The 72,089-nt window shown below is 31.4% G+C and overlaps 2 protein-coding genes and 1 long non-coding RNA gene across 3 annotated transcripts in view; 2 read left to right on the top strand and 1 right to left on the bottom strand.

Moving 5' to 3' along the window:
- Positions 1–2,153, top strand: part of LOC111709335 (uncharacterized) — a 3,640-nt gene extending 1,487 nt beyond the window's left edge. Inside the window, exons 2-3 of the long non-coding RNA XR_002766830.1 lie at positions 684–827; positions 2,079–2,153. This is a non-coding gene — a long non-coding RNA (uncharacterized LOC111709335). The remainder of the gene's footprint in view (positions 1–683; positions 828–2,078) is intronic.
- A 23,343-nt stretch (positions 2,154–25,496) lies between these two features.
- On the bottom strand, positions 25,497–41,237 carry LOC111709331 (fas apoptotic inhibitory molecule 1). Its single transcript, XM_023482972.1, has 9 exons — positions 41,131–41,237; positions 40,852–40,902; positions 34,592–34,665; positions 33,541–33,587; positions 33,160–33,292; positions 31,582–31,670; positions 28,995–29,043; positions 28,155–28,245; positions 25,497–26,929 (listed from the first exon to the last, which is right to left on the bottom strand). Exons 3-9 carry the CDS (start codon positions 34,661–34,663, stop codon positions 26,859–26,861), a joined length of 552 nt encoding a protein of 183 aa, XP_023338740.1. The 5' UTR covers positions 34,664–34,665; positions 40,852–40,902; positions 41,131–41,237; the 3' UTR covers positions 25,497–26,858.
- A 15,602-nt stretch (positions 41,238–56,839) lies between these two features.
- LOC111709332 (uncharacterized) overlaps positions 56,840–72,089 on the top strand; it is a 31,739-nt gene continuing 16,489 nt past the window's right edge. Inside the window, 2 exon segments of the mRNA XM_023482973.1 lie at positions 56,840–56,944; positions 66,288–66,436. Of these exon segments, the coding sequence (XP_023338741.1) occupies positions 56,872–56,944; positions 66,288–66,436 (222 nt within the window). The 5' untranslated portion in view covers positions 56,840–56,871.

Raw genomic sequence — 72,089 nt, 5'->3', positions numbered from 1 at the left:
TTTGACAATTTTGAAAGGGACCAATCTCCAATTTGGCTGAAATTTTGCACAAACAATCCTTGATATTTTTGGCCTTTAATGGCCCCCTAACATACCGAAGAATTCAAATAGCCACAATTTTAATTTTGGAAACTAATGCAGAATTTTTATAAATACATTTTACAAAAGAGAGAAAAATGTTTTTAAATAGCCTTTATGTTTTTTTTATTAGATATATTTTCGTCTGTTTTTATTCCTAAAATATTTCGAAAATTATTTTTTTCTCAAAAAATTTAGATTTGACTATGGTAATTTTATAAGTAAGTTAAAAATTTGACTTAAAAAAAAGATTTAAAAAAAAAATTGTTTTCCCCAAATTTACAATTTTTCCAAATTGTTTTGACATTTTAAACTATTGATCAAATGTTAGTAAATTGAGCAACAAGAACAATTAAGTAAAAACACTCTCAGTTACTCTCAAATGTTAGTAAATTGAGCAACAAGAACAATTAAGTAAAAACGCTCTCAGTTACTCTCAAATGTTAGCAAATTGAGTAACAAGAACAATTAAGTAAAAACGCTCTCAGTTACTCTCAAATGTTAGTAAATTGAGCAACAAGAACATTTAAGTAAAAACGCTCTCAGTTACTCTCAAATGCAAAATTTTGAAAAAGTTTGAATTTAATTAATTTTTTTTATAACAGGGCTATCCATACAATCTTCCAGAATGTTAAAATCCACCTAAAGAATGGAAAGGAGGAGAATGTATTAGCGCATGGGAACCCTTGATTACACAAAATATGGTGCCAATAATGGAAGATCTTAAAATAGATAATGCAGAATAAAAGGTAGAGTTTATTATAATTAGTGATAGGAATGTTTAGAAATGTTGAGTAAAATTGAAGAGACAAAGCTCTATCACAATTATTGGGACAACATCGTTGTGGTAAATAATCCAAATGATTTTTTGGGCGCTTTGCAAATTTTTAACTAATTGAATAATTGGGCATGTTAACAATATTATTCATTTTTTGTAATTTGCTTAATTCTGAGACAGAGAAATTTCAACAGTTTCCGAGCAACTTAAAGAGACACTTGAACAGTTTCCAAACATCTTCAAGAGACATTTTAACAGTTTTCTAGCATCTTAAAGAGACATTCCAACAGTTTCCGAGCATCTTAAAAAGACATTTTAACAGTTTCCGAGCAACTTAAAGAGACATTAAAACAGTTTCCAAGCATATTAAAGAGTCATTTCAACAGTTTCCGAGCATCTTAAAGAGACATTTAAACAGTTTCCGAGCAACTTAAAGAGACATTACAACAGTTTCCGAGCATCTTAAAGAGACATTTCTACAGTGTCCGAGCAACTTAAAGAGACATTAAAACAGTTTCCAAGCATTAAAGAGACATTTCAACAGTTTCCCAGCATCTTAAAGAGACATTTCTACAGTGTCCGAGCAACTTAAAGAGACATTAAAACAGTTTCCAAGCATCATAAAGAGTCATTTTAACAGTTTTCTAGCATCTGAAAGAGACATTTCAACAGTTTCCGAGCAATTTAAAGAGACATTTCAACAGTTTCCAAGCATCTTAAAGAGACATTTCATCAGTTTCCGAACAATTTAAAGAGACATTTCAACAGTTTCCGTGAGCACTTAAAGAGACATTTCATCAGTTTCCGAGCAATTTCAAGAGACATTTCAATAGTTTCCGAGCATCTTAAAGAGACATTTCAACAGTTTTCGAGCATCTTAAAGAGACATTTCAACAGTTTCCGAGCATCATAAAGAGACATTTCAACAGTTTCCAAGCATCTTAAAGAGACATTAAAACAGTTTCCGAGCATCTTAGAGAGACATTTTAACAGTTTCCGAGCATCTTAAAGAGACATTTCAATAGTTTCCGAGCATCTTAAAGAGACTGCAAGCGTAATTTTAAGTTACTTTTAATCTCGCTTGAAATTATTCTTACAGTTCCTTTAAATTCACAAAAAATTGATTTCAATTCCTATCTCCTGGAGTAGATGTGTTATAAAAAGTAAATGGAAAATAAAGGTTGAAAAAAAAAACTTTAAACAAATGTATATTCTGTCCTAGAGGCAGAAATTTGATTAACGGCGAATATACTCATCTTTCCAGAGGGCAGAGAGTGATTAAACAAGTATTTCGTGAATAATATATTTAGATTGTGAAATGTGATTTAACCTTTAAGTACACAAAATGTGTTGAGAAATATATTGTGGTTAAACCAATGAATATTATTGTCTCAGAAATATATTTAAAATAAAATCATGAATTATTCGCAAAAGTTGAAATCTTTTTAAACTTTAGAATACAAGAAAACTTTAATGCTTCCAAATTGTTAAACATTTCGTGAAACACATTTTAGTCCAAAACTGTGTTTAATTTTATGTCAATCAATGAAAATTGTCTTTAAGTGCATGTAACGTTAAAAACTCTTAAAGGGAGTGACCGGCAATGAATGATAGTTGAACATGAGAATGTAGTATTGTGGAGAAATTATTTAGGATTCATTTGAAATGTTGTAAAATTACTAAGTTTGAGCGCAAAGTCAACATTCAGAATCATCCATTTGGGTGCTTAAGTTTTAAGAAATGATTTTAAATTATTAAATAACAACGACAAAAAATGTAACAAAATTTCTACAGTAAACTAATGAATTGTTTAGGAACAGGTTGAGAAAATAAAAATTAACTCTTATCATCAAAAATAAGTAATCTTATTCAGTTATTGGTTTCTGTAATACCTCATTGTTCACAAACATTTTCTGTAGATTTTCTGGAATTTTTATTGAAAAGACGACATTTGAAGAATTCAAAGAAATCAGCGAACAAACAGCAAGAAAAAGAAATTCAATATTATGACAAAAGGGAAATTGCAATATTTAAATTCATTCAATTTGAATGAATTTTACAGGAAAAATGTAAAAATCATGTAAAATGTTTGTTTTTCTCAGTTGGTAGCGGAAACATAAACATATGAGGGCGGGGGCATTAAACCCCCTAAAAGGAGACTACTTTGTATCATATTTGAATATAATTGGTTGAGTTTTGGTTTTATTGTTTAAAGAATTGACTGCTAGTTCATGGTTTGTTCTTGATTGATTACTACTAATAGTGTGCAGAGAAACCTAATAATTAAAGTTTTTACAATTCCCCAAAATACGCCCCCTTACCCCTTTACCACCCGCCCCTTTCATTCATGTACACCAAACTATAATAAATTAATACAAAACTGTATAATTTGTGTTGATATGGAGTAACAAAGAAATTTATTTAATTCAAAATCCTAAAAATCCTTTTAAGCAATAAACCAGTTTCCTGCAGTTGTATCATTGTACAATGATGGTCCATAAATTGCACAAGATTAAATTAGAAAACAGATGTAGTTGTGTAAACAATACAGAAACCCCGCAATTAAACCAGAAAATCCGCTTTTAACTTTTTCCAAGAATTTATTTTGTTATTTCTTCAGAAAACTTTTAACTATCATTTAGACAGGATGGAAAGGAAACTTATGTTCTTATAAACAAATAAAAAGTTCAATTTTAAAACTGTTGAAATAATATTTCTAGAGTAACACAAAGAGATCTAATGTAAAACAATGAAGATTATTAAAAGATTCAATATAATAAAAGAAAAATTACAGAAATAATAAAGATTAGGTTGCTAAATAATCATTATTTAGTCAGCTTGGTAAAGTTTAAAGGAAGAATATGTTTATAATAAAATATAGCATGGAAGGTTCCAGATGTATTGTAAAGATTAGGTTGCTAAATAATCAATATTTAGTAAGCTTGGTAAAGTTTAAAGGAAGAATATGTTTATAATAAAATATAGCAAGGAAGGTTCTCCCAGATGTATTGTAAAGATTAGGTTGCTAAATAATCAATATTTAGTAAGCTTGGTAAAGTTTAAAGGAAGAATATGTTTATAGTAAAATATAGCAAGGAAGGTTCTCCCAGATGTATTGTATAGATTATAGTGTAACTAGAGGGAACATTTAAACATCAAAGGAATGATCTGTTACCAGGAACTTTGCTCTCTTCAACCCTGAAAAACACCCATTATTCAAAATAGAACATAAACATGGACATTTCTGGAGTCTCAATATAAAACCTCAAAACTAAAATATAGAGGCAACAAAATTAGGACTAAATTTCTGAAGAGCATTCAAGTGCATCCAAGATCAATATTATATTAATCTATAAATTATAGTCCTGTACTAATCTCCAAGTATAGATTATAGTCCTATAGTATCGAAGATCAATATCATATTAATCTCTATTAATCTCCAAGTATAGAGTATAGTCGTACATTATCCAAGATCTATATTAATCCCTATTAATCTCCAAGTATAGCGTATAGTCGTATAATATTCAAGATCTATACTAATATCTATTAATCTCCAAGTATATAATATAGTCCTATTTCATCCAAGATCTATATTAATCTCTATTAATCTCCAAGTATAGAGTACAGTTTTATCCAAGATCTATATTAATCTCTAGTAATCTCCAAGTATAGAGTATAGTTAATCTATTAATCTCCAAGTATAGAGTATAGTTATCCAAGATCTATATTAATCCCTATTAATCTCCAAGTATAGAGTACAGTCCTGTATTAATCACTATTAGTCTTTAAGGATAGAGTATAGTTCTATATTAATCTCCATTAATCTCTAAGTATATAGTTTAGTCCTATATAAATCTCTATTAATCTCCAAGAATAAACTATAGTTCTTATTTATCTTTATTAATCTCCAAGTATAGAGTACAGTCCTATATTAATCTCTATTAATCTCCAAGTATAGAGTATAGTTCTATATTAATCTCTATTAATCTCTATGTATAGAGTATAGTCATATATTAATCTCTATTAATCTCTAAGTATAGAGTATAGTCCTATATTAATCTCTATTAATCTCTAAGTATAGAGTATAGTCCTATATTAATCTCTATTAATCTCTAAGTATAAAGTATAGTCCTATATTAATATCTATTAATCTCCAAGTATAGAGTATAGTTCTATATTAATCTCTATTAATCTCCAAGTATAAAGTATAGTTCTATATTAATCTCTATTAATCTCCAAGTATAGAGTATAGTCCTATATTAATCTTTATTAATCTCCAAGTATACTGTATAGTCCTATTTTAATCTCTATTAATCTCCAAGTATAGAGTATAGTCCTATATTAATCTCTTTTAATCTCCAAGTATAGAGTATAGTCCTATATTAATTCCTATTAATCTCCAAGAATATATAGTATAGTCTTATATTTATCTCTATTAATCTCCAAGTATAAAGTACAGTCCTATATTAATCTCTATTAATCTCCAAGTATAGAGTATAGTCCTATATTAATCCCTATTAATCTCCAAGTATAGAGTATAGTTCTATATTAATCTCTATTAATCTCCAAGTATAGGAAAAGTATAAAGTTTGCTAGGATGAGATATTGTTATCTATTCTCCAGCCTGAAGAAACTATTGAACGGATAACAAGGAACATTTATCAATTATTTTCAACCTTTAGAAAATATAAAGACAAACAGTACTTTACTTTGAACTCAGATTTCATATTTTGTAAGCAAATTAGTAAATATTGATTTCTCTGTATTAAATATAAACATTTATAATTTGAGTAGACAGAGAATTATAGAATAGCTGGAAGGTTTTGATTGAGCACTTTTTAATTTCCTTTTTGTCCATGGGTCAAACTAACAAATTAATGATCATTTTTCAAACCTAGACTGGAGTTAACAGATTGTATGGAAACTGTATTTATTTTTTATTTAAATTTTACTTAACCCTGTATTCATGGTTGGGCTATTTTACTACATATTAAATATCATCTAAAATAAATTATTTTCTTTTTTTGGTTAAAAATTATATTTTTTTAAATTTTATTTATCTTTAACAGTAACTAAATGATCAAGAATACCCAAAATACGAAATTTTGGTTTAATAAAAATAATGATTTTTGTAACCTCTTTGGAAATATGTATTTTTTCTATTTCAACAAAACTTGGATATCTCATTCAATAACACTGTGCAATCTGTAATATTTTCCTAAGCACTTATGAAGAATACAATGATAGAATATTGACTACATTATTATTCTGACCTTTTGTAAACAATTTAAGTAAATGATTTGAGAGTTGAGAATAAATTACTGTATTTCTCCAAAGCTTAAGATTACATTAAGATAAAAACACGCTGGAGGGCAAAAAATGCATTTATCGTTGAAAGGAAGAAATTATGATATTTTTCACTGCACTGATCGAACTGTAAAAATACAAAAGAAGAAATTATACAGAAATTGTAAAATTTGATCAGATTTATTTAGCAATTTTCAAAAAAAAAATGTTCCGTTTACATCTAGCTGAATATATTTAGCTTGGCTGAGTGTCTGTTAGGATGTCAGTGTCCAAAAAACGTGATAATGGCTGAACAGATCAGGCAAAACTAGTTTATAGTAATTTGCACATTAAGCCAGGAATTAAGATTATTGCTTGTCATAATTAAACATTTTGAAAATGTCAATCTTTAATATTTTTATATAGTGCAAAATTTTTATTTGTTTAATGTTGCAATGTTTAAAAGCGGAGTTTACAGGTTTACAGGGTATGAACTATGTCATCATAATTTTGAGTAACCTCCAAGGCCCTCTTTAACAACGGTACTTTTTGTATAAATATTATGCTTTTGCCCGTTCCTACGACAAGAAAACTAACTTAAAGTAATTGTCAGAATTAAATACTCCTAAACCTAGAAAAACGACAGGATCTTCCACAGAATTCAAAGGTACCATTGAGAATCAAGCACTGCAATCTATGCATGGAGGTTAACTTTTAATCACACTTGCAGTCCCTTCATAAGCTTTATTGTTGATAGAAATAGGGGTATAAAGCGCCATGCAAATGTGTTACCGTAATTTAATTTTTTTTATTTTGCTTATGAAGATAAGTCAGTAAACAAAATGTATCTATTTATAGGAGTGTATTGTTTATAAGTTTAATTTCTTGAATAGTATTTAACACTTTAGGTTGTATTTAAGTGTATAGGAGTGTATTGTTCATAAGTTTAATTTCTTGAATTGTGTTTAACACTTTAGGTTGTATTTAAGTGTATAGGAGTGTATTGTTTATAAGTTTAATTTCTTGAATAGTATTGAACTCTTAAGTTGGATTTAAAGAGTTGAGAGTCATTAAAGTGAGTAATATAAGTCCCAACCTAGTCTATTAACTATCATTTGTCAAACCTTTTTATAAACAAACTTAACCAGTAGCATTCACACACTTCTATATGTACTAAATAGCATTTGTGATGTTATACAATAAACCAGTAGCATTCACACACTTCTATGTACTTATTTTGTCCGTAAAAATTCAGGATTTTTGTTTTTGAAAACAGATTAATTTAATTTTTAATTTCTCTAACAAATTTACAATTGCAGTTCTTGCTTCAAAAGCGAGGAAAAATTATCAAAGTTTGTAACTAACGCTAAGGAACCGAAGCTATCTTTATCTATTAACGTTTTGTTTTAACGTATAGTTGTGAATCAGGCATGCCTGATGGAATGGAGGGTTACTTAAAACTAAGATGACAGCAACAAATATGCAAAAACAAAAACTTGTAGAGCAAGAGCACTGGTAAACTAGTTGAGCAAGAGCACTGGTAAACTAGTAGAGCAAGAGCACTGGTAAACTAGTAGAGCAAGACTGGTAAACTAGTAGAGCAAGAGCACTGGTAAACTAGTAGAGCAAGAGCACTGGTAAACTAGTAGAGCAAGAGCACTGGTAAACTAGAAGAGCAAGAGAACTGGTGAACTAGTAGAGCATGAGTATTGAGCCAACGATTTATCCCTATAAAGGCTGGGGGTCTGAATCTATGTATGGTCGGGGAGGGGCCCCTCCTAGAAAATGGCCTGAGAGAATAGGTTTAGGGTTGAAATGCATATTCAAAGCTCATTGCTCTTGGCCAGCTCATTGAAAAAAATTAGACCGATAACTTAATAGTTTTGGCGCTAGGGAGGGTTGGAAAAAATGCCAAAAAAAAAGCTAAAAATGTATTTTTTTTTTAACAGATATTAAAGTGTGACACATGTTTCTACATCCATTTTTTAAGTGTTTTTGAAAAATAAAATTTTTAGATCTGTAGCTTAAGTCACATATTTTTTTTAACACAGACTGAACAATTAACGCCCTGTACGGTGTACCCGGCCTACCCATTAAAAAATGTTTTACGAAAAATCCTTTAGATTACTTTTCATTAAAAGTTACAAAATTTCACGTTGACAGTGTCAAAATAAAAGAGCTACGACAAAAAAATCGCGAGCTCTGGTATTAAACTATAAAATAGTAGAACAAGAATAATTACCCGTCCTGGAGTAAATTGATAAGGTTTCTGCAAAGATGTGTCAGAGAGGTAGAATCAATTGGCAGAACAAGCGCTCCAAATCTATCTATCTTTCCTTATATAGAGCTAGAGCTTGAGTTAAAATTAGCGCTATAGCTAGAACTAGAACTAGAACTAGAACTAGAACTAGAACTAGAACTAGAACTAGATCTAGAACTAGAACTAGATCTAGAACTAGAACTAGAATTAGAACTAGAACTAGAACTACAAATAGAACTAGAACTAGAACTAGAACTAGTACTAGAACTAAAGTTAGAACCAAAACTAGAACTAGAACTAGAACTAGAACGAAAACTAGAACTAGAACTAGAACTAGAACTAGAACTAGAGCTTTAAGTAGAACTAGAACTAGAACTAAAACTAGAACTAAAGCTAGAACTAGAACTAGAGCTAGAACTAGAACTAGAACTAGAAGTAGAACTAGAATTAGAACTAGAACTAGAACTAGAACTAAAACTAGATCTAGAACTAGAACTAGAACTAGAACTAGATCTAGAGCTAGAACTAGAACTAGAACTAGAACTAGAACTGGAACTATTTATTTCGCAAAATTTTTGTTTGAGCACATTCTTCGCAAACAGATTTTGCAAATATATTTGCATATTTTTTTAATAGGGCCAAAGGGCTTACCAAAAAAAGTAAGAACTGTTTTAGCAAGATTAGATTAGTATTACAATTAGCAAATAGATTGCCTGGAGGGCCAGGGGTTGCACTATCCAAATTGAATATATTATTTTAATGCATACACTAAAGAGTTTTAGAGCAGTAAAAGATTTATAAAATTTTGCACATTTATAGAAGAAATATATAATTAATTGTCAGCTGACACAGTTTGAAATATTTCATTTACCATTTCATCCTTTTGCATTCGTGGCATACATAAATTATCTAGGCTTCGTGGTAATTACTAAAAACTAAAAATGTGCAAATTTTCCTTTGACAGGTTGTTTGCAAAAAATTTGCAATTTTTTTTCGCAAAACTTGTGCAATTCGTTAAATGTATCAAAAGGTTTTCAACAACAAAAAATGTTTTACAATATTTTTATTGCATTACGAATAAACCCATTTCACTTGTTGAGAACAGGTTGCATATCATGTCAACACTCAGCAGCTGCTAAAATTGCTAGAATTTAGAATTGGAGGGCTAAACCACCCCAAGGAAAGATAAAAGACTTTATTTTTAAATTTTGTATTTGTAGATATCTACAATTTATTTGAACTATTTGGAAAATATTTCCACCCTTATCTTTAAACTTTCTGGCAAAAAAAATGAACACTTGCTACAATCTCTAATTTTGAATATGTCAACACTCAACTGTTTGAGGGCTAAGCCACCCCAAGGAAAGATAAAAATTAAAATTTTCTATTTTAAAAAATTAAACACTTGCTACAATCTCTAATTTTGGAATATTTTTGAAACTTTTTGGGAATTTTGCCAGAGCTAAAAGTCTAAACCGAGTTGAAACTACGAGACAGATTTGATCCCGCTAGAGGGATAAAAGAATCTATGGAAACCAGTCTTGTGCCGCCTAGCTCGCCTATGCTGGTAGACTGCGCCACCACAAAAGATAATATATATATAGATATGCAGGCAGGTAGAAACCTCCTTCCTAAATTGCTTGTAGCAGACAACTAATTTTTGAATCTCTGAGAAAATGTGCAAGGAGAGACATCTATAGCAAATTGATTACTTTCTATATTCCTTTCTTAAGTGTTAAATACAATTCAAGAAATTAAACTTATGAACAATACACTCCTATACAGCTAAATACAACCTTAAGTGTTAAATACAATTCAAGAAATTGGATTTATAAACAATACACTCCTATACACTTAAATACAACCTAAAGTGTTAAATACAATTCAAGAAATTGGATTTATGAACAAGACCCTCCTATACAGCTAAATACAACCTTAAGTGTTAAATACAATTCAAGAAATTGAATTTATGAACAAGACCCTCCTTAAGTCTAATTGATTGACAGTGGTAAGGAATGGGGGTACTTTTATTCTTAATAAATAAGATCGAGGTATTTTAATTTAAGAATTAGAAGTTATTTTAAATTGCCATAACATGGAAAATATAAAAAGAATCTCGTATTTTAGAATACTTTTTTAGAATACTGTAACGTAAAATTATTTAATACCAAAGTTTTAGGGCACTTTGCACAATATTGCTTTTTAGGGGACCTGTAAGTGTAATCTATAGATGGCGATGCTCGGTACCCTTGAATCATGTATATGATTAAACATTTCGAGGATATCGTCGATTTCTGGGTTCAAAAGTATTTAATTCTGATAATTTCTGTATGTTTCTTAGGAATGGGCAATCAAATAACTTTTAAGGGAAGACCACAATTGAAAATAAAACTTTTTCGTTAGGGTACCGTTGTCAAGCAGAGGCATTGTATTTGTATATTTTAAAATTAAGATTACATATGCTGTAAATGCTGTTTTCAGACCGTTATTTTTTTAAACAGGAATATTGAAAAACTGAAAATATCGCAGTTGGATTTCAATGAAAGTTTAAAGATCAACATTGTTTTCTAGGCAAAACGTTTAATTCTGACAAGCCATAATCTTTTCCCGGGTTCATATGAGTTACTACGAAAAAATTTGCCTGATTGGTTCAGCCGTTAGGACATTTTGGACACAAACAAACAAACTCTGGACAAATGACACAATTTCTGTGTAATTTTTTCTTTTGTATTTTTACAGTTCGATCAGTGCAGTGAAAAATATCATAATTTCTTCCTTTAAAAAAAAATGCATTTTTTGCCCTCCAGAGTGTTTTTATCTTAATGTAATCTTAAGCTTTGGAGAAATACAGTAATTTATTCTCAACTCTCAAATCATTTCCTTAAATTGTTTACAAAAGGTCAGAATAATAATATAGTCAATATTCTATCATTGTCTTCTTCATAAGTGCTTAGGAAAATATTACATATTGCACAGAGTTATTGAATGAGATATCCAAGTTTTGTTGAAATAGAAAAAATACATATTTCCAAAGAGGTTACTAAAATTATTATTTTTATTAAACCAAAATTTCGTATTTTGGGTATTTATGATCATTTAGTTATAAATTATCACTAATGCTACTATTTTATAAATAGACGTGTGTGAATGCTACTGGTTTATTGTATAAGGTGGCAGCACCTGCACCCTTGCACCCCCCCCTGGCTACGGGCCTGCATACATACATCTAAATTATATAGAACTGTAACCAACCCTTATTTTTTCTTAAATTGAATTTGAAAACTATAATCCTAGTTTAGCATGGGTAAGTTCTGTATGATATATTATTTAAGTTTAAACACATCTAGATTTTTATTCTAAAAACTTAAACGATATACAGCAAGAGAAAATCAAACGAGAAAACAAAAACTAAAAATTTAGAACCGTTAACGATCGTTCACGTTTCATAGTTTTTTACTCAACAAACGATTTTTTTAATAAACGATTTTACTGAACAAATAAATCATAGAAGATTGGAATTAAAATTTTTAATGAACAACTTAAAAAACGAAGAAAACAACATTGATAAGCAATAAACTTTGCGCTTGTCTGGGTGTCTGTTTGTTTGTATCCAATAAACGTCAAACAGCTAAACCAATCGGGCCAAAGTTTTCTTTGGGACCTCACATGATCCCAGGGAAGGTTTATTAATGATCAAAATTTCTAGAAATCCGCGAACTTTTTTTGTTTATGTTTTACAATGTTTATAAAGAAAAAAATGTTCACAATGAAATAGAAGATGGGCGAATAGCGCCTTGAAAGCCTAGTAATAGAAAAAATAAGGCATGATATACGTCACACATATATATATAACAGAGATATTCATACTTCATAGCAGCTGCATTGCATCAAGCAGCCGGAGAAATTGATGCACTCCCATTATTCTCCTGCAAAAAACACAGTTGTTGCAGCAGTTGCTGGTTTATTGCAGAAAGATGAAATAGATGGTTAAACTGCAGAGAGTGAAGCATGAGTTCTCTTAGGAGCAGGATCTTCTGAGATTGATGCTGAAGAAGATGGTGAAGCTGCAGAGGGTGAAGCATGCATGAGTTCTCTTAGGAGCAGGATCTCCTGAGATTGACGCTGAAGAAGATGGTGAAGCTGCAGAGGGTGAAGCTGTAAAGAGTGAAGCATGAGTTCTGTAAGGAGCAGGATCTCCTGAGATTGACGATGAAGAAGATGGTGAAGCTGCAGAGGGTGAAGCATGAGTTCTCTTAGGAGCAGGATCTCCTGAGATTGATGCTGAAGAAGATAGTGAAGCTGCAGAGGGTGAAGCATGAGTTCTGTAAGGAGCAGGATCTCCTGAGATTGACGCTGAAGAAGATGGTGAAGCTGTAAAGGGTGAAGCATGAGTTCTGTAAGGAGCAGGATCCCCTTGACATTGATGCTGAAGAAGATGGTGAAGCTGCAGAGGGTTAAACATGACATGAGTTCTGGCAGGTTTAATTGGTTTCCATAGCAATCTCGTTTTTTCCTTGCTCTTGTTCCCCTCGTTGAAAAGTTTAGACGCGTGGTTTCCGTTGAACTTTTTGATGACTTCGTTCATTTTGTGACTAAATTTCCAGAATTTGGCCTCTGAATAATCAAAAACAATGACCAATGTAAACTATGTAATCTATGTTTTAGCTTTAAATCTCCGTTTCTATTTCAATACCCTTGAGTAGCCATGATGAATTTTCTTTGAATAAATATTTTCAAATAAATTACATTTAACCTTAATAAAACCAGCATACAAGAAACCATCTATATATCTAAAGATACACAATAGATATTTGTGTTCTCCCCCCCCCCTCCTTGTATACAATATAACAATAAAACGTTTTTATGTCAATTCTTTGAAACGTTAAAATCCTTTCAGAGTTTCATGTAAAACTTGGAAAACTATAAATTAAATATACTTTCAACTTTTCAAGTGGATCTTATAATTTATTACAAAATAAACTTTACTTTGTTAATCACGAAAGCATATTTTCTTGTGTGGCATTATGAAATATCAAAATAAATGTAAAACTTCTGAACGAATTGAATCTATGCTATTGAAAAGATATATATTATTCATCAAGATTAATAAATTTTAGTTTGGTGGTAATTCCTTTAAATACAATTAATGCTTATTTATGTTGCAAATGCTATTGGTTTATTGTATAAATTATCACTAACCTTTAGGTATATAGAAGTGTGTGAATGCTACTGGTTTATTGTATAAATTATCACTAACCTTTAGGTATATAGAAGTGTGTGAATGCTACTGGTTTATTGTATAAATTATCACTAACCTTTAGGTATATAGAAGTGTGTGAATGCTACTGGTTAACTGTATAAAATACCACTAATGCTACTTTTATATATATAGGAGCGTGTGAATGCTACTGGTTTATTAAATGAACTATCACTAATGCTACTATTATATAAAAAGACGTGTGTGAATGCTATTGGTTTATTGTATAAATTATCACTAATGCTACTATTTTATAAATAGACGTGTGTGAATGCTACTGGTTTATTGTATAATTTATCATTAACGCTACTTTTATATACATAAAAGTGTGTGAATGCTACTGGTTAGTTTGTACTATCACTAATGCTACTTTTATATATGTGTGAATACTACAGGTTTATTGTGTATTATCACTAATGCCACTTTTCTATATATAGAAGTGTGTGAATGCTACTGGTTTATTGTATAACATGACAAATGCTATTTAGTAAATATAGAAGTGTGTGAATGCTACTGGTTCAGTTTGTTTATAAAAAGGTTTGACAAATGATAGTTAATAGACTAGGTTGGGACGTATATTACTCACTTTAATGACTCTCAACTCTTTAAATCCACACTATTCAAGAACAATACACTCCTATACATCTAAATACAACCTGAAGTGTTTAGGGTTTCCACGAAATGGCTAAATCTTTTGCGCAAAATTTGCGCTATTTTCGCGCAAATTTTATTTTTGCGAACTTTTGCGCTATTTTTGCGCATGAAACGCAATGAGTTTTGCGCGGTTTTGCGCTATTTATTTTGCGCAATTTGCGCAAAACCGGAAATATTTTTTGCGAAAATTGCGCATGAAACGTAAGTGTTAAATACAATTCAAGAAATTAAACTTATGAACAATACACTCCTATACAGCTAAATACAACCTTAAGTGTTAAATACAATTCAAGAAATTGGATTTATAAACAATACACTCCTATACACTTAAATACAACCTAAAGTGTTAAATACAATTCAAGAAATTGGATTTATGAACAAGACCCTCCTATACAGCTAAATACAACCTTAAGTGTTAAATACAATTCAAGAAATTGAATTTATGAACAAGACCCTCCTTAAGTCTAATTGATTGACAGTGGTAAGGAATGGGGGTACTTTTATTCTTAATAAATAAGATCGAGGTATTTTAATTTAAGAATTAGAAGTTATTTTAAATTGCCATAACATGGAAAATATAAAAAGAATCTCGTATTTTAGAATACTTTTTTAGAATACTGTAACGTAAAATTATTTAATACCAAAGTTTTAGGGCACTTTGCACAATATTGCTTTTTAGGGGACCTGTAAGTGTAATCTATAGATGGCGATGCTCGGTACCCTTGAATCATGTATATGATTAAACATTTCGAGGATATCGTCGATTTCTGGGTTCAAAAGTATTTAATTCTGATAATTTCTGTATGTTTCTTAGGAATGGGCAATCAAATAACTTTTAAGGGAAGACCACAATTGAAAATAAAACTTTTTCGTTAGGGTACCGTTGTCAAGCAGAGGCATTGTATTTGTATATTTTAAAATTAAGATTACATATGCTGTAAATGCTGTTTTCAGACCGTTATTTTTTTAAACAGGAATATTGAAAAACTGAAAATATCGCAGTTGGATTTCAATGAAAGTTTAAAGATCAACATTGTTTTCTAGGCAAAACGTTTAATTCTGACAAGCCATAATCTTTTCCCGGGTTCATATGAGTTACTACGAAAAAATTTGCCTGATTGGTTCAGCCGTTAGGACATTTTGGACACAAACAAACAAACTCTGGACAAATGACACAATTTCTGTGTAATTTTTTCTTTTGTATTTTTACAGTTCGATCAGTGCAGTGAAAAATATCATAATTTCTTCCTTTAAAAAAAAATGCATTTTTTGCCCTCCAGAGTGTTTTTATCTTAATGTAATCTTAAGCTTTGGAGAAATACAGTAATTTATTCTCAACTCTCAAATCATTTCCTTAAATTGTTTACAAAAGGTCAGAATAATAATATAGTCAATATTCTATCATTGTCTTCTTCATAAGTGCTTAGGAAAATATTACATATTGCACAGAGTTATTGAATGAGATATCCAAGTTTTGTTGAAATAGAAAAAATACATATTTCCAAAGAGGTTACAAAAATCATTATTTTTATTAAACCAAAATTTCGTATTTTGGGTATTTATGATCATTTAGTTACTGTTAAAGATACATAAAATTAAGATAGAATATAATTTTTTACCAAAAAAAGAAAATAATTTATTTTAAATGATATTTAATATGTAGGAAAATAGCCCAACCATGAATACAGGGTTAAGTAAAATTTAAATAAAAAATAAAAACAGTTTCCATACAATCTGTTAACTCCAGTCTAGGTTTGAAAAATGATCATTAATTTGTTAGTTTGACCCATGGACAAAAAGGAAATTAAAAAGTGCTCAATCAAAACCTTCCAACTATTCTATAATTCTCTGTTAACTCAAATTATAAATTTTTATATTTAATACAGAGAATTCAATATTTACTAAGGAATTGAGTCTTTGCCACAAACTCTGGTTTTTAAATCCCTATATCTTAACAACCCAATGTTGTAGACTTTAGATATTTCAAACTTTCACTTGTGTTTTATCAAATAATCAAAGTTTGAAATATCCAAGGTTTACATTATTTGGTTGTAGATATATAGGTATTAGAAAATTGGGGTTTGTTGCTAAGACTCAATTCCTTTGCTTACAAAATATGAAATCTGAGTTCAAAGTAAAGTACTGTTTGTCTTTATATTTTCTAAAGGTTGAAAATAATTGATAAATGTTCCTTGTTATCCGTTCAATAGTTTCTTCAGGCTGGAGAATAGATAACAATATCTCATCCTAGCAAACTTTATACTTTTCCTATACTTGGAGATTAATAGAGATTAATATAGAACTATACTCTATACTTGGAGATTAATAGGGATTAAAATAGGACTATACTCTATACTTGGAGATTAATAGAGATTAATATAGGACTGTACTTTATACTTGGAGATTAATAGAGATAAATATAAGACTATACTATATATTCTTGGAGATTAATAGGAATTAATATAGGACTATACTCTATACTTGGAGATTAAAAGAGATTAATATAGGACTATACTCTATACTTGGAGATTAATAGAGATTAAAATAGGACTATACAGTATACTTGGAGATTAATAAAGATTAATATAGGACTATACTCTATACTTGGAGATTAATAGAGATTAATATAGTTATACTTAGAGATTAATAGAGATTAATATAGGACTATACTCTATACTTAGAGATTAATAGAGATTAATATAGGACTATACTCTATACTTAGAGATTAATAGAGATTAATATATGACTATACTCTATACATAGAGATTAATAGAGATTAATATAGAACTATACTCTATACTTGGAGATTAATAGAGATTAATAAAGGACTATACTTTATACTTGGAGATTAATAGAGATTAATATAGGACTATACTCTATACTTAGAGATTAATAGAGATTAATATATGACTATACTCTTTACTTGGATATTAATAGAGATTAATATATGACTATACTCTATACTTGGAGATTAATAGAGATTAATATAGAAATATACTCTATACTTGGAGATTAATAGAGATTAATATAGAACTCTACTTTATACTTGGAGATTAATAGAGATTAATATATGACTATACTCTATACTTGGAGATTAATAGATATTAATATAGAAATATACTCTATAATTGTAGATTAATAGAGATTAATATAGAAATATACTCTATCATTGTAGATTAATAGAGATTAATATAGAACTCTACTCTATACTTGGAGATTAATAGAGATTGATATAGAACTCTACTCTATACTTGGAGAATAATAGAGATTAATATAGAAATATACTCTATACTTGGAGATTAATAGAGATTAATATAGGACTATACTCTGTACTTGGAGACTAATAGAGATTAATTTAGGACTAAAGTTTATACTTGGAGATTAATAGAGATTAATATAGAACTATACTCTATACTTGAAGATTAATAGAGATTAATATAGAACTATACTCTATACTTGAAGATTAATAGAGATTAATGTAGAACTTTACTCTATACTTGAAGATTAATAGAGATTAATGTAGAACTATACTCTATACTTGGAGATTAATAGAGATTAATATAGAACTATACTCTATACTTGGAGATTAATAGAGATTAATAAAGGACTTTACTCTATAATTGGAGATTAATAAATATCAATATAGGACTATACTCTATACTTTGAGATTAATAGAGATTAATATAGGACTGCACTCTATTCTTTGAGATTAATAAATATTAATATAGGACTTTACTTTATACTTTGAGATTAATAGAGATTAATAAAGGACTATACTCTTTACTTGGAGATTAATAGAGATTAATATAGGACTATACTCTATACTTGGAGATTAATAGAGATTGATATAGAACTATACTCTATACTTGGAGATTAATAGATATTAATATAGGACTATACTCTATACTTGGAGATTAATAGAGATTAATATAGGACTATATACGCTATACTTGGAGATTAATAGAGATTAATATAGAACTATACTCTATACTTGGAGATTAATAGAGATTGATATAGAACTATACTCTATACTTGGAGATTAATAGATAGTAATATAGGACTTACTCTTTACTTGGAGATTATTAAAGATTAATATAGGACTATACAGTATACTTGGAGAATAATAAATATTAATATAGGACTATACTCTATACTTTGAGATTAATAGAGATTAATAAAGGACTATACTCTGTACTTGGAGATTAATAGAGATTAATATAGAAATATACTCTATAATTGTAGATTAATAGAGATTATTTAAGGACTATTTTTTACACTCTATACTTGGAGATTAATAAAGATTAATAAAGAAATATACTCTATACTTAGAGATTAATAGGGATTGATATAGATCTTGAATTATATACGACTATATTCTATACTTGGAGATTAATAGAGATTAATAGAGATCTTAAATAATATAGGACTACACTCTATACTTGGAGATTAATAGAGATTATCTTGGATGCACTTAAATGCTCTTCAGAAATTTAGTCCTAATTTTGTTGCCTCTATATTTTAGTTTTGAGGTTTTATATTGAGACTCCAGAAATCTCCATGTTTATGTTCTATTTTGAATAATGGGTGTTTTTCAGGGTTGAAGAGAGCAAAGTTCCTGGTAACAGATCATTCTTTTGATGTTTAAATGTTCCCCCTAGTTACACTATAATCTTTACAATACATCTGGGAGAACCTTCCTTGCTATATTTTATTATAAACATATTCTTCCTTTAAACTTTACCAAGCTTACTAAATAATGATTATTTAGCAACCTAATCTTTATTATTTCTGTATTTTTTGTTACTATTATGTACATTGAATCTAACATAAGAATATATTTTTAAATGAAAAAGGTTTGTCAAGGTGAATCCTGACATTTAAATGCAATCTTTTGTTCGCAGAAACATACCTGCTCTTTTATATAAAGAAATATATTTTTTTTAAGAAAATAATCTTTAAATTAGATCTTTGTATTCTCTAGAAAAATTATCTCAACAGTTTTAAAATTTCACTTTTTGTTTGTTTATAAGAACATAAGTTTCCTTTCCATCCTGATTAAATGATAGTTAAAAGTTTTCTGAAGAAATAACAAAATAAATTCTTGGAAAAAGTTAAAAGCGGATTTTCTGCTTTAATTGCGGGTTTTCTGTATTGTTTACACAACAACAGCTGTTTTCTACTTTAATCTTGTACAATTTATAGACCATCATTGTACAATGGTACAACTGCAAGATACCAGTGTTATTGCTTAAAAAGCTCTTTTTACAAGGTACAGGGGTACAGTGTTGTAGTGTATACTGTTCAGTTTCTTTTTGGACATTTACAGTATATTAGTGTTTACAACGTACAGTACAAGGTTATAATGCCTTACAGTACATTTTAGTACTATGTACAGTTTATTGCTACACATTGTACTGCCTATAATCGTTTAGCGTATTATTTTTAGACAGTTAATTTTTGTACATTGTACTGTCTGTACAGTTTAGTATTTTGTACACTGTACTGTAAACGGTACAGTTTATCAGTATACACTCAGTTAAGTGCTGATGTACTGACAATATTTTTGACTTAAATAATATTTCTCCAAACAGAAATTAAGATATTGATCTATGCACCTTATTCACTTTGTGCAATAATGCCAATGTGGATGTCTCATAAATATGTCAAATATTGACTGAATTATTACTGTTTGTAAGCTTGAAACAAGTTACTTTTCTTTTACAAGTTAAATATATATTTGTCTAAAAAGTTTTACTCAAAACAAAAACATGTGTTGTAAATGAGTGAAAAAGTAAATATAAAAGTTATGGGCCTTTTGAAATTGGATTGACACATTTCATTTTTATCTTTTAAAGAGACATGGGACAGGGGCAAGTGGATAGTTCTTTCGAAAGGAGTGGGGGGGAGGGGGTAACAAAGGGGGAATGGTTAATGCGGGGAGGGGGGTCATTGTAAAAACTCTAATGATTAGGTTTCTCTGCACACTATTAATAGTAATCAATCAAAAACAAACCAAGAACTAGCAGTCAATTCTTCAAACAAGAAAACCAAAACTTTTTAAAAATTTAATGTTTATGTATTAAAATCTTCTTTTCAGAAACAAATCTGCTAATCTATAGTTCTATAAATTTTTTTTTGTAAATTTTTATTGAACCTTGTCTTCGATAGAAAATGAAATGCATATTTCAGGTCGAACAGAAAGTTTAAAAGTTGTGCAAATATCTAAAATACTTGAAAATTTCTTCTGTCCTAAAGTTTATCAGAATTTCAAATCCTAGATAATATTCAAGTTTTTGTGCAGAGGACATTTCTCCGAGTGTCTCAAAATATAAAACAAAAGGGATAAAGGTATTGAGATTTTGCCACATACTCTGATTTATTAATCCCTAAACTTTGCAGCCCAATGGCATAGACCTTTGATATTTCAAACTATGAAGTCTGTTAGATCCAATAATCTAAGTTTGAAATGTCAACATTAACATTAAATATTGTTTAGAATATTTGAGTTTGTGGCAAAGAAACAATTCTTTTATTTACATGAAACAAATATTTGTTTTTAATTTTAAATCTTTAGTTCTCCAAACACGTGTTTTGTCACTTTTGTGTCTTTTTTTTACAAACATATAAGCAAGTTTTATGTATATATATTAAAATGTAAAAATTCTGTTGAGCCGGTTAAATCTTTAAAATGAAACCCTGTCATATTCCAGAGTAACTTAATATTTTCAAATTTTTCTTTTATCAATAACTAGCTTTACAGTTTCGTTCTCTTCTATACCAGAGTAAGGGTATTGATCTATTAGCTTGTAAAGAGTCCAGAAAATGAAGAAATTGTTCAATGTTCATCCACCCTAAAAACGATTAAGAAAAGGCTAAAGTTGAAAATTAATTATCTTTGAATTTTCTCAAACTAGTTTCAAGGAAAAGTTAAAAATGTTAATAATATTTTTTCCTGTGCTGGGAATCTAATATTAAAATTCTTATTTGAAAACCCAGCTTTGTCTGGATCTACATAGTTTTTTCTGTGAAAGTCAAACCACTTGATTTTTTAAACCAAACTAAGCCAAGACTTTTTATCTTACATACAAACACGTCAACAGAGATTACTACTTTATATATAAAGCTACATGAAAATATATCTTTCTTAACAAAATTTTTCATTTTTGACAAAACTTCCCCTCCCCCATAACAAGACTTCTAGCAACGCCTCTTATAAGCATAGAATTGTAATTTATCCCAGATGGCACAAAAACAAACTTTTCTTCTTTCTTTGGAAATTTTCAAGAGAGAAAAAATAAACTTGAACTAGTAAATTGGGAAAGAAAATAAAGTATAAAGAGAAAAGAAAATCATAAAGAAAGTGAATTGTGTATAAAGGATTATTGGAAAAGTGCGCAGGATATTCTATAGAAAATACCCCAAGGGGGTTTGTCTATATTGATAGGTATTCACAGTGTGACACTGGGTGGGGTAGGTTAGGGAATTTAATCTACTTTATTTAATTACCTCTAATAGATTCCTATTTTATACTTTCTCCCTTGCCCAGTAGAATTATACACATTGCGAATACATATTCTACTATTTGGTTGGACTTTTTAAAATACTCTTGGGACATTTTTAAAATTATAATATATCCTGAAATCCTACTCTAGAGACTTATTCTCAGTATATTTTATAAATTATTCATTACTCTGCAGCACAATAGAGTCTGATTAGGATTACCATGTTTCTATACATGTACAAATATAGACACTAGCTAATAAACAGTTGCCAACAGAAAATTAATTATATCTCCTTATACTAAATGTAAAAAAACAGAAGCAAAGTAGGTTTACTAGAAAATTGGAATTGCTTTAAGATCATTCTACTATTGTATACGAATTTGTAAAAGAAATGTGTTGCATAGTTTAGTTTGATAATACCAATATTTAAAAAAATGCAAATCCGGGAACTTTTAAAATTCGAAAACGTATCAAATTCCTAACTCTACACAGCTAGCTGAAGTTAAAAATATCACCACCAGGAGTCGCCATTCTGCGATGAACTTTATTGAAATATCTGAATGACAAATAAAACAAAAATCATATTTGGTTAAATTTGTAAAGATCCGAACATTAAACAACATTTTTGATGGGTTTAAATCTGAATAAAAATATTCTTGATTTAACCACACTTTACTATTAAGCTGCAAGCTTACTAAAATGCTGGCGTGATGTGCAGGTTTGACAGCAGCAGCCTTATGTTTTTTTTTATCTTTTTGCAGCTCTTTAGTTTATGGACGGTTAAAACCGATTAATCAAAAGATAAAAAAGTAAAGAATATATATACTGTGGTGGATTCAGATTGCTCTGGTACTTGATGTAGTTTTTTCTTCAAACTATACAAGAAAGATGGAATTTAGAGGGTCCCTTGGAATTACGTCCTCAGTTTATATATTGAAAATTCTGAATGTTAAATGAAATAAAAAGAGTATTTGGTTTAAAGAATTGAGTCTTTGCCACAAGCTCTGGCCCACGATTTAAAAACTTCGGCTCGAGCCGTAGTTCCTTAAACCCAACTTTAAGATCCAACTCTGACGACGTAGCTTGTGACACGTGATTGACAGCTGCAAGATCTTCGGCTTGACTAAAGAAGTTAGGTCCAATGAAAATAAAACCGACCTTGGTTGGTTTTAGTGGAGAATAAGGCTTAATATTTAGTATTATTCTCATAAAAACCCGGAATGCGCGAATTCCCACCTTATAAATCCGCCAAACATGGGCAGTTGTAGTACATTTAAATTTCCGAGCCGGGTCAACCTTTCCAATAGGACTAGCCGTTGCAGATGACGCGGTCAGACTTTAGGATGAATCTACTTTTACAAAAGGGTCAGAGGTGCGTGCAAATAGAATATCAAACCGGTTCTTTGAACTCAACTCTGTGGAAAATAAGATGCAGCTTGAATCCGATAGCTCAAAGTCGTAAATAATACCCCACGGCAGCTTAGACCGGAGCTGTATTTTCCCAAATCTTTTTAAATCGCAGGCTGATTTTCTAATTTCAATACTTTAGACTGTGTGAGTTCTGTAAGATCAAATAATCTAAGTTTGAAATATCAAAGGTTTAATACATCATATTCTAAAGATATTGCGATTAGAAAATTCGAGTTTATGGCAAAGGCTTAATTCCTTTTTAAAGATCACGCACATAATTAACATTTTTAATGGGTTTTGAATAAAAATCAAAAAAATAATAATTTTGGCACACCTAATAAGCTTGTGCAGGCTCTATACATAGATTGATTAAATATGTTGTTTTAGCAGGAAAAATTACTAGAGCAGAGTTACAATCTCTATAATTTATGAACGGCAGATGCCGAGAAAGGTTCTGCTGTAAGGCTCATGAAAATATACCGTGAAACCCTTTATAACGAATAAATCGAAAGAATTCATCAAATGTCGTATTCTCACTTTCTGATAATGGAATTTTGCAGATGTTTATTTATTTTCACAAATACTGAAATTTACATAATATAGTATAAAACCCATTGAAAAATTGTCAGGACGACATTTGATAAATTCTTCCGATGTATTCGTTATTAAGGGTTCACTGTAATTCAAAGATAAAATCCAATTCAGGGTTGTGAACAAAACGAAAAACTGGGTTTGATCTTAACAAGAACCGACATGAATATATTAATATTAAAAATTGTCTTATATGTACAATGAAATTCCATTTTTAATGAGAAAAAACCGGTCCCATGCCTTCGATAATGCGTGAAGCTCTGTTTAATTAAAACATAATTGTTAACATTCTTCAACAAATTATTATCTTTAGAAACACAGAAAAGTTTTGTTAACCCCCCCCCCCCCTCCCCATTAGAAATTAAATCAGTTGTGACTCATGAATTTTTCTATTTTTTAAATACATTTTATGAAACTATAGTGCACTTTTTCATGCTTATACTCACTTCATCGTGAATTTCATAATGAACGTGCTTTAAAGTTTGTAGGTCGGATCCACACATTTTGATGCACAGTTTTGTAGGTCGGATGAACACTTTTTGTAGGTTGGATGAACACTTTTTCTAAGTCGGATTCACACAACTTTTATAGGTCGGATGAACACATTTTTAGGCCAGATGCACACTTTTTGTAGGTCAGATGTTCGTTTTGGTTAAGTCTGGGTCGAGCGCTGAGGCCACATTATCAAATTGATAAAAGTGATAGCGGATATGTGAGGGTAGTTTAGTTTAAGACAATATCTGGTGCTGCGGCTGCTTAATACTGTGCATCAGACCTACAAAATGTGTGCATCTTTCCATACGTATGTGTCATCCAACCTACAAAATGTGTGTATCCGACCTACGAAAGTTGTGCATCCGACCTACAAAAGTTGTGCATCCAACTTACTAATGGTGTGCATCCATCCAACAAAGGTTGTTCATCTGACCTACAAATGCAGTGCATCCGACAAAAGGTCTTCATCCAACCTACATTTAACTTCTAGATCAGTCAAGGTTTTACAAATTAAATGTAATTTATCTAATTTTATGTTATACATGTTGAACTCTCTAAGTAACAGACTTGTAAAATATATTCATATTTTTATATTTAAATCTACTTTGGATAAACATCAACCCATCACATACAAAAACTCAGTCAAGGGAAAAATATTGAATTTTCACAAAATATGTCAAAATGAGTTCTGAATAAACCTTAATATTGATAACAACAAACAAACAAAACGAAGTTTATTCTACAGTGAGAACCAGAAAACTGAAGTATAAATGTCAGCTTTGTTCTCTATTTTACTTGTTAAGTAGGATTTTGTAGGATTTTGTAGGATTTTATGCAAGGTTATCCCCAAAGTATAAGAATGTAAAGACGACTTAAACTCTTCAATTATGAAAATTTCAAGTTTTAATAAAGTTTTCTGCCTTAAATATAGTCTTAAAATGGATTATGAATTCTGTTAGGTCAAAAAATCAAAGTTTGAAATATTAAAGGTTTACATGGACAGGTTGCAAATATATCTGGATTAGAAAAGCTGTGTTTGTGACAAAAACTGAATTCCTTCACCTGTCAGCAATTGATTGTGTTCTTCTGTATGTGTAACACATTTTTGACTGTTGTGAAGACTCTCTAATAGACAAATTGTTTAATTAGATTTGGACAGGATTTTATTATTTAATGAGACTTGGACTGGATTTTATTATTTATTTATCACACTATTGGAGTTTACAAGGAAACTATAAACACTAATAAATATCAAATCAAACCAAAGACAGGATTAATGCTAAAATGGGGAAATACAAATTGCACTCTCCCGTTCAAAGGCAAAAATACAAATTGCATTCTTCCGTCTTAAACATCAATATTCGTTTATTTTGTCAGTTCTATTAAAAACTGACATGTTAAACAAACTCATTTTAAAGTTTTTATGGAAAGGAACTGATTTCTTGCCTAACTTATACTATTTTTCTCTTTAGAAATAATTGATCTGTTCAAACTTTCGCGCGTTTGCTGATCTGTAAAGAATTCATGCATATTTGAAACATTGAAAACGAGAATACAGTGATGACCGTAAAACATGTGCTTATGATACACCTAATATTGCCAATTAAACTATATTTTTCTCATCCCTACTTCTTTGAAATCTACATGCTTATTTCAGAGAGACAATTGCAGGGTTGGCAAATTTGAGTTTGAGGCAAGTGTACACTACTCAGTCTTCAATTACTAATCTAAAAATATGATTATGTATAAAGAAAATCATATTTGTAAGCAAAATTATTCCATGCATCTGCAGAAATAAGATTGGATCAATAAACGTATTTTTAGGAATCTGGTATTCAGTAAACACAAACATTTAAAACGCGGAATGGACTTGACAACAAAAAAATCATGTTTTCATTAATTGTGCGATTTCAAAAAAGCAGAATGTATTATGATTACTCATTTTTATGACAAATAAGAACCAATATATTTTTGCCAACATTTTTGTGCGTTTTTTATTACTTTGTATGTTAAATATTGAACAGATAGCAAAAAATGAACAGTAAATTAATTAATATAATGATTATCAAAATCAATTTTGTAGGATTAAAAAGAGGTAAAATAGTTATTTAAGAAACAGCAGAAAAAAAACATAATTGGTGACTAAAGAATGGGTTAACAGATTTAACTAATTAATAAAAAATATATAATTATTTTAACTAAATGAAAGATAATTAAATCACAATGATAAAACTGAATGATAGACATAGCTAAAATGATTTCATCAAGGCATACCAAGTCATTATAAGTTTTAAAAAGTATAATCTACCATTTTGATACTCAGAGAAAAAAATATTTTTCTACAATAAGTTCATTATTATATAATACTGGAACAGTTAAAATTACACTTGAAAGATGGTTTTTATCAGATTTAAATAATAAAAAAATCGGATTTTAAGTGAACAAATATTACTTTCCGATCCTTTAAGTTTAGTTTATTCTTAAACCCTTTCTCACTGTTCAGCATCATTAACATTCATGCAGCTCTGGTTTGCTAAACATCTAATTCTACTCCGTGTACTCAGGAACTTCGACATCATGCACCCACAGACTGTGAATGATTCCTCCTCTCTTGTGCCCTAGCAGCAAAAATATAATTTAGTTAAAAATTTCGTCTACAGATGGCAGAGTCAAAATAATTTATTACCCGCCAATTACAGTAATTAATCAGGCCTAATTAACACAATTAAGAAATATTTCTAAAGTTGTCTGATTAATGTGTGAGTTGTGTAATAAATGGGCAAACATAACACAAAGCATTAAATCAATGGTTTCATTCACGGTACACTGGAAAGTATGGAGGATAAAGATGGGGGAAATGAAAAGGGAAATGAAGGGGGAAATAATCAAGAAAGGAAAATATAAGGTTAATATCTGACAACTTTCATACAAATTGTTTATTTTTTATTGAACTTATGGCTTTTCACATTTTTACTGAATCATATATTATGTAATCATGTAATCTATTTTAAGGAAGGTTGAAGTTTTGGAAAATTGGAATATCTGATAGTAATAGAAGTAGCTATTTAGCGAGAACTCCATTTGACAAACCGATTTAAAACAATACAAATATATAACAATTCGTAGGACTTTGCATTTTCCCGAAATACCAACTTGTGAAAGAATATACTGATACCAGGTTTGGTAATAGGAAAGCTTGGACATATAACCGAATTTCATTTGCCCATTTCAATTCCAGCAACCTAAATTTATCGCCCTTAAATTCCAGCTACTTAAATTCACTGCTCCTAAAATTCCAGCTACCTAATTGTATTGCCCTTAAATTCCAGCTACCTAAATTTATTGCCCTTAAATTCCAGCTACTTAAATTCACTGCCCTTAAATTCCAGCTACCTAAATTAATTGCCCTTAAATTCCAGCTACCTAAATTTATTGCCCTTAAATTCCAGTTACTCAAATTCATTTCCCTTAAATTCCAGCTACCTAAATTCATTTCCCTTAAATTCCAGCTACCTAAATTTATCGTCCTTAAATTCCAGAAACCTAAATTTATTGTCCTTAAATTCCAGAAACCTAAATTTATTGTCCTTAAATTCCAGCAACCTAAATTTATTGCCCTTAAATTCCAACAAACTAAATTTATTGCCCTTTAATTCCAGCTACTCAAATTCATTTCCCTTAAATTCCAGCTACCTAAATTCATTTCCCTTAAATTCTAGCTACCTAAATGTATCGCCCTTAAATTCCAGAAACCTAAATTTATTGCCCTTAAATTCCAGCAACCTAAATTTATTGCCCTTAAAAAGCAGACAATTTCGTTTTGTCTATATTGTCCATTTCTACCTGAACTAATAGCTCTGACACAAGCTGGCTCATTGCCTATCGTGAAATGAGTTTCAGTTCCATCATCAGTAAACTCCCCAGCCATCTCAACCTGGAATATATCATCAGTAAACTCCCCAGCCATCTCAACCTGGAATATATCATCAGTAAACTCCCCAGCCATCTCAACCTGGAATATATCATCAGTATACTCACCAGCCATCTCAACCTGGAATATATCATCAGTAAATTCCCCAGCCATCTCAACCTGGAATATATCATCAGTATACTCACCAGCCATCTCAACCTGGAATATATCATCAGTAAATTCCCCAGCCATCTCAACCTGGAATATATCATCAGTATACTCCCCAGCAATCTCAACCTGGAGAGTTTAAGAAGATATTCTTCAGTTACGTTAAAAACACAAACGAAAATCGATTTTAACCTTGTACCCTGTAGTCTACAAGATGGGTCTGATTTAATATAAAAAGCTCATAATAAAATAACATAAGGTGAGTAACACCAAACCTAATTACATAGCAACAAAGTAAAACAATAGGATCTTAATATGTCAGGATTCCTAAGATTATACTGATTAATTCCTTGTAAAAACCAGCAAACGCCATTAGAAAAACAAAAAGCTGAATATTGAAGATATAAGATAGTATACAAAAAATTTTGTTTGAAAAAGTCACAAAAAACTGTTTCCTGTCGAATTTTAAGGTACAGTGAGTTCATGACAAGAAACCATAGGGTCACTCACAATTTTTTCATCCAGAATTTTAGATTTGTAGTTTTTCAAAATAATTTTGAATACTTTCTAATGTGAGATAAACAATAAATATTAAAAAAGAATACCTTAGTCCCATTAACCCAGATGTCCAGTGTGTCTTTTTCCAAAACAATTCTAAAAATAAATAGTTTCATTAAAAGAAACAAAAAATTGAGTTTTTGATGCCACAAACTCAGATTTTCTAATCCCTATATAGCTTTGCAACCCAATGTCGTAGACCTTAGATATTTCAAACTATGAATTCGGTTAGATCAAATAATCTGAATATGAAATATCAAAGGTTTACACCACCAGGTTGCTAATTTATAGGGCTAAGCAAATTTTAACTTGTGGTAAGGCAAAGACTCAATTCCTTTGTTGCAATGAAAGGGTAAACAAAGTGCATAGTAACATAGTACTGCTACAATAATATAGGGAATACATAACTTTGACATAAATCCTTTATCATTACTACATATATCACCATCAATTAAGCTTTCGGTGTGTACTGCAGTATTTTGCAGTACGAAGAAATAGTTGGTTTTAGTGGAGAGTGATATGGCCAGGGTTCATTCCGGTTTTACTATTCAAACTATGAAAAAGAAGTGGTGGGGAGCACAACGAATTCCTAGAATTTATATTATATCCCGAATGTGATCAGGTTATTAGATAGAAATCTGAAAGCTTAAACTGAAAAGTCAAATAGTGAAAACTTTACAGAATTTTAATATAATTTAATATTTCTGTGTACACTGGACAGTAGAGAGGGGGAACAAAGAGACCAAAGCCATATTTATTTAAACAAAACTCCATTGTTTAAACCTAGATATCTTTTTAGAATGTTTGTAAAATAATAAAGAGTTTTTTATTTATTTGACCCATAATAATCTTTTGTTTGTAGCATTAGTCACAAAAAATTTTTGGGCTATTTTAGGTTTTTTTTTTAAACAGACTGGACTTTTAACTGCCTTGTACGCTACTCTATACGCATTAAAAAAGTATAATAAAAATTCTTAAAATTTCTATTCATTAAAAGTTACAAAGTTTCACGATGATAGTGTCTAAAATGAGAGTGCTAAGACAAAAAAACTAGAGGGGAAGGGCGTCCAACGCCCCCCCCCCCCCAGCCTGATTAGGATTAAGAGTAAGGGGGTGATCTAAATTCCCCCCCCAGCCTGATTAGGGTTAAATAAAAGTCCAAGGCGTTGCGATGCGGTACTTCAAAGTTAAACCAGTCTTGAAAATTGATGCAACTGGATCTATGTGAGAGAAAATTTCGAACAAGGAATTGATAATATATTTCGACAAATCCATGAGAGAGATGAGGCACCAGATTTTCTTGAAATGAAGTTCCATCTTAACCCTTCTCTTCTCTGACTCTTCAATACCATACTTTCCTGAACCCATGGTCCATAATCCCAACCTTTCTCCAGAACCGTCCTTTCACCCAACCAATGCTTTTCTTTTAAGCCGAACTTTCAGAAAGAATTCAATAATTTTTCAACTTATCTCTTCTCCAGCCCCGTCCTTTTTCCCGAACTCGTCCTGTTTACTGAAATCGTCATTTTTCCTGGACTCATTTTTTTCCTGGACTCGTCGTTTTTCCTGAACTCGTCATTTTCCATAACTCGTCCTTTTCCTGAATACACCTTTTTTCCTGAACTCGTCCTTTTTCTTGAACTCCTCATTTTTCCTAAACTCGTCCTTTTTCCCTTAACTCGTCCCTTCCTCCTTCCGAAACAATCCCTTCTCCAAACCCTTTCCCTTTTTCGAAGCCATCCATTCGCAATGACACCCTCTTCCTTTTCCAAAAGCCTTCCATCTTCGAACCCATCCCTTCTCCGAAACTATTCATTCTCAAAAACTTCTTCGAAATTATTACTTTCTCTGAAAATGTTTCTACACTATTATTTCTACAAAACAATTTCTTCTCTCAAAAACCTCCACTCTGAATAGCAATACTTTTTTCGAAACCATCTCCTTTTAGAAACCATCCTTTCTCCAAATTTATTTAAATTTTCAATCCCCAATTTTCTCCAAAAAGTCCCTGAATCCTTCTCCAAATTCGTCCTGTCTCCGACCGTCCCTTTTTCCAAAACGCCCATTTCCTGGTATTATAGTAACACCTGCTCTGCACCACCGCTGATTTGAACCTACTCCTTCTCCAACACTGTCTCTTCATTGACTCCAAACCTGACTTTGCATAAACTTCAAACTAATCCGTTTCCTTGAACCCCTAATTTCACTGAATATGCCTTTCTAATCTTCTCCTTTACCCGAGCCCGTCCTTGAGTGAATGAAAGTAGTTTATCAGAACTGCAGTGGAGTGCACTCTGTGTTTATAAAATCTGAAATTGCATCTGTTGAATTATCATTCTTATTCTGTTTAAAATAATGAATTATGTTCATAATTTTTAAATGTTTTAGCACTTTTTTATTACGCCGTATATATTTACCATTTTGTTAATCTTGTATACATAAAACTGTACATACCTGTACATGTTCTTGTTAATCTTGTATACATAAATCTGTACATACCTGTACATGTTCTTGTTAATCTTGTATATATAAAACTGTACATACATGTACATATTCTTGTTAATCTTGTATACATAAAACTGTACATACCTGTACATGTTCTTGTTAATCTTGTATACATAAATCAGTACATACCTGTACATGTTCCCGTCTACTGGTAGTATCCATGTTTTCATAATCTTTGTCTGGTTTTCTAAAAACTTCTTGTAGGGTTTACCAGCCACCTTAATAAATATATAGGTTTTTTACCAAGCAATATTGTTATCAGGAATCTACTGACAGGACCTCGAACTTATGAAGGGTGTAAATCTTACTTTGAACATTTAATGTAACACATTTTTCTCAGGATGCAATGATATAGTGATTAGAAAATTAGAGTTTGAGGCAATGTATCTGTACATAAAGAGGGTTTTGAAGTTTGTTATAACCACCATAACTTCATATGATAACCCAAGGATGAGAATGAGTATTTATTTCAATAATTCCAAATTTTTGATCAGATTAAGGTTTCAAGAATATCATAGAAAACTAGCGCATTGCCATCTTCGCAAGAAGCTGGTCACTTGAAATTACGCGTACAGTCCCTTAAGGCAGATGGATACCCTTTAAACCGTAAACAGAACCTTTATTATATGGAAAACATGCTTTATTCATTATTTTTCCAGTGACGACACATTTCATGCATAAATATATATCAATTTGGTCGCCCTTAAATTATTACTTTTAGTAGTCCATATTGCAGTATAATCCTAGTTTAGAGGAGAATAGCTGAAGTGCCCGGCGTTTCTCGAATTTTGAACATAAATAATTCCAAAAAATAATGTCGAAATTTTTTATTCTATGTTACTCAACGGTACCGATGGGTTCCTTTAAAAAATTCAGGTAATTCGGTCCAGCCGTTTACATATATAGCAAGCAAGAAACAAATTGTTTCTTCCTGATTACACATTTCTTGTTCTCCTCTATGTAAACATTGATCTTAATATTTTTATAGATATATAGATTTATATACAAATATTTATATATACAACCAAAGGGATTCAGTCTTTGTAACAAATTCGAACTTTTTAATCCCATAAATCTTTGCTTTATACATATATTTATATATCTTTTCTTCTTGAAGTACAAAATTACAAACATATACACAGTTTAGTCAAACGAATATTTTTTTAGTTAGGACTCATTTAAAAAAGTGTAACTATAAGAATTGAGTCTTTGCCACAAACCTTAAATTTGTTGATTCCATATATCTTTGCAACTTTATGGTGTAAATTTTTAACATTGCAAACTTTGATTATTTGATCAAACAAACCCCATGGTTTGAAACCGCTAAAATCTACATCATTGGGTTGCACAAATTTGAGATTTAGAAAATCAGAGTTTGTGGAAAAGACTCAGTTCCTTTGAAATATATTTGTTCTACAATAATTCTGTAACTCTGTGATCAATCTCTGATTGTCTAATCCTATTAACTTTGCAGCTTGATGGTGTAGACCTTAACATTTCAAACTATTAATCCTGCTAAATAAATAGTTACAAATATCTAAGGTTTACAGTTTACGCCAATATGTTACGAAACTGTAGGGATAAAATAAAGCTTGAGGTGAGTAACTAGTTCCTTTGGTTTCATTTTAAAAAATCGAGTTAAACCCTCCAACAGGTTCTATACCTCTAAACTATATTGGTAGTTAAACCCTCCAACAGGTTCTATACCTCTAAACTATATTGGTAGTTAAACCCTCCAACAGGTTCTATCTTGATAGAGCAGGGTGAATTACTCTTACCCAGAGTAAAGGTTTCAGTTCCTACAAGCTTAAACATCCAGTCTCTCCGCATAACTTCCTTTCTAGATACAGATAATCATATATACAGGATACCAGGATACCAGGATACCAGGATACCAGGATACCAGGATACCAGGATACCAGGATACCAGAATACCAGCATACCAGGATACCAGGATACCAGGATACCAGGATACCTGGATACCAGGATACCTGGATACCAGGATACCAGGATACCAGGATACCTGGATACCAGGATACCTGGATATCAAGATACCAGGATATTAGGATACCAGGGTATTGGACCTACCTATCTATCCAAAGAATCCGTTTCCCTGATGTGGTTCCATGTTCAAACTAAATATTAAAATGTATCCCACCGCGGCATCAAAATTAGCTCTCTAACTTAATTTATCTAATTCCCAAACTTCAAACAGTGGAGAACATGAATACTCCTTTTGTATTTAATAAACAGATAGAAAGGAAATCAAAGGGACATGATTTTACATTAAACTAAGTTCCCATTTAGCAGATATTTTTATTTTTTTTCCATATTCTAATCTGTCTTAATGGACTAATGCTATCTTATTAAATTCCAAGGATGATATTGATAAATTCCTTTAACTGAATTGAACGACACATATATTAAAACACCAGAGCTGGGAACTTTTGAATGGTGGATATCGGGATTAAGACTTGATCCACTCTTGTGCTTAATCTCGAGATAAAATAATGCTTGTTCTCCTCTTGTTATTAATCTCCAGATTAATTAACCGATCTGGATTAAGGATATCCCATTCTAAAGTTTTCAGCTCATGTTGCAAAGATAAAAGGATCAGAAATTTAGAGCATGATGCAATTGAATAACGATCTTTCCGATAATTCATAAAAATAATAAATAAACATGATTTAAATGAAAATATTTTCATGAATAGAGGGGGAGTTTGATTTCACGGCTGGTGCTGGATTTTCGAAGAATCCAGGAAAATATGAAAATGTCGTCTTCGTTATTAAAAATCCTCGAAACAGGAATGAATGTTTTCAAAAGTAACTTTCGGATCATAAAAAAATATGAAATATCAACTATATACGAATGCGTCGAAATATTATCGATGATTATAAGTTGTAATATCTGAATGATTTGTTTGGAATTAAATTGATTTTTTAACGATCCGAGTTGAATATTGCAGCTTTCTGAATTTGCATGGACACTATATTCTTCGTTATAAGTCGTCTTTAACAATTTTCTCCTTAAAGACGCAACAGATAATAGTAGCGATCACCATCGACAATTTTTCGACGTAAGCCTATACCCCTTTTATTTTTCGCGAATCTTCCCTTTAAGTAATAATGAGTAAAACCTGAATAAGATGAATACCATCTGGAAGCTGAACCTCCCAAACTGCCACCAAATCTGAACCAGGCTCAACCATTTCTAAATATAAACAAATTTTTTTAATTTCTGATATTATTATACAGGGTTACCCACAAAGGATGAGACTTCAGAGACAGTCGTACAGAATTTATACTTTCTGTTTCCTTAGATTCCTGATTTCTTGCCACTTCAAACTTTTTTTCTTTTTTAAAAACTATCAAATAAGATTAGAAGACGATATTTAAGGCAGACGACTTAATTTAATCGTGGACTCGTCATATTTTAAGAGCTTCACGTCGTCTTTACAGTCTTATCCTTTGTGGGTAACCCTGTATGATACAGAGTGTCCCAATAAAAATGGAATTTGAGTGACGAATTTAAAATTGTCTTTGTAAATAACTTCTTATTTTGTATATAGTGATACGTAGAATGTTATTTCTCCTTTGCTGTGTACGGTGTAAATTATTCAGGAGGAGAATGTCGAAGGAATTGAGCTTTGCCATAAACTCAAATTTTTTAATCCTTATATGTTTGCAACCTCGTGTCCTCGTGGTGTAAACCTTTGATATTTGAAACTAATTGATTTAACAGAATTCACAGTTCGAAAGATCTAAGATCCACAACATTGGGTTGCAAAGATATATGGATTAGAAAATCAGAGTTTGTGGCAAAGACTCAAATCTTTTTTATTTAACCCTTTTCCTACTGGAAATAAAATGCCATTAATATATTAATACTCTATAGGAAAATATATATATTTTATAATGTATTATTATATTATGTCATGTGTACAAAATAAATTGATAATAAAATAACATAAATTAGATATATTATTTAGATATGCGATATCTTCTGTTATGCAAGAATTTGTTTTATATATCCTTACCAAGGGTAAAAATGTTCTAGATAAAATAATCATTAATATATTTACATTCATTTGTCTTTTGACAATTACTTTTCTTTCAACCAGCATAAACCAAGCCTATCCCTGCTGACTTTGTTGACAAGTCCGTGCAATCTTCCTAATTAGATATTGATAATAAAATCTAATGACTACACCATCAGGTTTCAAAGATATAGGGGTTTGGAAATATGAGTTTATGGCAAATACTCAATTCCTTTATACGGCAATACTGATGTATCGACTTTGTGACCTTGTAGATCCTCTAGATTTAATTTTATACACAAGTATGAGAAAATTAAATTTAATTGAAAACATATTAGATATTCAAAATATTTGTTTTCTCCATAGCTCTTTAATAAAAAAGTTATTATTGAAAACATGTAATTTACTAAATTTGGACGTCGGTGGAAATGTGTATATTGATTTGTAATCAGTTTGAATTGTATAAAGTCGGTTTCTTGTTCATCTCTTTCGTCGGTACTAAAACTTTATTTTCTGAACATTTTTATAAAAAGCTATTTAGCCATTTCCGGCTTTTCTTAACCCAAAGGCTGGGGGGTCTGAATCTATTTGTAGCCTAGAAAAGGCCTTAGAGGTTGAAATGCATGTTCATAGCCCAATTTTTCAAGGCCAGCACTAAGAAAATAAAGTTATACCTATAACTTTAATAGTTTGGGTGCTAGGAAAGGTTAAAAAAAAATGCCTAAAAAAGGGTAACAAAAATGAAAAAAATATTTTTTTTTGTTTCAAACACATATCAAAGTGTGTCACATGTTTCTACATCCATTTTTCAAGGGCTTTTCAAAAATATAGTATTTAGATCTGTAGTTTTAATCACAAAAAATTAAGTTATATGGGCTATTTTAGATTTTTTCCACTGACCGGACTTATTTCCGCCCTGTTCCCTACTCTATGAATTAAAACAATATTTTCTTAACAAAAAATCCTTTAAATTACTATATATTAAAATTCACAAAAGTTCACGTNTGTCATTCTTTTCAGAAGTTTTAATGTATAAAAAACGTCTTAGGACTCCCCGACGGTTTTAACCTCTCATCCCTAATTAGATCGTAAGAATCTTTCCACTGTAAAATTATAAAACTTTGTAACAAACTCGTGCATTATTATCAATTTTATTTTTTTTAGGAAATAAAGAGTTTTCTGCATTATCGGTTTTGATTTGAGGGTTATTCCGTTGTCTATCTGTTCATCGTCAGAATCTTGTTCCTATCCGACAGCAAACATATTTTAGCAGTATACAAGATAATAGAAATAATATTATGACAATTTCAAACTGGGTTTTAAAACAAGTGTCATATTAAAGTAATAATATTAAAAATTTTCAGAACTGGTATTTATTTGGTATATGAAAAATAATTTTTTAACAAAAAAAAACAGAATAAACGCATAGTATATTTTTAGGTACTTGTAGTTGTATCATGCTTTAAAAAGACGACTTATCATTTTGATTTTCAAGAATAATTAAACAACCAGAGCTGGGAACTTTAGAATGGGATATCCTTAATCCCGATCAGTTTATTATTCTGGAGATTAAAAAACAGCGAGGAGAACAAACATTATTTAATCTCGAGATTAAGAAAAAGAGTGGATCAAGCATTAATCCCAATATCCACCATTCAAAAGTTCCCAGCTCAGAGTTGGGAACTTTAGAATGGTGGATATCGAGATTAATGCTTAATCTTCTCTCTTTCTTAATCTCGTGACTTAAAGAATCATGTACTTGTATCCCAGAAACTAAGAATGGGATACCTTTAATCCCGACTGTTTAATCCGAATATCCAATGTGGACACTTTTAATGTCTCGCTTAATCCACTCTTTTTTGGATAAAATACAGAAAAATCAAAAACCGGTTTTTTATATTTAGAGAGACTCTCCTGTTTCTGTATATAAATCTTAAATGGCGGGCAAAATTTCAAAGTTCCCGGCTTCTGAAACACTACTCTGATTGGTTGAATTTTGTATACACTTTTCAGGATACAAGTATAAGATTAGGTTAGCCTCGAGATTAAGAAAAAGAGAGGATCAAGCATTGATCTCGATATTCACCATTTTAAAGTTCCCAGCTCTGTATTTTTTTTCAAGTTGATACAAGGAACACAAAAACTTTTTTTTGAATAAAAACAATAAATATTATTTGGCTATCAGGGTGCTTCGCGGTCATCTTGTATTTCCACTTTTTATTGATGCTCCATCAATTCAATTCAAAATATCCATTAATTTTTTTCTACAGCTGCAGATTCACAATTTTTTTTTGAGAATTTACAAAATTTTACGAAAATTAAAATATTTTCCGACACCTTTTTCGAAATTCTGAGCATTCATAAACCTTCTCTGGTATCATGGTAGGTTCCACAAAAAATCAGTTCAGCCTTTTGGACGTTATCGGTTATAAACAAACAGACGGACTTATGCTTATATTTTTCGTACTTTAAGATTAAACTTGTAAATGTAATTTAAAACTGTTTTGTTTTTTTAATTTGTGAAATTTACACGTAAAATAATTTTAACTTTGTATTAACAAGTTCTAATTATAAATTTTTCAAAATGCTCTTAGCGATCTTTAACATTTATTTAAATCTTAACCTTAGTATCAAATCAGAGCTGAGCTGAAAACTTTTGAATGGTGGATATCGGGATTAAGGCTTGATTTACTCTTTTTCTTAATCTCGAGATTAAATAATGCTTGTTCTCCTCTTGTTATTAATCACCAGATTAATTAACCGATCGGGATTAAGAATATCCCATTCTAAAGTTTTCAGCTCAGAGCACTTTAGAATGTTGGATATTGAGATCAATGCTTGATCCTCTCTTTTTCTTAATCTCGAGACTAACCTAATCTTGTGTTTGTATCCCTGAAAAGTGTATAAAATTAAACCAATCAGGGTCGCGTATCAGGAGCCGGAAAATTTGAAATTTTGTGCGCCCTTTTAAGATTAATATACAGAAACGTGAGGGACTTTCTAATTTTTGAAAAACCGGTTTTTGATTTCCAAAAAAGAGTGGTTTAAGCAAGAATAAAAAGTGTCCGCATTGGATATTCGGATTATGTAGTCAGGATTAAAGGTATCACATTCTAAAGTTCCCAACTCAGATTAATTTTCTTAATTCCAAGTTAAAAATGTTGTTTTAAACTGGACAAAAATAAGAACATTAGAGTAAACAACTTTTGTATTAGTTACGCTAAAAATTGAAATTATATATGTTTATATTTTTCAAAATTAAAGAAAACAATTTTTCAGCATTTGCCTGATTTTTTGATAGTTTTTAAGGCCTTCCTTGCACTCTAACTATTAAAATTAGGGGTCTAACTTTTTAATGAGCTGGCCTTGAAAAGTTGGACTAGAGGGACGTGTATAACACTCCCCTCATATCAACCCCTTCCCCCCCCCCCGCCCATCTTTATTAGACAAAAATGAGCCTATCGGGATAATAAAGATTTTAGTCAATCATTTTTATATTTAAATTTGTAATAACAATTACATTAAGCAAACAGAATTGACTGAAAAGGTGATAATAATGTAATTTTCCTCAGTGGTTTTGGCTGTAGAAATTTGCAAAAAAAACGAATTAAAAAATTATAAGTTTTTATGTAGAAAAATATAAATATCTTTCAGTTAAAACAGAACACACCAAATCATACAATTAAGCAGAGTGAATTCCCAAAAATGCATGTTTCCACAAAATTAGTTTTTTCAAAATTATCAGAAGCGGGACAGTCAAGAGAAGAAAAATCAATAATAAAGGAAGGAGAGAATTGATAACAAGAAGAAAAATAAAATAGAATTTTTCTGTATGAATTATACATTATAAAATTAAATTTTTTTTTAACAGAGGGTTACTAGAAATAATGTCGAGACTCGACAGTCAAGTAATTGTGACGACAGTCAAGTTATTGTGACGACAGTCAAGTTGTTGTGACGACAGTCAAGTTCTTGTGACGACAGTCAAGTTGTTGTGACGAAAGTCAAGTTGTTGTGACGACAGTCAAGTTGTTGTGACGACAGTCAAGTTGTTGCGACAACAGTCAAGTTCTTGTGACGACAGTCAAGTTCTTGTGACGACAGTCAATTTCTTGTGACGAAAGCCAAGTTGTTGGGACGACAGTCAAGTTAATGTGACGAAAGTCAAGTTCTTGTGACGATAGTCAAGTTCTTGTGACGACAGTCAAGTTCTTGTGACGACAGTCAAGTTCTTGTGACGACAGTCAAGGTCTTGTGACGACAGTCAAGTTCTTGTGACGACAGTCAATTTCTTGTGACGACAGTCAAGTTGTTGTGACGACAGTCAAGTTGTTGTGACGACAGTCAAGCTGTTTTGACGACAGTCAAGTTGTTGTGACGACAGTCAAGTTGTTGCGACGATAGTCAAGTTCTTGTGACGACAGTCAAGTTCTTGTGACGACAGTCAATTTCTTGTGACGACAGTCAAGTTGTTGTGACGACAGTCAAGTTGTTGTGACGATAGTCAAGTTATTGTGACGACAGTCAAGTTCTTGTGATGACAGTCAAGTTGTTGTGACGACAGTCAAGTTCTTGTGACGACAGTCAAGTTCTTGTGACGACAGTCAAGTTCTTGTGACGACATTCAAGTTCTTGTGACGACAGTCAATTTCTTGTGACGACAGTCAAGTTCTTGTGGCGACAGTCAAGTTATTGTGACGACAGTCAAGTTATTGTGACGACAGTCAAGTTATGGTGACGACAGTCAAGTTGTTGTGACGACAGTCAAGTTATGGTGACGACAGTCAAGTTATTGTGACGACAGTCAAGTTAATGTGACGACATTCAAGTTCTTGTGATGACAGTCAAGCTCTTGTGGCGACAGTCAAGTTAATGTGACGACAGTCAAGTTAATGTGGCGACAGTCAAGTTCTTGTGACGACAGTCAAGTTCTTGTGACGACAGTCAAGTTAATGTGACGACAGTCAAGTTAATGTGACGACAGTCAAGTTAATACAGTCAAGTTAATGTGACGACAGTCAAGTTCTTGTGACGACAGTCAAGTTATTGTGACGACAGTCAAGTTATTGTGACGACAGTCAAGTTATTGTGACGACAGTCAAGTTATGGTGATGACAGTCAAGTTATGGTGATGACAGTCAAGTTATAGTGACGACAGTCAAGTTATTGTGAGAATATTCCTGTAAACAGCAAGAACCACAAAACTTTAGAACAGGAAGTTGACTTTTAAACTCGTCTTTTGACTTTAAATTGTTCAGTAAACATCAGACACAGTAATTGCATACCAACATAATTTGTTTTAATGTCGTCTTCTTATTCCACAGGTTTTTGGTTCTCAAATTTCAAAATTAAAAACTAACCTCTTGATCTATCTTTACAATCTTTAATCAACAGTTCTCCTTTTTTCCGAACTGAAATGTAGTTATTAGTATACATAACTTGTAGCTCTGGTTTCTAACAATGTTTAAAGATCAAATTTTTCTAATATAAGTTTTTAATTGAAAGAGCTAGGAGGTTTTAGATATCATGGCTTAATATATAAAGCTGTGAGGAATTTTTAATAAACTGCAGGAGTGAACATCAGAATCGATTTTGAACCTTGACTGTAGATACTCTATATACCACTATACCGTCCCTACCTGCTTTCAGGCGTAGCAATCAACCATCAAATCATAATGCTTCGTGGCCATTCCACAAAGTATTGTGATTACTTCATAAAGTAAATGCAACACAAAACCATTTGTATCTACGAATTAGCGACAGTTAATCTGTTCTAGTTTTAATTTTACATGTTCTAGCAAGAAAAGCAAACTATATGATCAGATTTTTTAATGATCTACATTTTTTACAATTGCTATCCATTGTGAGCTCGATAACTTTTTAAAAATTAGTCGACAACTCGTAAAAGCTTCTTAAAAAAGTAGAAAATATGATTTAATATCTAGACAAATAAAAAAAAAATATATATTTAACATGATATATTCAAGAAATATGATATGATAAATTCAATTCAAATAAGTTCGCGTTTCCTTTAAAAAAATGGTCATTCGTGGACACCTTAATCTTTATTTAGTATCATGTAATAGAGCAATTATTGTGTTTGAAAACATACCATTTTTTCTCTCACAAAAACAAGACTATTATATAGTTATACATAAGTCATATTTGTGTGGGTGTTTTCCTGCTACAGAAAATTCTTTATGTATTTGCCAGATTTTAAAATAAAATAAAACTGTTCAGAAAGAAAAGTTTTGTAGTTGGAAAGCATTTTTTTACGGATAAATGATCCTTATTTGTTTTATTATGTAGTCATAGCTTAAATCACATAAATGCTTACAAGTTTTTTTTTGAAAATCCACAAAAAATATGCTGTAATCCACAAACTTTTTTGTCATTGTTTTATAATTGTACGAAGTGAAAGTGCTCACAGATATAGGCACAATTTAAAGTTGAATTTTTATTTTGATTTATGTATTTCCGTTATTTCCGATTTGAATATGATATCTTTCAATCCTGTCTAGACAACACAAGATGAAAGAAACATTATATCATTTTTTAATTCTGAAATCTGATGTCGCAACAAAACTTAATAATATCTTTGAGTTGTACTTGATGAGTTTACAGTTTGAAGGATACCTGAAGACACGACGTGAAATTCATTAACAATCCTTTTTTCTGATTCATATTTCTCCCTTTATAATGTTATAGGGTTAAAACCAATCTTTGTTTGTGTATGCTGCATTGTATTCCTGTGAATAAGTATGAGTTACTATTGTTAAACAAACAGCACGAGGTGGGGTGGGGAAACACAAGAGAGGGTGGGGAAACACAAGAGAGGGTTTGTGCAGGATTATCTACTTTAGATAAAACTTTATAGATGACTGTACGGAATTTATTTAATCTTTAATCTTGTTCCCGGCAGTTGTAACTTGCAAGCTAATTCATTTTTTGTGCCAATTCACACGCAAGTTTGCTCATTATTGTAAACTGGCGGTACAGTCCAAGTAAGGCCCATCACCTCGGATATTCAAGTATACAACGGGTTTGCGTCATCAATTATTTTGTCATTCATAACGTCAAATCCAGCTTTCAATCGTATATATATTTTTATCCTTGCTTGTTAACAAAAGTTTAATCTTTTCTCTTCCTAAGAAATTGAGCCTTTGCCTTAAAATCTCTAATCCGTTTCTGGTTGCAACATGATGATGTAAACCTTTTATATTTTAAACTAAGATTATTTTTCCTAACAAAATTCAAAGTTTGAAATATCTAAGGTCTATGTAACATTGGGTTGCTTAAAAGTAGGGATTAGAAAATCAGAGTCTCTGGTAAACCTCAATTCCTTTACGTTTTTTTTTTTGACAAAATTACAAATAAATTTTTCGAAATTTTAAAAAAGAAAGTACAGTACAGTGCAATACAGTACAGTACAGTACAGTACAGTTCAGGCTTACGGATTAATTTTATGTTCCTCTTGCAAAGGTCGGAGACTAGATATACGCAAGAGAGAGAACACCATGGGTACCCCTGAGCCCAAAACTTAAGACAGGGTATTGTTATGAAAACCAGTTTTAAAACCCGGGTTTTACGAATGGGGTTAAGCAGTTTTGTGGATATCGATATTTTTGTTTATGAAATATTTTTTTTATTTATTTTCTTTATATTCTCCATTTTTGTTGAATCTCTTAAATCAAAATCTACAAAATATTAAGACCCCAAAAAGGAAACTCGAGAGTTTCGTTCAGTGATACTCTTTTAAATTTTGGGCTATGGAGAACACTGAGCCTAAAACTTAAGACAGGGTAGCGTTATGAAAACCAGTTTTGGAACCCGGGTTTCACAAATGGGTTTACCCAGTTTTGTAGATATCGATATTTTTGTTTTGAAATATTATTTTATTTAATCCTTAATATCTTACCATTTTTATCAAATCTCTTAAATCAAAATCTACACAAATAATAAGACCCCAAAAAGGAAACTCGGAAGTTTCGTTCAACGATACTCCCGAGTTTTCTTTTTGGGGTCTTAACATTTGCGTAGATTTTGATTTGAGGGATTTGAAAAAATAGAGAATTTTAAGAAACTAAATAAAATAATATTTCAAAACAAAATATTAATATCCACAAAACTGCCTAACCCGTTCGTGAAACCCGGGTTTCAAAACTGGTTTTCATAATGATACCATATCTTAAGTTTTGGGCTCTGGAAGTCTGAACATGTATTTGCGTACAATGTGTATAGTATATTACAAAGAGGAAGTAGACAGGAACTGGTCAACTTCCACGTAAACATAAACAGGGATAAATATGATAAATAAAAATAAACAGGGATAACTCCCGCAGGGATAACTTAGATTAAGCGATCAAGCACTGACTATCAAGTTCAGAAATGCCCACTTCAAGATCAAGATCAAGATCAAGATCAAAATCAAGATCAAGATAAAGATCAAGTGTTTAAGAGTGAAGATTACAAATATCTACATTAAAGTTCCGATCTCTGTAAATACATTGTACATGTTCTATTACTTTTCAAAGATGATCGAGCGGGGAAAAATCGTAGCAGAGAAAAATGTTCAGAAAATAGTTTTTAAAGCTAAATATAAAAATATCGCTATAGAATTATTAAACTTGAAAAACCTCGTTAATATTTAAAACTTCATAAAAAGTCGTCTTCATTGTATTGATATAATCACCGACTACTGAAGAATTTTGGAGGATAAAACAGTAGAATGAAGGAATAATTTTAGAGCAATGAAAGGCTAAATTTCTTTTATTTCGACACAAAAAGAATTTTTAATGTTAAATTGAATAATTCAATGCATGAATGTAAAATTAAATTATCTCTTGAGGTTTGATGAGCCTATGCAAATCTATTCAAAGCTTTAGACCTGGCCATGTTTATTTTTGTATTTTTTTTTCATTTGAACATTTTTTTTCCATTCGTTTAGCCAATTCAATACTTGTTCTTTTACAACAAACCGTCCAGTAGGGCTGGGCACGTTCCAAATTTTTCTAGCCGATTCGTTAACGACTAGTTTCAAACATTAAAAAAACGATTTTCAGGTTGCCGTTAGTTAAAGGTTAGAACGGAACGTTCGTTTCGTTAATGATCTTTTCCGGTTTTATAAGCTGCTCATAGGTAACCATGTCAATTTTTTTAACGATGTTAACGGAAGATATTTCGCCTTTTATGTTTTTTTTTCAATTAATGTCAATTGACATTCCGAAAGTGTGCAAAGCGCCAAAAAAAATCCGATAACGATGGCTTGTAGTATTATCGGTTTAACAAATTGGATTTACGGCCCAAGCAAATTAAAATTTCCATCAAATGAAGACATCAAAATTCATTAAAAAAAATGTTGCAGCTCTAATGCAATTTTAGTGAAATAACGAATGAAAGTTGCGGTTTTAAGAAACCCCCGTTTAGTTTTGGTTTCAACTGCTATTTCTTCTTCAAATGGCCTATCCGTTTTTTAACGATTTAAAGATTAACAGTTTTTGCCGTTCTTTGTCCGAGCTATTCAGTTAATTTTCGAAAACATCCTTTTCGTTAACGAAATTTTGACCAGCTGTAATGTCCAGTCCCATTAAAGTATTTAAGAATAATGAATTTTTTATTTTAACAGTTAGTCAAAATGTGTTTTTTTGAGACTCAAAGTTAGAAATGTTTACGTATGAAGTTTTTTCAGTAAAAAAAAGCTTATTTTGAAATTGTATTACCCTAAAGCAGTTATAGAGGGTTACCCACAAAGGATAAGGCTTCAGAGACGATTATACGGAATTCATACTGTCTGTTTCCTTGTATTCACGATTTCTTACAACTGTAAATTTGTTTCTTTGCCAAATCATTAAATAAGCCTAGATTAGCTATAATAATGCAGCATACATAAGCTAACCTTAGGATCGTCACATTATAAGAGGTTCCGGTCGTCTTTACAGTTCTATCCGTTGTGAGTAAACCTGTATTAAGACTGCTTAAAACAAGCTAGACAAGAAGGTATATTATCAGAAGCTAACTATATTTTTTTATTTAAAGTAAAACCATATTCTTGATCCCTACAGATCAATAGATCAATAGAAATTTGAGTTCATTTGAAGTACACAGCTGGTTCTTAGTCAATGTTTACAGTTTACATGCGTACAAAGTACAGGGGTAAACGAGACAGTACGCAGGATGAATCATCCCTATCTAGATGAGTTAATGATGCTCTACTTCAAATGCCTGATCACCTAATTTCATTTTTAGACTGGCATATCCGATTGACAAGGAAAGATGAGTGGCATATCCGATTCACAACGGAAGATGAGTGGCATATCCGGTTGACAATGGAAGATGAGTGGTATATCCGATTGACAACGGAAGATGAGTGGCATATCTGATTAACAACCGAAGATGAGTGGCATATCTGATTCACAACCGAAGATCAGTGGCGTATCCGATTCATAACGGAAAATGAGTGGCATATCCGATTGACAACGGAAGATGAATGGCATATCTGATTGACAACAGAAGATGAGTGGCATATCCGATTGACAACGGAAGATTAGTGGCATATCTGATTCACAACCGAAGATGAGTGGCATATCCAATTCACAACGGAAGATGAGTAGCATATCTAATTGACAATGGAAGATGAGTGGCATATCCGATTGACAACGTAAGATGAGTGGCGTGTCCGATTCACATCGGAAGATGAGTGGCATATCAGATTCACATCGGAAGATGAGTGGCATATCCGATTAACAACGGAAGATGAGTGGCATATCCAATTGACAACGGAAGATGAGTGGCATATCCGATTGACAACGGAAGATGAGTGGCATATCTGATTGACAACGGAAGATGAGTGGCATATCCGATTGACAACGGAAGATGAGTGGCATGTCCGATTCACATCGGAAGATGAGTGGCATATCAGATTCACAACGGAAGATGAGTGGCATATCTGATTCACAACGGAAGATGAGTGGCATATCCGATTGACAACGGAAGATGAGTGGCACATCTGATTTACAACGGAAAATGAGTAGCATATCCGATTCACAACGGAAGATGAGTGGCATATCCGATTGACAACGGAAGATGAGTGGCATATCCGATTGACAACTGAAGATGAGTGGCATATCCGATTAACAACGGAAGATGAGTGGGGTGTCCGATTCACATCAGAAGATGAGTGGCATATCAGATTCACAACGGAAGATGAGTGGCACATCTGATTCTCATCGGAAGATGAGTGGCATATCAGATTCACAACGCAAGATGAGTGGCATATCTGATTCTCAACGGAAGATGAGTGGCATATCCGATTGACATCGGAAGATGAGTGGCATATCCGATTGACATCGGAAGATGAGTGGCATATCCGATTGACAACGGAAGATGAGTGGCATATCCGATTCACAGCGGAAGATGAGTTGCATATCCAATTCACAACGGAAGCTTTGTCTGAACAAGTTTAAATGAGATATTACTCATTATCTCTTTGAAAAATGATTATTTTCAATCAAATTTTTTTAAGATACGATGTCTAGGCCTAGTCTTTATATCTATATATGGAGGCCTATACCCGGGCTAGGGGTGGAGTATTGGTTGGATGAAGGGTTAGAGACCGGTCTCATCTAACCTCCGGAACCTCAAACAGTTACTCTAGATCCGTCCTCCTTTAATCAGCCTTCGTTCAGGCGATTTAAATATATCTAACATGTATTTCAATAAAAATTTGCCTAAAAATTTGCAATCATTATATCTTTGCAACCTGATGGTGTATACCTTTGATAAAACTCATACTTTAAAAACATCTAAGGTTTACATCTTTGGGTTTCAAAGATATGGGGATTAGAAAATCATTAGTTTGTAGCAACGACTTAATTTCTCTCTAGGAATTAGCTCATTTATCAATTTTCACTTGTCATCATATCTGACCAACGCAAAAAAAACATTCTGTAATTTTCGATTAGAACAATTTAAACAGAAAACCAGATATCAACCTTATCTGCTAGAAACCAAGCCAGATTTCCTTGCACAATATTGGCTTGGTGTTCTATTAGTCAAAAACCGGATCCCGCGATTTAAAAGTTTCTGCTCGTGTCGTAATTCCTTACACCCGGGTTTAAGGCTCATTCTTAGACCCAACGCTTATGTCACGTGATTGACAACCGAGCTTGGTTCGTTTTAGTTGAGAATTAGTATCAATGTTGAGTCTTATTTTAATCAGTTCCCGGAATCCGCCAATCTTAACCAAGAAAATCCGCCAAATACGATATTAAATTAAACCGGTTTAATTAAACAAACTCTGTGGACAATTAAGTTGCAACTTAAAGATCCCTAAGCTTGAGTTTTACATTAGTCTCAATGACAGCTTAGACCTGAGTCTTGTATCTTCAAATCTGTTGAATCGCGGGCCCGGAATTATTAGAACACTTGAGCAATATCTAATACAAAGCAACCCCATAAGATGTTCAGTGCAAAGTTAATGCATTTAAATGCCAGGAAACACGATCCGGATCCAATATTTCAAATTGACTCGTCAAATTATGGGTGTTTGTTTGATGAAAACGGCTGAACCGATCAAGTTAAAACGTTTTGCGGAAACTCACACGACCCAAGTGAAGGCTTACGGCCATTTTTTTGTATTTTTCAGATCCTGTGTCGACCTATCAATTGTAACCGGTCACTAACTTTCCTTTCCATTAAATTTCTCGAAAAATTGGGTTTAATTGGTTCAGCCGTTTTGACGTTTATTGTATGCGGTTAAGCCAAATATATTTAAGTTTTTATATACATATATAATATTGAGAAAATTAGGCTTAAATGAGTTATAGTTCTAGGCCTAAGCGGCTTACATGGGGGGGGGAGGTCGGACGCCCCCCTGGAAAATTGGGAGATTAACCCTATCCCCGCTGGGGTACTTGAAAACCAGGATACGCTGGGGGGGGGTCAAATTGACCCCCCCCCCTCTAAAACCCATGTTTTATGTCCAAATATGACAAATGATACATCATTAGAAAGCTCTTGTGCTCTACATTTAGAATCTGCAAAAAAATTTGCAAATTTGCGAAACTTAAATTTTTTATCGCAAAATCCAGTTTTATAGTAAAAATGTTTGCAAAAAAATTTTTTTCCAAAAAATGACAAATTATACATTTTTGAAAAGCCCTTGACCATGCCATTTCAAATATGCAAAAAATTTTGCAAAATTTTAAATAACCTGATTTTTAATCAAGAAAAACTAAAAATGTGCAAATTTCCTTTGACAGGTTGTTTGCAAAAAATTTGCAATTTTTTTTTCGCAAAACTTGTGCAATCCGTTTCCTTATGTCATAGGCTTTCCAAAAAGCTAAATTTTATCAAAATCTGACAAGTGAAAGTGGGTCAAAACAAAGATTTAGTTTGCTACAGGCAAAAGCAGTCATTCAGGCAGTGTGCCTGAGGACTCAGGCAGTTAGTATTAAAGCCCGGTTTTAGGCCTAAAGGGAGGGCTTTGGGTATGTAAGAAAAGTCAGAAAATTTCAACAGCCTCAGACCAATACTTTTTGAGTTATGTAAAAAAAACTACAGGGGGGGGGGTCAAATTGACCCCCCCCCCAGCGGAAATAGGGTTAAAGGGCACCTTCTTCTAGCCAAATTACAGATTAAAAGTCAAAGTTATATTTTTTTTAATTGCCCGCGGCGCAAATGTATATTTTATTTTCTAAAATAAAATAAAAAATTCTGGTTTTAAGATTGAGTTTAGTTTCCAAATATTTCTATATCTTCTCAATGGATCTTAAATCCATGTTACTTTATAAGCAATCTTCAGTATTGCAAAAGAATTTCCTACGTTAGTTCTGCAGAATCTTAGCTCTGCAGAATTTTGCTTATCTTGCAGAACAATTGAAGTTTATGGACAGTCAACAAAAATTCCGTTGTTTATCTTTTTAAACTGCAATATGAATTTTATGTGAAATTTATTTAATGAAAAATATGCTTAACCCTTTAATTTTAAATCAGATTTCCATGAATAAATTTTGATGTTCTTTTGACCAAAATGATTGTCAGGCTAATTTTGCCAATTTTCAATTAAAAATTTCATATTGATCGAAATATTTCACCATAAATAGTTTCATAAATGAATAGATAATGGTTTAAAGCGACAGGAATGGTTTGAAGAAACTTTACCCCGCAAAGATCTATTTTTGATATATAAGTGATTTATTCTGATAATTACTTTACGTTAGTCTGGAGTAAAAATGCTCAAGTCCTTTTGTAGAAAAAGCTGAAAAGAAATTATTTACTAAATTATAAACATTGCCATGTAATTCATGCTTGAACAGACAAAGCTTTTATGGGTACCGTTGTAAATCGAGCTTTTCCATCTTTGGTTTTAGAGCCTCTTACAGTCCCTTTACCGGGTCCCGATGTTATGCGTTTAAACTTTTAATTTTGGTTTTACCCATTTCTCCCTTAATTTTCTCCTTTATTTTTTTCCCTGATTTTCTCCCTTGATTTTCTCTCTTTATTTCTCCCTTTCTTTTCTCAATTCATTATCTCCCTTTCTTTTCTCATTTCATTATCTCCCTTTCTTTTCTCCTTTAATTTTCTCCCTTTTATTTTCTCCCTTTTATTTTCTCCCTTTTATTTTCTCCCTTTTATTTTCTCCCTTTATTTTCTCCCTTTTATTTTCTCTCTGTATTTTCTCCCTGTATTTTCTCCCTGTATTTTCTCCCTGTATTTTCTCCCTGTATTTTCTCCCTGTATTTTCTCCCTGTATTTTCTTCCTGTATTTTCTCCCTGTATTTTCTTCCTGAATTTTCTCCCTGTATTTTCTCCTGTATTTTCTCCCTGTATTTTCTCCCTTTATTTTCTCCCTTTTATTTTCTCCCTGTATTTTCTCCCTGTATTTTCTCCCTTTTATTTTCTCCCTGTATTTTCTCCCTGTAATTTCTCCCTGTATTTTCTCCCTGTTATTTCTCCCTGTATTTTCTCCCTTTATTTTCTCCTTTTTATTTTCTCCCTTTATTTTCTCCCTTTTATTTTCTCCTTGTATTTTCTCTCTTTTATTTTCTCCCTGTATTTTCTCCCTGTATTTTTTCCTGTATTTTCTCCCTGTATTTTCTCCCTGTATTTTCTCGCCGTATTTTCTTCCTGTATTTTCTCCTGTATTTTCTCCCCTTATTTTCTCCCTTTTATTTTCTCCCTGTATTTTCTCCCTGTATTTTCTTCTGTATTTTCTCCCCGTATTTTCTCCCTGTATTTTCTCCCTGTATTTTCTCCCTGTATTTTCTCCTTGTATTTTCTCCTGTATTTTCTCCCTGTATTTTCTCCCTGTATTTTCTCCCTGTATTTTCTCCCTGTATTTTCTCCTGTATTTTCTCATGTTATAAGGTTTCACCCGAGAATTTCCTTATAACATCCAAGTTCATCTAAATTCTGTTAAAATTTTAAATATTTTATCTCTTTTCCGATAAAATTAAGATAAATTACTTTTCTGGTATCTTCAACAGTTAAACTTTTTATACTTCCCGTTAACATTTACAACTAAACCATTCAAATTATAGAAAAAGTACTTACACAACATTGTGGGCGCTACGACATCTGCTCTATTTCCATTTGCTCTATGGCCGCTGCCCGCTATCTCTAGTTCCATTTGCTCCATACGTCATGTGCTCTTTATTCATTTGCTAAACTCGTCATTTGCTCTATAACCTAACAAAACACTACAAAATAGATTTTATTGGAATTCGATATGCGAGAACTTTTTTTGGAAAATTCACAAATTATTAAAACTTGCAGTTTTAACCAGTTCTTCAAAGTTCATCATGACAGCGCGACTGCTCAATAATACGAGGGGTAAACAAACCTAATATGTGATGGTTTTCTAAGAGAAGAAGGTCTGGAACATCAAAAAATTCATGAAGCTAGGGTAAATGCTGTAGATCCTCTTGCTCCTGGTTCTCCTAGGAAGCAATACTCAAAGAACAAGGAAATGTTAATATTTAATTTGGTATCTCGATATGCACAAACATCAGACAAACAAAACTATCTCCAGGAAGTTGGCAGAATAATAAAACTATAAAAAAATTGTAATATGTTTTATATATCTTAGACATAGCAATATAGTTTTAATATGATTAGATATTTGTAAAATATGTTTATAGAGCAAATGACGTGTTTACTCATAGAGCAAATGAATGAGTAGAGCAAATGGACCAAGACAGTCATAAAAATGTTATATGAGCTTGTTAAGTCAAAGATAAATTGACGTATATAGCAGATGACATATAGAGCAAACGTCGTGATCTATGAGCTATAGAGCAAATGGCTAATAGAGCAAATGAAACTAGAGCAAATGGCCATAGAGAAAATGAAAATAGAGCAGATATCGTAGCGCCAACATTGTGACCTCATAGCACCAACAGCTAAACTCAACAGTTTGATTTTATCCCAATGGATCAAAAATATTTAAGATGTTTCATTTCAAAACTGTTTTAAAAAATTATAATAACTAAGTATTCTTTTCAAGATAAAAAATGTTGATCTAAAAAAGTTAAAATATGATTAAAATTTTGTCAGAACATCGATTTTTAGGACTTTTTACAAGATTAGAAAGAGTAAAATTAATGTAGATTGCACAAACATGAAGGTTTAGCAAAAATAGAAAATGAAAGAAAAAAAAAAATTTAGATAAACAAAAACGAAAACTCCTGAAACAAGCAACAACAATGGAAGATGAAAGCTTAGAACTGCACCCAGTTTCCACTTTTGTAGAAAATTAAGAAAATTAAGAAAATAAACAAAAACTTAAAGAAACAAGCATGAAAGGTAATTAGACGAATGAAGCAGGATTGTTATATAATCTTGTCAGACGTTAATAAATTAAGGAAAGCAAAAAGCACAGAAAAGAAAGAAAAAACAAGGTTCTGACACGATTAGAAAATAAAAAGTATGATAGTAACATTGGCGCAAGAGAATAAGTAAAATACAGTGAGACACATTCTGTGTGATAGATAGACGACTGTGTACGAGTCAAGTTCTGATTTAAAATAGTCCAAAGATCATGAAATACAGAAATTGTGCAGTGAGGACAGGCTCATTTGAGTTGATTTTCAAGCTACTGGTTTTATAACAACATTGCAAATACACATAAGATATCTTCTTACTATTCCACCGTTTCAAGGTTCATAGTTTAGGAACAGTAGCTTACTATTACACGGTTTCAAGGTTCATAGTTTAGGAACAGTAGCTTACTATTACACGGTTTCAAGGTTCATAGCTTAGGAACAGTAGCTTAATATTCCACGGTTTCAAGGGTCATAGTCATGGAAATAAGAAAATGAACGAGGGGAAAAATAAAAAGAAAAGATGAGAATGAAAATGGGATACATACAGAAACAACAAAAACTGCATAAAAGATTCAATAAGTAAACAAAGAATAAAAAGAGCATTTTAGGAAATAAAAAAATAATACAAAAATGAATACACGATAAAAAAGAAACAAAACATAAAGATATTTTTTTTTCTTTTTCTACCTTTGCCCGCCATCTTTCTTTCCGGAAATGTAAAATGTAAACTTCATATTGAATTATATTGAATTTCACCCGTTTGACAAATTTCATTCAGCTTCCCGCCAAAATATTTCAAAATGCACTTTTGCCAAACTAGAATTAATGGATGAGAATATGTTTTAAAATATATTTATTATCGACATTGATTGAAATAAATGTAAAGAATAATGATAAATTTTATAATAAATCTATTTTGCATTTTTTTCAGAAAAGGAATTGAGTTTTTGCCACAAACTCTGATATCCTTTGCAAACCCAATGTGGTAGACCTTAGATATTTCAAACTATGACTTCTGTAAGGTCAAATGATCTTAGTTTGAAATTTTACAGACTTACCCCATCAGGTACCAAATATTAAAGTATTAGACAATTTGAGTTTGGGGCAAAACCTCAGTTTCTTTTGAGTCTGCGTTTAGCTTTTGGTTTTAAAAGTTTCGAAAAGAAACCTTCTTATTCTATAATTGTCCATCTTAGAAACCTAAATCTGTTATGATTTTGCAACCCGTTGATTAAAAAGTATCATTAATAATGAACAAAAAGACTTCTTACATCTAAGCATTGAGAAAATACAAAAAAATTCGTATATTCCGTGGCACTGCTTTATAGAGATAATGAAATATGTTAATTAATTAATCAATTATGCAGGAAATACAAACATATCCGTATATTCCGTAACACTGCTTTATAGAGAAAATGAAATATGTTAATTAATTAATCAATTATGCAGTAAATACAAACATATCCGTATATTCCGTAACACTGCTTTATAGAGATAATGAAATATGTTAATTAATTAATTAATTATGCATGAAATACAAAACATATCTGTATATTCCGTAACACTGCTTTAGAGAGATAATGAAATATGTTAATTAATTAATCAATTATGCAAGAAATACAAACATATCTGTATATTCCGTAGCACTGCTTTATAGAGATCAAATCAAAATCAAATCAAATATTATTTATTTACGCAGAAACATTGTTAAAAAATATTATTACAAGTGGTAGATTAATTGACAACTGATTAATGTTCTGCGTCTGGAGAACTGCTATAGCTGTAGCTGTTTTCATATCAGCTCCCCAGTTGCTCGATAATAAAAGAAAGAAATATTATAGATACGGTATTGACGGTGTGGTGGTGGATGGTTTAGGTAGGGCAGGAGGACTGGATAGAGGAGAACAGGGACCTCTAAGCTTCAACTATGATAATAAAATATGTTAATTAATTAATTAATTATGCAGGAAATACAAACATATCCGTATATTCCGTAACACTGCTTTAAAGAGATAATGCAATATGTTAATTAATTAATCAATTATGCAGTAAATACAAACATATCTGTAAATTCCGTAGCACTGCTTTATAGAGATAATAAAAGATGTTGATTAATAACTCAATTATGCAAGAAATAAAAACATATCTGTATATTCCGTAGCACTGCTTTATAGAGATAATAAAATATGTTAATTAATTAATTAATTATGCAGGAAATACAAACATATCCGTATATTCCGTAACACTGCTTTAAAGAGATAATGAAATATGTTAATTAATTAATCAATTCTGCAAGAAATACAAATATATCTGTAAATTCCGTAGCACTGCTTTATAGAGATAATAAAAGATGTTAATTGATAACTCAATTATGCAGTAAATACAAATATATCTGTAAATTCCGTAGCACTGCTTTATAGAGATAATAAAATATATTAATTGATTAATCAAGTATGCAGTAAATACAAACATATCTGTATATTCCGTAGCACTGCTTTATAGTGATAATGAAATATGTTAATTAATTAATCAATTATGCAGTAAATACAAACATATCTGTATATTCCGTAGCACTGCTTTATAGAGATAATGAAATATGTTAATTAATCAATCAATTATGCAGTAAATACAAACATATCTGTATATTCCGTAGCACTGCTTTAGAGAGATAATAAAATATGTTAATTAATAACTCAATTATGAAGTAAATACAAACATATCTGTAAATTCCGTAGCACTGCTTTAAAGAGATAATGATATATGTTAATTAATCAATCAATTATACAGGAAATCAGTCAATTGCTAATTCCAAACTTTTAAACTTTTACTTGTGACACAAGTTTCCCCAAATTGACGTTATACATGTTAGATAACATTCTAACATGGTATTCATCAAGGTTGTAATGCAAGGAAAGTTAATTGCTGTCGCGGATAGCGTACATATTAAAACCAGTTCTCTCTGGGTGTAATTTGTTAACAAGAATAGATGCATCAGTGTTAGTTTAGTATCCGAGGAGGTTAAAAGCATTAAATTTTGATAACTCTGATAATTCACATAATAGTTTCCTATGACCAGAATATTTCATTGATTTTTTTATGTGAAAGGTGGATCCCATGTCAGGCTGTGACATCCGTCTTGTGTTTAAATTAGCGCCCTGAGACAGTACACTGCAGTACAAAAGATGCGTACACTTCTGAAATAATTTTCCTTGCATTAAATCCTTGGTATTCATCAAGTCTGTTAACATAGATCCAAACATCTAGGAAAATATTATTCAATTTTTAAACTACTACTAGGTCTACTTTGAAGTGTCGCAATGCCTTGGTTTTCGATTGACTAAGCTGTACTTTTTTATAGCCTCAGAAATGTACATTTTATAACTTGAAGCTACTTGTTTTTAGATTTAGTTTATAAAATCAGATAATGCAACGATTGGAACAAAATATACTTCTCGCGGCGCATCTTGAAATCTAGAATACGACAAAACATTTGTTTCAATTTCACACATATTACAGATTTGGCGCCTTTTAACAAACATAATACAAGAAGTCTAGTGGTTGTGAAAGAAAAAAATTGCATTGTTTTGTTTATTAAACATTATTGCAAAATTTCCATTTATTCGACTATGGAAATATCGCAAAAAAAGCAAATATTTCGCGAAATTGTCGTTTTTTTCTCGCAAAATTTTGCAGTTTTTTTAATTTCTTTTGCAAAAATGTATTTTCGCGAAAAAGTTTGCGAAATACGAAAGAAAATTTATCGAAATTCTGCAACACTAATCCTAACCAATGAATCTTTTAAATTCCAAGTTTAATGATATATGTAAAGATGATAGTTTAATGTAGCATGAAATAATGGGATAATTTCACTAAATAAAACGATCTAACCCTGGAACCAGAATTAAACTATTTTTCTAAATAAACACAGTTTAACAGGAATTAATTCTATGCCCAAACCTCAAATATGAAACAAAAATGTGTTGGTAGACGATAGTAAGTAAAAATAATCATGGACAATATTACCATAGTATATTAAAAAATGTCACAAAAAAGAGTTTTTCACACAACTCTACAAACTATCGCAAAACGGAATTTCGATTTGAAACCTTACTTGTATTATTATTTTGTAATGAACAATGAAGGATACCGAGTACAGACAAAGCCTGGAACATACTTATGTCTAACGAGTTTTTGTTTAATAAAAGCATAAAAACAAAAAGCATTAACAACAACTTGAAGTAAATAGTAAAAGATACAACTCTAGAAAAGACTGTGTTAATTAAAAGTAATCATGATTCTAAAATATATCTTTGAGAAAGTGATCGTGTGCACATTTTTTAATATGAGGCTTATTTTTAAGGTTAACACGGTATTATGCCATAAACAACTTTTTTTTGACGTCTGACGACCCTTTTTTATGGACATTAGTTGAAAACTTTTTTTAGAACAATAAAACAACAGCTAGTAGGCGAAAAAGCTTAAGTGTGAAACTATAAAAGAGTTTTAACATTATAATTTCAGATCTATAGATTAACCCCTGTTTAGTAAAATTGTAGAATGGCTGGGAACCTGGAGTTTGTAGTTTTGGTGTTTGCTTTAATCCTCAGATTCTCAGGAATCATTGGAGAAGGTATATTCAGCATAACAAGAGTTTAAGACCTCTCATTAAACTCTTCCAGGGTTTGTTCAGTGTTCACCCGAAGGTGGTTTAAAAGGACTGTATACAAATTTCTAAGAATCTTGCTGTACCCTGAATAATTTTGAATAAGAATAATTTATATATCTAATCTGTATTTTTTAAATTAACTATTTTCAATTTAAATTTTTCTATGAAAGTTTCTTGCGGATTATGCTACAAAAAATAAGTTGAAATTTTAACATTTTTAATTTAAAAGGTTTGCTTCGTAATGGAACTGTGTAAGTTTAATTTCAAGAGGCTAATCCATGAAAATATGTAAATGTCCGATTCACAATGGTACTTTTAAAATCTTTATTTGATTAATGATATGGAAGATATTTTTTTTTATTCTAGGTCTATAGGTACGTGCTTAATTCTAATTATTCCAGTAGAAATGCACTAGTCACTTTGGTAGAGAACCCACAGTTATAAATACTGATATCTAAGTGTATATCGTTGTAAATCGGGCATTGCAATCTTTGAGGGGTCAAGTCACTATAATCGGTCCCTATAATGTGGAAGATATCTTCGTTGTTCCAAGGTTATAATGCAAGGAAAGTTATTTCAGAGGTGTACGCATCTTTTGTACTGCCGTGTACTGTCTCTGGGTGGTAATGTAAACACAAGACGGATGTCGAAGCCTGGCATGGGATCCATCTTTAACATAAAAAATCAATGAAATATTTTGGTCATAGGAAACTATTATGTGAATTATCAAAATTATCAAAATTTAATGCTTTTAACCTCCTCGGATACTAAACGAACACTGATCCGCCCAAAGAGAACTGGTTTCATTATGTATGCAGAGTATACGCAACTGCAACTAACTTTCCTTGCATTATAACCGTGCGTTGTTCTAGCTTGTTACGTCACTTATCTTACCATAAATGGAGGGTCACTTGAAACATACGTATACATTTCATTAAAAATTTGCACTCACACAATTCCCTAGTCAAATGTAGGGTTTAAGATAAGTTCAATTGTGCAAAAAATCTAACCTTTCAGGGTTCTCCCAGGTACCTTAGGTAAAATATTCACGAAGAGAATGAAATATTTGGTGTACATCCTAAAAAGATAATTGAGTATCTGAGTTTACGCCATTTAAAGTTCTAAACTTAACCAATAAACTATAAGCTCAAAATTGGTAGGATATCACGGGAAATATGAATTGAAAATATTATCTTGAGGCAGAAAACGATGAAAATGGATCAAAAATCATGCTTTTCTGGCACTTTTTGCCAATTATTGAGTGAAATATACAAGCTAGACAATACTGCAAGAATGCAAAACATGCCAGCCTTACTACAGAATCCGACCCTATGTTTTATTTCTTCCGTTTAAACCTTTAAATGGTGTTTTTATAATCAATTTACAAAAAATCAGGATAACGGAATTATTATATGAGTATTTTATAAGAAGACGGGCAAAACCATGAGACTCTATTATCTTTTAAAGCTTTAAACCAAATAATTCGTTCTCTTCATGAATCTGTTACCTAAGGTACCTGGGATAACCCTGAAAGGTTAGATTTACAATTAAATTTATCTTAAAAACCTACATTTGACTAGTAACAATTATTGCATCTTGCGTTTATATTGAACAGTTTATTCACGAGGGCCCGCATAATCTGGCAAAAACACTATAAATATTATGACATCATTTCACCTTTAAAAGGGAGTATTCTGAGACTGTTTTATTGCGGAGAAACTGTTTAGGATAATTAAGTTTTCTTCGTAATATCATATATCCATTAAATCTCTAATCTATGAAATCTCTACCTTTATCATTATTAAAGATTTTCTTTAAATAAAGTTTACAATTGTGAATGTGATCAAGACAGAAGACGAAGGTCAAATTTATGCAACGTTACTGCTACGACTTTGTGACCTCGTAACACATTTGGTTTTGATTTAACGCACAAGTTTGAGAAAAGTATATTCTTCCCGGTTACATTTAAAATTTTCATAACATTTTCATAAAATTTCCAACATTTTCATAAAATTTCATAACATTTTCAAAAACTTCACAAAATGTTCATCAATTTTCCTAATTTTTTATTCTTTAAAAATAATAGAGAACGACGACCAAAATTCAAGTCATAATCTTGTGCAGCTATGATTTAGAATGTCTTCGGTCGATCTTGTAATAAGAAAACCTATGATTACGAGAACCGCCTAAATATTAAGTGACCTTTCATGATTGAAAGAGAATACGAAGATGACAATCTTTCCTGCACCATTTTTTGGTTATTACTGAAGAAATCAATTGGTATTGAATCACATTCATCTTTTATCAAAATATGTTAAACCTTAGAATTCGACTTGAAAGCAATGAACTTATTGAATATGGAAAATGAAGTTTATAAAGAAAGTTTTGAATGAAATCAAAATCATAATGAACTGCAATTACTCTACTGTAATTTTTGCAATCAACTGATAACTGTAATTCTTCCAATCCACTGATTACTGTAATTCTTGCAATCAACTGATTACTGTAATTCTTGCAATCAACTGATTACTGTAATTCTTGCAATCTAAAGGTGAAGACGACATCAGATCTAAAAACTTTAGAATTGGATGGATACCCGATCCCAAGCGCTTAATCTGGATATCCAATGTGAACACTTAATTTCATTTCGCTCTTTTTCTTTATCTTTTTCTCGCTGCCAGTTTCCGAGCAATGAGAGTTAGATAATTGAATGTTAGCACACAATTTCAAATTTCCCGCCTTCTCTGATTGTTAACACAAAAGGAATGCTGTAACGATATTTTGAAAAATCCTAAAACCAATCAAATATTTAACTATTTTACTGAAAGATTCCTAATGGAAGCGTACTTTAAATTAGTTTTAATCTGTATGCAATATAAGGACAAGTAGTGGAAAGGAACCCCAAAATTTATAGAGGATGAAATTTAGAATGATAATGATAAATGTATTTCTAAGCAAAATGCCATTCAATTCACCATACTATTTAAATCTTCATATAAAAAGAAAATGAAGATAAGGTGCGTAAGAAAGCTAAAGAAATTAAATCTTAAATCGTCAAATCTTCTTAAGGTTTCTTTCCTAAAAGATTTTGTACTTCTGTTCTGCACCCTCCCCCCCCCCTGCAAAGAAAGAGGTTTAAATCGAAATTACTTTGATGCTCTTTTTGAAGGGACTCTTAAAATTGATTGAAAGGTTCTAAAGATATAGTTTCAAAGGGTTACTTGAAATTACTTTGAAAAAGTTAGGGTTTTTAAATTTCTTATACCGTTGTAACCTCACGTTGCAGATACGTCAAACTTATATTCTGCTAGATCAACCTTTGAATTGCGAAGGTTTACACCGTCCGATTTGTCAGATATTGGGATTAAAAAATTCAAGTTTGTGGCAAAGGTCCAGTTCCTTGAATATTTACCAAAAATATTTCCTTTCCGATGATTATGTTCTAACAAGGCTATGCATGGGTTTTCCTAAAAATATCAAATTTCTCATATTTGTTCGAAAAATATAATTTTATTCCTCACGGAGCAGAGGTTCCTACAATAATTTTTATTTACATCTTATATATATCTTAGAGAATCAGGAATAAGGATTAAAAATGAGTTTTCAACTAAATTTCAGCAACTTTTCAAACTGATATCATCAAATATCATAAATATCACGCACCACGTGGATTTAACGGTTCAGTCAATATTTCAGAAAGCTATGAATTTCAATCACAATTAAGACCTATTAAACATATTTTTGTTTGCCTTTTTTCTTTTATACTTTGTTGAAGGCATATACGTTTTGTAAACGAACAATTCCGTAAGTTAAAAGATTGTTTAATTATACACCAAAACTCATATGACTTCAAAAGAAGAAGCCGAACGCCTCTTACTCTGGTCAGTCCGGGGTGGCACATTCATATCTTTTCTGCTTTTTACTTTTTGCATCGGATATATCAGTTCGAAAGTTTAAAACTTAATTGGGCATTTTAAATGCTCATGTATATATTTTTTGAGGCAACCCATGAGTAGGGTTGGTAACGTTTTGATTTTTGAAAAAAACGATCGTTTCGTTAAGAAAACGTCGAGGAAAATCGAAAAACGAAACGATCGTTTTTAAAAACGATCGTTTTTTTAAAAAGTTCGTTTTTTAAAAACTGTCGTTTTTTAAACGATCGTTATAAAAAACGATCGTTTAAAAAAACGATCGTTTTCCAAAACGATCGTTTTTATAAAGTTCGTCGTTTTGTTAACGATCGTTAACGACTACCCTTCGTTAACGACTACCCTTTGTTAACGATCGTTAACGACTACCATTCGTTAACGATCGTAATTATCAATCATTACCTTATCCAATCACTAATCAAATCAGTCTTCTAGGGATGACCTTTCATTAACTAAACAATTATGATCAAAACTTAATATTTTTAATATCTTGTACTTTAATTTCTTGTGTGCCAAATTTCAAGCATATATAAAACAAATAAAGAATTAGGTTTTAAAGTTCATATTGACCATTTTGCGGGGCTCATGGCGGCTCTGCACTCTCAAAAGTAGAACAAATTTCTTCAATTCAATTCAATTCCGCTGAACATTTTATAACTGCTACGGCATGTAAGACGACATTTGATAAATCTAATTAAAGACGACATTTACGACTATTTTCAGGACGTCGTAAAAATGATAATTTTTTTTTCAAAAACGATCGTTATTTTTTAACGATCGTTTATTTAAAAACAATCGTATAAAAAACGGTCGCTTATCGTTTTTCTGAAAATGATCGTTTTCAAAAACGATTGATCTTCGTTTTCTAACAGTTCAAAACGAGTGGGTTGTTTTAAAAACGATCGTTTTTTTGAGAAAACGAAACGATCGTTTTTAAAAATGATCGTTTAACGAAGCAAAAAACGATCGTTAAATGATCGTTTTCAAAAACGATTACCAACCCTACCCATGAGTACCATGGGGCCTGGAGTTTAAGAAAGGCTAAAATAATTAACTCTTTTTTAAAAATAATTTTTTTAAATCGATTTTTCTTCTTCGAGTCTATCTATATATATTATAGATCATAACTCATGAACCCCTTGACCTATTTTCCTCAAATTTTAGTTGGGGAATTTGGGAGAACCACGGAAATATTCTATGTTGAGTTTTACAGGGAGAAATAGCGAAAATCGTAATTTTTAACAAAGCGATGTTAAAAGGCGGAACTAATTATGGTCCTGGGCAACGCTGGGTTCCCACGCTATGATCTTATATAAAGTAGTAATCGATATTTGTTTGGATTTCCGACCATAAGTCAATATCTCATGCTGTGTAGTTGAATAAAAATATTATTGAAATATGATTTTATTTCCAGTGACATTTTGTCCTAGAACTTCTGAAAATCGGGACTTTTTTACCAAAGTTTTGATTCCTAGGTTTTTTTCTGGAAACTTTTTTCCTGTGACTTTCTTACATATATTCAAAATATTCACCCAAAGAATAAAATTTCAGACTTTGAATTCATTTTTCATAAAGAGAAAAAATTTGCCTTTTATTATCATGAAATACATCGTAGAGTTTTAACCAGATTTCAACCACTAGTTCAATTGCTGCCGCTGATTTGTTTCTCCAACGTATATACCATTGAGTGATATGCTTTAACATAACACCGTGTCACATCAAGAATATAAAATCTTCATCTTTTATATATTTTAATTAAAAAAGGTGCGTGTAAAAAGTACGTTTATTTTTAGCAAATATTTAGAATTAAATATGGAAAACTGGATTGAAATTCAATATCAAAATTTGAATAGAAATTTAGTTTGTTTTCAAATTCTTCTGAGAATTACGTGATATTTTTTACAGCTTTTATTATAGTGCTTAAAGCCATTTTGTGAAGCTAAATGAAATTACATTCTATCTCCCAGACTCTATGCTAAAATTAGGGAAACTGAATTTAAGGTTTTAAAAACAGTTTTGAATAAATTCTAGGGATAAACGAGATGAGTTTGAATTACCCTGTAATTTGAAACTGCCATTACCGATTCACAATGAAACATAGCAAATTAAAATGAGAACCCAGACGATTATGTCAGTCACGTGACCATGGAAAGATGGCAATTTCTGATTCACAACAGTACTCTTGAAACCATTGACAGATTAATAATTGAAAGAAAAAATGTTTTCTTTTTAAACATTGATATCTAATTCATACTTAATCAGACAAAGCTTTTAAAGGTTCTATTGTGAATGGGACGTAATACCATCAAGGGTCAATTGAAATTGCGCCTCACGGGCAGCCGTAGTACATTTGAATTTCCGAGCCGGGTCACCTTTCCGGTCCCAGTTTGTACTGTACCTAGCTCTATGGACAGGACTAGCCGGTGCAACAAGGTTGACGCGGTCAGACTTTCTTCATATAGGTTGAATTTACTTTTACCAAAGGGGCAGAGGTGCGTGGCCTTCCCTTTATCAATTCAAAACACCAAGTGGGTTAATGATGATGATTGAATGCAATCTAATCCAATCATTATGTTTTTTGTTGTTACTGTAACTGCTTAATAACAAAAACAAAATATATAGTAAAAAAATTCTTAAAATTCCAAACATTTTCTGATTAAAAATTAAATGTCAACCTTGACTGAATGTTTCAGCAGGAACGGACTGAAATATATAAGATTGTTTTAGGGGTTGGCAAAAGTTGACCGACATCTTAAATGATATTTTAAATTTTAAATATTTTTGGTTCCACCTTATAGATATATTTAGTTATAAGATTTGACCTAAGCCATAAATATAGAAAAAAAGAGGAGGGAGTTATATGGTTTTATAATTGAAAAGGATTAATGGCCTAGAATTTAAAAAGAAATGAACAAAACCAAAAAGGAAAAAATGAGAAGTCATAATCAGACATTAAAAAATAATTTTATTCATCGGTTACAAAGTATGGGTCAAAGTCCAGTTATATCTATACTCTGAAGAAAAAGATAAAAAATACAAAATTCATAATCAGAACACACAAAATGTAGAAGAAAGGGTACATGATACAGGATGCAGGGTACTGGATACAGAACATAGGATACAGGATACAGGATATATATGATACAGAATACAGGATAAAGGATATAACTGGACACAAGACTGCAGGACACATGATACAGGATACAGGATACAGGATACTGGGTACAGGAAACAGAACATAAGATAAAAGATACAGGATATATATGATACAGAATACAGGATACAGGATACTGGACACAAGAATGCAGGACACAGGATACTACAGGATATATATGATACAGAATACAGGATACAGGATACAGGATACTGGACGCAAGAATGCAGGACATAGGATACAGGATGCAGGATACAGGATGCAGAATACAGGATACAGGATACAGGATACAGGATACAGGATACAGGATACAGGATACTGGACACAGGATACGGAATGCAGGATACAGGATACAGGATACAGGATACAGGATACAGGATACAGGATACAGGATACAGGATACTGGACACAGGATACAGAATACAGGATACAGGATGCATACTACAGCCTTACAGGAAAGGGGTCTGGAGAGTATGGATGCAAGATAAGACAAATTACGAACATTATCCTCTAAATGAGAGTTGTTACACCTTAGATTAAACTTAAACTCTTGGATGAACCTGATAATTAGGCGGGATGTTTAAACAAATGGGAAGGTGGGGGGGGGATGTATATACAAGAGGGAAGAGGAAAAAGTTTTTGAAAATTTGCAATTATAGGTCTTTTTTATATTCTAAGATATTGGCTGAAGTGACCGGCGGCGGTGGCTGTAACATTTTTAAGCATGAAGGAAAAAGTTGAAAATTCTGAAAAAAAAAAAATTGAAATTTTTAGATTTTGTCACCCCTCAGGTACCCACGGGTTTTGTAAACAAATATCAGCCAATTTGGTACAGCCGTTTGGCATGCTATAGAAAGCGAAGAGCTTTTTTATAAAGATAAGGACATTTTAGTGCATAGGTCAATATGCAAAAGGTTTAAAATTTATGTTTTTCACCCCCCCCCCCCACCTTGGGGGAAATTTACATCTTGAAAATGAATAAAAGTTGTGAAATGAATGGCAATGTCGATTAAATATGTTTTAGAAAATAAAATTACACTAATTGATTCTAATGTAATATCAAACATTTCAAGTTTGACACTAATTTACCATTTGTAAAAACATTATATAAATTTTACCACGAATGCCCAAAGTTCAAATTGCAAAGAATATGTCATTGTTTAGTTTTTATGCACACATACGACATATGACATGTTAAATTGCAAAACTTATGGGTATTCAAATCAATCTTTTGAAAGTCAAATATGTGTAGACTCAGACTGCCATGAAAAGTTGCATCGATTTCTAGGACCGGGTTAACGATCAAGTATTACAACGCATTGGCCTTTGATTTTACCTCAGTAGTTCACGACACTTTTTTGTAGTCCTAGACTTGTCATGTCAGAACTTAGGTTAATTTGCTGAATACACATTGATTTTTATTTGAGAACTTGCAAATTATGCCCTGCACCCCACTCCTGTATGCCGAATCCATTAGAGCCTGATCCAATCAGGGTTCAGTAATGTGTTTGTTGTCTATCTATCTTATTATCCAATTAGAGATATGAATCCTTATATCGGCGATATCAGTAAATGAAAATATTTACTTCTACTGAAACTATAGTGACCCCCCTCTTCCCCCCTTCCCTCCCCCCCTTCGAAAAATTAGCCTGGTTCATCTCAAACTCCATAGATTATAAACAGGACATTGATTTATTGCAAGAATATTGGTATATTTATATTGGTATAAAAAACCCTAATTTTAAAACGAACTGAGACCTTGCCTCCAACTCTTGATTTTTAAGAGATAATAAACAAAACAGAACAAATGTTAAGAGAAAGTCAATTATTCCACTTTATCCAGGTAACCACAGTCATATTCAGTAAGAACCAGAAAAATGAGGAATAGAAAGACGACCTACTTGATTAACCTTATGTCTTGTTGTCACTAAGCAAAAATTTTAATAGTTTATTGTGTATACAAGAATTAAGTTAAATTGGTCTGTTAACACTGCACAATTACTGTGCCTCGTTCATGTAACTATTTAAGGTCAATAACTGAGTCTAAAAGTCGTCTTCCTATTACAGAGTTTATGTCTAAAATGTTTTGTTAAAAGTGTTTGATTCTCTATTTGGATATATACTAGTTTACCAACCCTTGACTACGGTCATTTATCTTGTCTCTAGAAAGGATGAACAAGTTTTACGGCTCATATATTTTCTATTTAAAACTGGATTGTTTCAGGGGTGTCAGTGGTATCAGGGGTACCTGGAGACTCCGTGGTATTAGTGGGACCTGGAGAAACTGTGGTTTCAGGGGTACCCGGAGAATCTCTTGGTTTAGATGAACCCTATGAGAAACTGGAAAGAATAGAACGTGATATAGATTATCAAGTATGTTTTTTCTAAACTTTATTAACCAAACATTGAAACGTTGATATTCTTATTTTTTAATGCTTTTAGGACTTTGAAATTACAAATGTTACTGTAGGCTTTATATTTGTAATTTAGTTTGATCTTTTTAGATATTTTTTAGGTCGGGATATTTAATTTTTATGCATACACAAAAGACATTTTTTATGCTGTTATTTTCAATCTAATTTTTATTTTTTTGTTTTCTATAAAAAAATAATTATAAAACAAAAGGTCATGTAAAAAATTGTTAGCAAAGATTTTAACATGCAAAAATTTGGATTTTAGGATTTTAGACAACAAAAGTGAAAATTAACTTTTTAAGATTTATTTTTTGCAAAAATTAAGCAATAAACCATAAAACGTTGAAATCTACAAATACCGGATTTGGAACGGAAAATAAATTTGCTTGACAATGTTAAAAAAGCATTCAGGCTTAGTTTAAAAGTTCAACTTTGTTACTAAAATGAGTGGCATCTTCCAGCAAGATATTCAGGACAGGTCTTAGTTTTGTTAAAAATTAGAATGATTCATGTAAATTTTTGTAATTGAACATTGCTTTGTTAATATTTTTCTAATATTCTCTTTAATAACCATAATGTAGTCTGTGTATTTTGAAACTCCTAATTAAATCAAAACTTTTTTGTCGGAAAAAAAAACTTTGTAATCTCTCATTTTTTGCTAGGAAAAAGTTGCTTTCAATCTTTTAAGTGTCTCAATACTAATCAAATTTCTTAGTTTACTGTAACTGGTAAAACCTTTGTTACTTTTTTCTTTGTTTAAAAAGCCCCCCAACTCCATCAAACGTTTATAAAGAACTGCTTTTGTCGAACAATTTAATCAATGAAATCGTTTCCTATTTGTGCTTTGTTTTCGAGTTCATATAATATGTCTATACATTTGTATTGTTTTTGACAAATTATTACCTTCATTAATATTTGTATATTTAAATCCAAATAGGCTTTGTTTGTTTTTGTTTTTGTATTCATCAACATTCTGCTTGTCATGCTAAATGATTTTTTATGGGAGGAGGGGGTCTGGACATCACCCTTTTTTATTTGTGGTGGGGGGGGGGGGGGGGGTCTAGATCTCCCCCACCCCCACACAATGAGTATTTAGTTGTTCGTGCTATAGAATTAAACTATAAATAAACGAATGGTTGCTAGAATAAATATGAATATGAATAAATAATAAATAAATAATGAATAGATAAAAATATGAATCGATGTGGTCTAAAATTAACCATTTATATAGTTCTTTATTCTCAACGATACCCTTTAGCTTCTTATCGGATTAAAAACGAGTAGACTAGAAATCGTCGTTTTTGACAAAGATTCTTCTAATTTTTTTAAACTTCGATCGAAAAAAAATTATTTTAAAAAAAGGGATACCTTCATAATGTTTGTTAAATAAAAGGTATAAAGAGCAGTGATTTGTGACTAGACTGTGCTACACAGCTTGAATATTCGCGGAAAGTAAGGTCTTTCCTAAAAATAAAAATTTATTATGATTTTTTGGATTTAAAGTTTTTATGGAAGAAAATCTTAAAAGTGACATTCAAAAACTCAATTAGTTCAGTTTAGTTTAACCCTATAAAGGCTGGGGGGTGTGAATCTATGTATAGCCTGGGGGAGGAGCGTTTGGCGCCCCCCCCCCTAGAAAAAGGCCCTAGAGAATAGGTATAGGGTTGAAATGAATGTGCATAGCCCAATTTTTCATGACCAGCTCATAGAAAAAAAATTAGACCGATAACTTTAAAAGTTTGGGTGCTAGGGAGGGTGAAAAAAATGCCTAAAAACGGGTTAAAAAATGAAAATCTATAAAGGCTGGGGGGTGTGAATCTATGTATAGTGAGGGGTCTGAGTTTATGTATAGCCTGACTAAAAGGCCTTAAAGAATTATATAGGTATAGGGTTGAAATACATGTTCATAGCCCAATTTTTCATGACCAGCTCATAGAAAAAAAATTAGACCGATAACTTTAAAAGTTTGGGTGCTAGGGAGGGTGAAAAAAATGCCTAAAAACGGGTTAAAAAATGAAAAAAATATGTTTTTTTGTTTAAACAAATATTGAAGTGTGACACATGTTTCTACGTGCATTTTTCAGGGGCTTTTCATAAATATAGTGTTTAGATCTGTAGCTTTAGACACAAAAAAGTTATTTGTGCTATTTTAGATTTTTTCACAGACCTGACTTTTTTCCGCCCGGTGCCCTACCCTATATATAAAAAAACATATTTTTTTAGTTAACAAAAACTCCTCTAAATTACTATTTATTAATAGTCACAAAATATCACGATGATAGTGTCAAAATGAGAGTGCTAGGACAAAAAACTACAGGGGCACCCCTCAGCCTGTTTACTGTGCTAAAATAAGAGTTCAACTGAAATTGTAACTGGATCACATATTTCTATGAAAGTGAAATTTAAAAAAAAAGATTTGGACAATACGTCGACAAAAAAAGGTGTATGTTGACTATTATTGGCAATGGTCTTAATACGTCATTTTTTATACAAATTTTGTGTATAAAAAAAGAGTTCTGTTTTTAAAGACTCATATTTAGATATGGAACTCTTTTCCTTAAAATGCAATAAGAGCATATTTGATTGCTCAAGGTTTTCCAATCTTTAGTTGTTTTATTCTGTTTAATAAGAGCATATCTTATTGCTCAAGGTTTCCCAATCTGTGGTTATTTTATTCTGTTTAATAAGAGCATATTTGATTGCTCAAGGTTTTCCAATCTTTAGTTGTTTTATTCTGTTTAATAAGAGCATATTTGATTGCTCAAGGTTTTCCAATCTTTAGTTGTTTTATTCTGTTTAATAAGAGCATATCTTATTGCTCAAGGTTTCCCAATCTGTGGTTATTTTATTCTGTTTAATAAGAGCATATTTGATTGCTCAAGGTTTTCCAATCTTTAGTTGTTTTATTCTGTTTAATAAGAGCATATTTTATTGCTCAAGGTTTTCCAATCTTTAGTTGTTTTATTCTGTTTAATAAGAGCATATTTTATTGCTCAAGGTTTCCCAATCTTTACTTGTTTTATTCAGTTTTTATGCTAACCACAAATAGTCATTTTATTTGGCTGATTATGAGCTATAAATGCCGACCACTATTTTATAACCACGAGTTTGGGAAGAAAATCGTCATCATTGAATTACTATTGGAGACCCCCCAGGGATCTATCGTTGGAGACCCCCCGATGTTCATTGGGGACCCCTACATCGGGGGTCTCTAACAAAAATATGTGGGTACACAATGAAAATCGGGGATCTGCAATGAAAATCTGGGGGTCTCCAGTAGAAATCTGGGGGTCTCCAACGAGAGTCTAGGGTTTACCAACAAAAATATAGGGGTCTCCAAGGAAATTATGGGGTCTCCAATGAAAATCCGGGGGTCTCCACTTAGAATCTGGGGGTCTTCAATATTACTCCAATGATGATGATTTCTTCCCCAGAGAAATTTTTATAAATTTTTATATTTACATACACACTAAACACTGTTATAAGAGGGTTCTTTTATAACGTAATTTCAAAAAACCCTCCAAATAACAGAGAGACAGGTCCTATTCACAACGGAACCCTTTGAACAAACAGGACTGAATAAAATATTTTTATTTTATAGCTACCAATTTTTTCATTTTAATTGTATCTTCTCTTTTGACTTGCGGATTTCTTACTGCGAAAACAATGAAGAAAGGGATGAGAATTGAACGCTTGTAATCTAGAAAACCTGCAAGATCTTCCAGACTATTAAGATCAGATTAATATTTAAAGAATGTGAATGTACCTTTAAAATAGCTTAAAATAGTATCCTAGTAGACATTTAGTCTGTTCAGAACGGCTCCCTGGAGTCTGTCAGGGAACGTGCATTGAACCCTCGGGCTCAGTAACATTTCGTCTAGTACATTTTCGTCTAATAACATTTGGTCTAGTAACATTTGTTCTAAGTAACATTTGGTCTAAGTAACATTTGGTCTAAGTAACATTTGGTCTAAGTAATATTTGGTCTAAGTAACATTTGGTCTGAGTAACATTTGGTCTAAGTAACTTTAAGTAAGTAAATTGGTCTAAAACTGCAGAATTGGTTTAAGTAACTTTAAGAAAGGAGTAAGTAACATTTTGTCCAATTAACTTATGGTATAAGTATTTTTAGTGAAGAATTTGGTCTAAAACTAAACTGCCTAAATGAGATGGTTCCGTGAAGTAGTGCGTCTACAGAAAGATGTAACAATCTTCTGTAGAATGTGAACCTTGTCCCATAAAAAATGGTTGTCAAAAGTACTTCATCACTCCCATATTCATTCATACGCTAATATTGGTCTATGGCAAACAACAACAACAACAAAGAATCATGTAAATTTTCTTATTAACTACCTATGTAAAACTAAAAAACATTTTATTCATTACTTAGACCAAATGTTACTTAGACCAAAAGTTACTAAGACCAAATGTTACTTAGACCAAATGTTACTTAGACCAAATGTTACTTAGACCAAAGGTTACTAGACAAAAAAGAACTAGACGAAAATGAACTAGACAAAAGTGAACTTAGACGAAAGTGTACTAGACGAAATGTTACTGAACAGTTTATCTGTAGGTGGCGACATTAAGGACAATCCTTCCATGGTATTTATTTCGTCTCAAATATACGTTCTATTATCATAAGCATTATAAACTACTTGAATTATGAATGTTGATATATTTACGATAGTTGCATGTACTTATATCTAATATATATGAATTATAGGGAATCCTTAATGATAATATGTTGTTCAGAACTTTTAAATGCTTTTTCCAAAATAAGTTAATGTATACCCATGGGATCAACAATATTATATATATATATATAGTTTCTCTTTAATATTAATTATGAAATGATAGCTTTTGAACAGTTTAAATGGGTCCTTATCATTTGTAAAAAATATATACCCTTAAATCTAGCAGGTTGATATACCTGTGTATATGTTTTCTAGCTTTATTCCAAACATTGTCTTAAATTTTCAATTGAAAAGCATGAAGGCTTACAGGTTATTATTGACAATCTTTTTTATACACCCTTAAATTAGATTTTCTTTTTTATTACATTAACATCGACAAACATAGCAACCATGCATAATGCATACCATGCATGAAACTATCTTCCACTTTTTATTTACATAGGTTCAATTTGTTTTTAACTTAAGCACTCCTCCAAGGAAATATTTATACATAAATAAGATTTTATAGGTCTTTAGAACAATGAAATTCTAGGCCCAAAGGGGCTGTCTTTTTAAGTCGTAAAAAGCTGAGAGGGAGGAGAAGAGGTGAGGGAGGGGTAGAAAGAATGGGTAGAGAGGGGGGGAAGATGAGGTGGGGAGGGGTAGAAAGAATGTAAAGATGGAGGGGAGAGGGGGAGGGGTAGGTACTTCTATCACAGTAAATGTCTCCCTATTGAACAGTTATCTTCTAGCAAAGTTTATAAAAACCTTGTTTTCTTCCAAAACTCTTGTTCGGATTCTACATTAATAACAAAAGTAAAACTTTTCACTTTTTTTTATTAAACTTGACAAAGAGGTTCTAGTAGTTTTACCCCTATCTACATGTGTTTGTCTACATAAAAGGGAGATAAAAATTCACGATTTAATTCCAAACCC

This window comes from Eurytemora carolleeae, unplaced genomic scaffold (assembly GCF_000591075.1).
Source record: "Eurytemora carolleeae unplaced genomic scaffold, Eaff_2.0 scaffold913, whole genome shotgun sequence".
In the NCBI taxonomy this organism is placed as follows: Eukaryota; Metazoa; Arthropoda; class Copepoda; order Calanoida; family Temoridae; genus Eurytemora; species Eurytemora carolleeae.
The sequence above is the reverse complement of the archived record's forward strand: the minus strand, read 5'-3'. Positions and strand labels throughout refer to the sequence as shown.

Excerpts from the sequence above, each read along its gene's own strand:
- LOC111709331 (XM_023482972.1), bottom strand. The coding sequence starts at position 34,663 with ATGGTTGAGCCTGGTTCAGATTTGGTGGCAGTTTGGGAGGTTCAGCTT. Across the intron at positions 33,588-34,591 it reads ATGGTATTCATCTTATTCAG|TTTGAACATGGAACCACATC; the intron begins GTTTTACTCATT and ends TTTAATATTTAG. Across the intron at positions 26,930-28,154 it reads TGTCAGAGCTATTAGTTCAG|GGCACAAGAGAGGAGGAATC; the intron begins GTAGAAATGGAC and ends TTTTGCTGCTAG.